We start from the raw sequence: 72,089 nt of genomic DNA on the forward strand, positions 1-72,089 counted from the left end.
TAGTGAATTGAAGGAATAGAGATTCGCCTTAACTGTTGACCTAGTAACGATTGATTTTCGGAATTTAAGGAATAGAAAATCTTCATTATCTAAATAAGATTTGGTTCTTCGGAATTTGCGGAAATTAGGATTTTCTTTGATTAAATGCGTAATCTGCCTCGATTGCTATGTCTGATATTTCGCTATAAATTGACCTCTTCCGTTTCATTTATTTTCACCACTCCTATAATGTTCTTCCTTATTTAATACTTCTTAATAGATTGTGAAAATGCTTCATCCAGTTCTGATTCTTGATATACTCCTAACTTTCATATCTATCATTCTTCTTTTTCATCTGCCACCAGAGGAGGTTATTTTCTTCTACTATTACCTTGGGGTTATATTGTTTTTCATTCTCCCGTGCCTTTATATTGCTATACGCATTGATATACACGGTTTGTAATTTCGGGGTTGTTTTCGAGCTTTATATTTTCCATTATATTTCGGAGCTTCATGCTTTCGTTTTCTCTTCCCGACTTTAAGTCAAGAGAATAATGGTCCAGAATTCGTAGGTATGAATTTTAGAATGAACATAATTAATGTTCTAAGAAAGAAACAGTAATGGCACAATCTGACTTGTCAAATTACCAGAATACCTCGAAAAAGACCGAATCATCAAGAAAAATATTTTCTTGATATGTTTAGAGGTTAAATAGAATAAAAGAGTTATGTAACATGGTTCATGATGAGGGTATGATCTGTGAACCTTTATCACGTTCCATTAGAAACTCAGCATGACTTACTGTAATATAATCACGTTGATCAAATGTCATTATATTATACTAACTCATGCTTCAATTCCCAACACTACTTCAAAAACATTCATTTTTCGAAATTTTTAGAAATTAGAAACTAAAATAGTTTCTTTTATGATGTAACACAGATAGTGTGAAGAGATAAATAATTTCGGATGATAATAGTTATGAAGATATCTTCTGAAATATCGAAGATATTTATAATGAAAGATATGATAATATCTTAGAATTTCTAATATCGAAGGATGATGAAGAAGATTTGTTCGTAACGGATTTTGAGTCAGGAGCAAGGTATTCGTTAATGACTTCAGCAGATACTGAATCATTTATATTTTTTGAAGGCAGGTTTAGTCTTTGTGATTTGTCCACAGCCTCCTTCATGGTCTGCTCAATCCGTTTTCAGTTCCAAACCTTCTCTTTTTCTCAGCTTTACCACCATACTATTATTTATCATCAAACTTTTGACTGTTAAGGTCGTTTACAGTTTTTGCTGCTTCATCAGCATTTTTCCAAAATTCGGAGAACTAGTTTCGCAGTTTGGGTGTTTTTCAGAAACTTCACCTTTGAAGTAAATAAGTCTAGGAGATAGACATTATATGTATATATATAACTGTTGGCGTAGAATTTCTGCGAAATTCGAAATACTGATCGCTAATTTTTGGTAGGTGGTATGACAATTACCGTTACAAGATGTGGATGAGTACATGATAGGGTTTCAATGAACAATTATAATGATTTTTCGGAGAGACTTTAAGTCACAGATTAATGAATTTGCTGGTACATTTACTGTTAATGTGGTGTAACATGAAAGGTTCCCCAGTAACAAAAACGTATATGCCAAAGTTACAAGTCTAAAAGGTCGTCGTTGACTGGTTGAACGGTTGATAATACTGGATACTTTTGAAAAGGAATTGCAAGGTTATTTTCGGTAAAAACAATGCTAATGGATCTTGCACAGATTTAAAGTCAAAGTATAGTTTTGAAAGATGTAGAGATCTAAGAATGATGTCACCAGTTCAGAGTTATGACTTGGATTCTGATCCGTCAATATCAGAATATGTAATTGAATTTGTATGAAAACGATTGTATATCGTTGTGAGCATTGTTAATAATTTTTTAATCAAAGTTGAAGAATGTACAGTGTAACATATTAATTGCGAACTTATATATTTCTCGGGTATTACCTACCCGTTAAAGATTTCACAATTAATACTTTGTACAAAAGAATTTTTATTACCGTCTTTATGAAAATATATGTATGTATATTTTCTTCAGATGTAACACGGATTTAATGAGTTAATATCATATTAAGCTTATTTAATTTTCGGCTTGACTTAGAAATGATTAATCTCTAAAACATTAAAGATTACATAGTCTTTGCGGAGTATTTCGCTAATGTAATCGATACTTCATTATTTATTCTTATTCCTCGTTGAAGGATGTTGATGCTCGTGGAATTTTTGTGAACCTTACAAGGCACAGATGATGTTTTCTAGAAAGTTTCGAGTACATCGAAAATGAAAATGTAAAATCAATTATGTAATTGAATAATACACTTGGTTTATTATGAAATGGAATTCATTAAGTTGAAACAGAGATTGTAGTTAACAATGGTTAAGTTGTTAAGGAAGGATGTACATCATTGCATATTAGTAATATGAACTAACCGAGTAGTACCTACCAGTTAAGATTCACACATAATAGCTTAGTACGAAAAGATTTATTTTGATTTCAAAATTCATATATATTAAATATACATAAAATTTCTTCAGGGGAAATGAGTTAATACTTCATCGGTTATTGTTGCTAGTATTTCTTGGTAACTACGATGCGTATGACGTTGATGTTCAAGGTACATATTGTAATGTTGAGGCTTGCGGTGCGGATGTTGTTGGTGGTGGTAATGGTACTGTTGGTGTTGTTGTCGGTGGTACTGTTGATGCCGGTGATTCTGCTGGTTCTTGTAACCTTTGCACCATATTCTCCAAAGCCACTACCCGAGCGCGAAGCTCGTTGACTTCTTCTACTACACCGGGATGATTGGCGGTTCGGACGAGCGGATGAATAAGATCCAGAATTTGAGAGAGTATATGATCATGACGAGATACTCTGGAAATGAGAGAGAAAATGGTGACTCAAACAGGTTCGCCGGTAAGTGCTTCAGGTTCTTCGCCAATAGGGCAATGTGGTGGATGGAAGGGATCGCCTTCTTCTTGTCTCCAATAATTAAGTAGGCTACGAACCCATCCCCAATTCATCCAGAATAGGTGATGGCTGATTGGTTGATCCATTCCTGTTACACTGTCATCGGAATTCAGGTGAATATCCATATCGGAATAGCTGTCGGAGTTTAAGGAATTTGAACTAGATACGGGATCCATCTTGTATAATTATGGAGATGATATTTGATATGAATTAGATTATAGAATTTAGTTTGGTATTCTTCAATACATAACTTACATATGTATATATAATACCAAATTCCATAAATCACGGAGAAATTTTCGGAAGATGTCAGGAAAAGTTTACAGTAACAGATACGCTAAGATATGAATTTTTGTCTATACACTATTTATACAATAAATGCAGGAAAACGTGTCTAGACTTACGAATGATAAGCATGTAATTTCCGACAAGAAATGATAAGCAAAACTTTTAACATGCAGACACGGTCGAAGTCCAGACTTACTTATACATCCTAACAACTATCAGTTAGACACACTCATGCAAGACCTGGTTCGCTAGGACCAACGCTCTGATACCAACTGTGACAATCGCTCCAAATCCATATGGACGAACACATCATTCATCGATTTCATTGCGAGGTATTTGACCTCTATATGATACGTTTTATAAACATTGCATTCTTTTGAAAAGGCAAACCATATATGAATATTTAAATCAAAGGTTTTCGACATCTGATGATTTCTATATATAGACAATCACCGTAAATAATAGTTTACAACAGTACTTCCGTTGACAATGCAGTCAAAATAAGATACATGGTGATGATTTGGTGATGCAACGTTTTCTTGAAAAATATGCCATGTAAGACTCTATGCACATAGCTTGTCTATCATATAAGCAAACAGCGAAAGACTTCTAGGGAACCTGAGAATAAACATGCTAACAAGTGTCAACACAAAGGTTGGTGAGTTCATAGTTTTAGTGTTTCGCATAATCTGTATATAAAGGTGGATCACAAGATTTTAGTTGTTTCATCCAGAAACGTTTATCAAAATATTCTACGAAATTGAGCACCCTGGTAACTAAACTTAACGTATATATAATTTGTACCCTTTGTATAATCATCTTAATAATACACGCAAACCAACGTGTACGCTTCTCAAATAGCATACATCCGTTAAAAGGTTAGTGCTCTAGCTCGGACGGGAATATCAAGCCCTATGGATCCATATACTACTACTCGCGCCCACAAGTTCTTATAACTGGCAATTACTAGTTACCAAAGCTAAGAGATTTTCGGTTCAAACTCAGTGTAGAATTTAGTATGTACTTGTATCCATTGCGTTTAAAATAAAGTGCATGTATTCTCAGCCCAAAAATATATATTGCAAAAGCAATTAAAAAGGGAGCAAATGAAACTCACGCATACAATTATTGTAAAATAGTTAATAAAGCATTTGCATGTATTCTCAGCCCAAAAATGTAAAGGGTAAAATGGATCATATGAAACTCACCTTAGCAGCACATAAAGTTGTTCAGCGAAATGTGACCAAAACTCAGAATACCAAATAATCGTAGATCTCAACCTAGAGAACATATGTTGGTCAATAAATGTCTATCAAGCTAGGTCTGGTCATAGTGTATCACAGTCCTAATGCTCGAGATTGACATACAGAAGTTATCCAAAGTCGTTTCAAAAAGTCAATTTTGACAGTTGTTTAACAAAACAAGACGTGTCTTATATAAGGATTCATTTACTCGGTTGATAATATTCAAAAATCCATTTTATCAATCTCGTATACAAGTTATTTAAATCTTAATTACAGATTCAAAAGCAATTTCAATTAACGTCAATCGTAATTCAGTTGATCATATCTTTTAATCCGTTCATCGAAACTATTCGATATCTAAATGAAAAGTTATTGATTTTTCGCCAGCTTTCCAAAAACATGTATATCATATACCTTTTACCAGTAATATATGTATTTAATTCGTGATTCATTATAAACTGTTTAGCAAAGAAATTTAGCATACAAGCATGTATAAATATATATACTCGAGCACTAGACATGGATACACAATTAATATATAAAAGATAAAATATGAGTGCTTACGTATCAATATTGAGATTCAATATTGTAGGACAGTACGTAGACGTAACGGAGATGATAAACACTAGGTTTGACTTGCGAACAATACCCATAAATATTTCCCATAACCTCCATAGCTATAACTCATAATTTTCTTAGCTCTATCCCGCTCGAAAAATCCATTTTGAAAACATTTGGACATAACCTCGTCGTAGTATTTTATGTATAATACTAATAATTATTATACTACTGATAATAATAATAAGATTAATAATAATATTAATCTTAATCTTAATAATAATAATAATAATAATAATAATAATAATAATAATAATAATAATAATAATAATAATAATAATAATAATAATAATAATAATAATAATAAATATAAATATAAATATAAGAGTGTGCGAGAGAGATGGATGGAATGCATTAAAAATCAGAAACGGTCGAGCTTTTATACATGTTTGCTGAATCTGATGCTCATGCAATCGCATGGGCTTTCAGTGCAAATGCCATGCGATCGCATGGCCTGTCTGGATAGCTCACTTTCGTTGGTTTTCTTGCTTGTCGACATATTATTTAATTATATATAATATATTTAATTTATATAATTAATTATATATTATATTAAATTCACATGCATAGTTGACTTGTAATATTTGTTTCGATAAGTCGTACATCATCACTCGACTTATGACCCGGTTCCGGTTTTTTTGAACGTCCTTTCGTACGCTGAGAAAACTTGTACATTACGTTTCGCGACTCGTACCTTTGTCAAAATATAGTCTTAAATTGTTCATAAACTATACCACTCAAAGTATATCTTAAACTTTCGAGTATTTTGGTCATTTACTTCTATAAATCATCGTCTCGCTATTTATTAATATATATATAATAACAATTCGTTTTTATGACCAAGTGAATATTATATTTTATCGTATTGTTAAATATATATTTTCAATATTAATAAACACGTTTTAAAATATATATCGCAAGTTATTCATATATCTAATTCCAACAGTTAATATTCCTTATTATTGTATGTCTCCAAATTACGTTATTTAAACAAACACTTTACCATTTATTTCGAATACCATTAAAAAGGAATAATTTCTCAAATAAGTGTGGACCTCACAACAGAGACCCGTAACAATATCATAATCATTAAGAGACCTAATAAATATCTTTTAATTCAATCGTTTGGCATAATCGTAGTTGAATATATCAATCAGATAATCAAACCAATAAGTTTAATGCACAGTATCATTTACTTAACACTTTGTTACGTTTTCAAGTTATAGTATATGTATCTATTTACATATAATTGTTCGCGAATCGTTGAGAACAATCGAAGGGTAACTGAATAGTTCAAGAATTTTAGGATTCAACTTCATAGACTTTGCTTATCGTATCGAAAACGTTAAAGATTAAGTTTAAATTTGGTCAGAAATTTCCGGGTCATCACAGTACCTCCCCGTTAAAGAAATTTCGTCCCGAAATTTGAGTGAGGTCGTCATGGCTAACAATAAAAATGTTTTCATGACGAATATGAGTTGATAAATGGAATTTTTATCACCATTGAATAATATGGATAAAACAATTCGATTACTCGAAGCGTATGAGGGAAGTTATCGTAAAATAGTGAATTGAAGGAATAGAGATTCGCCTTAACTGTTGACGTAGTAACGATTGATTTTCGGAATTTAAGGAATAGAAAATCTTCATTATCTAAATAAGATTTGGTTCTTCGGAATTTGCGGAAATTAGGATTTTCTTTGATTAAATGCGTAATCTGCCTCGATTGCTATGTCTGATATTTCGCTATAAATTGACCTCTTTCGTTTCATTTATTTTCCCCACTCCTATAATCTTCTTCCTTATTTAATACTTCTTAATAGATTGTGAAAATGCTTCATCCAGTTCTGATTCTTGATATACTCCTAACTTTCATATCTATCATTCTTCTTTTTCATCTGCCACCAGAGGAGGTTATTTTCTTCTACTATTACCTTGGGGTTATATTGTTTTTCATTCTCCCGTGCCTTTATATTGCTATACGCATTGATATACACGGTTTGTAATTTCGGGGTTGTTTTCGGGCTTTATATTTTCCATTATATTTTGGAGCTTCATGCTTTCGTTTTCTCTTCCCGACTTTAAGTCAAGCGAATAATGGTCCAGAATTCGTAGGTGTGATTTGGTTCTCCATAGCTACATAAGCGTAACCTCGATTCTTCAATATCTTTTCTTCTAAACATATACACGGTCCTTCTCTGCATATAGTAACAAATTCAGTATTTGAATATGTTTGATTGTTTGAACATTTACCTTCATGTGACCATTTTTCGCATTTATAACATCTTTCAAGGTGTCGTGCTTTTCTTTTTGTTGCGGATTTTGATTTTCCTTTACCAAAATGTGTCTTATGATGATCTTTCCTGAGTTCTTTCCTTACTTCATCACATCTGCCTCTTATTACTGACACCAGGTCACTCGGGAGTGTGTCATTATTACGTTTAGTAATCAAAGCGTGTAGCATTAGACCATGGTTCAAATTAAAGGAATTCTTCATCTCGTAAAACCTAAAAGAAATAAAAATTCAGAATGGAGGGAGAAGACTAGTTCTTTAGGGTCTGCTAGGGAAAGACCATTCGGATTCCATTCTCGGAAACTACACGAAAACAGAATATCTAACTCTAACAAAAATAAATATTATCCTTAAAAGACTTGATTCTCCCCACACTTAGTTAGCTTTGGTGTTAAAATTGTGATTAACTTCATTGTCAACTTCCATTGGACCATGTATATAATGTTTAACTCTGTGGCCATTAACTTTAAATTCAATCCCATTTGAATTTATTAACTCTATTGTTCCATATGGGAAAACTCTTTTGACTATGAATGGTCCAGACCATCTTGATTTTAATTTTTTAGGAAATAGCTTGAATCATGAATTGAAAAAAAGAACTCTGTCTCCTTCTTTAAATTCTTTTGAACTTCTGATTCTTTTATCATGCCATTTCTTCGTTCTTTCTTTATAGATTAACGAATTTTCATATGCTTCATGTCTTAATTCTTCTAATTCGTTTAATTGACTTAACCGTAGACGTCCAGCTTCATGTAAATCAAGATTACATGTCTTCAAAGTCCAAAATGCTTTGTGTTCAATTTCTACTGGAAGATGACATGCTTTTCCGTAAATGAGTCTAAAAGGTGTGGTTCCAATTGGAGTTTTGTAGGCTGTTCTAAAAGCCCAGAGTGCATCCTCTAATTTCATGGACCATTCCTTCGGATTTGATCCTACAGTTTTCTCTAGAATACGTTTTAATACTCGGTTGGTATTTTCAACTTGTCCACTTGTTTGTGGATGATAAGCGGTTGAGATTTTATGAGTTACTCCATATCTTCTGAGAATTTTCTCAAGTTGATTATTACAAAAATGAGTACCCCGATCACTTATTAAAGCTTTCGGTGTTCCGAACCTTGCAAAAAGATGTTTTAAAAAGTTGACTACAACTCGTGCATCGTTAGTTGGGAGAGCTTGTGCTTCCGCTCATTTAGATACATAATCAATAGCAACGAGAATGTAGAGATTATTATGAGATTTTGGAAATGGACCCATAAAGTCAATACCCCAAACGTCAAATACTTCACATACTTGAATGATATTTTGTGGCATTTCATCATGTTGACTTATTTTTCCAGCCCTTTGACAAGCATCACAGGATTTGCAAAGAAGGTGTGCGTCTTTGAAAATTGTAGGCCAATAGAATCCAGCATCGTAAACTTTTCTTGCTGTAAGTTGAGGCCCATAATGCCCTCCTGTTGGTCCTGTGTGACAATGGTTTAAGATTTGACTAGCTTCATCTCCGAATACACATCGGCGTATTATTTCATCGGGACAACTTTTAAACAAATGTGGATCTTCCCAAAAATAGTGTTTTATATCACTAAAGAATTTCTTTCGTTTTTGGTACGACAACCATTTTTCAAGGAATCCACATACTAAGTAGTTTGCATAGTCTGCAAACCATGGAATTTCATTATAATCTATCTTCAATAGATATTCATCAGAAAAGTTATCTTGTATAGCCGATTCATTTAGAACTTCTAATTCAGGATTTTCAAGACGAGAAAGATGATCAGCAGCGAGATTTTCTGCTCCCTTTTTGTCTCGGATTCCAATATCAAACTCTTGTAAGAGTAAGATCCAACGGATTAATCGTGGTTTGGCATCTTATTTTGAAAATAGGTATCTAAGAGCAGAATGGTCAGTATAGACCACCGTTTTAGCTAGAACGAGATATGAACGAAATTTGTCAAAAGCAAAGACAATAGCAAGGAGTTCTTTTTCAGTAGTTGTGTAATTCGTTTGTGCTCCTTGTAACGTCTTACTAGCGTAATAAATAGGTTGAAATCGTTTTTCAATCCTTTGTCCTAAAACGGCTCCCATTGCAAAATCACTTGCATCGCACATGAGTTCAAATGGTAGATTCCAATTTGGAGTTATCATGATCGGCGCATTAGTGAGTTTTTCTTTAAGAATATTAAAAGATTTGATGCATTCATCTGAAAAGATGAATGGAGCATCCTTTTCTAGGAGTTTATTCATAGGAGTGGCAATTTTAGAAAAATCTTTTATGAAACGTCGGTAAAAACCGGCATGCCCTAGAAAACTCCTAACTCCTCTAACATTGGTGGGATGTGGAAGTTTAGCAATTACATCTACTTTAGCTCTATCTACTTTAATTCCTTCTTTTGAAATTTTATGACCAAGAACGATGCCTTCTTTAACCATGAAATGGCATTTCTCCCAATTAAGAACTAGATTTGATTGTTCGCATCTAATAAGCATTCGTTCAAGATTAACTAGACATGATTCAAATGTATCACCGAAGACAGAAAATTCATCCATGAAAACTTCCATGCATTCTTCTATCATGTCGTGAAAAATCGCCATCATGCACCTTTGAAAGGTTGCAGGGGCATTGCAAAGTCCAAATGGCATGCGTTTGTAAGCAAAAGTACCATAAGGGCACGTGGACATGGTTTTCTCTTGATCCTCGGGTGCTATTGGAATTTGAAAGTATCCGGAAAAACCGTCAAGAAAACAATAGTAACTATTTTCGGCTAATCTTTCCAACATTCGATCAATGAAAGGTAAGGGAAAGTGATCTTTTCTGGTGGCGTCATTTAATTTTCGATAATCAATACAAACACGCCATCCTGTTACAGTCCTAGTAGGAATAAGCTCATTTTTTTTCATTTGTGATGACAGTCATGCCACCCTTCTTAGGTACACATTGAACTGGGCTTACCCATGGACTATCAGAGATTGGATAAATTAAACCTGCGTCTAGCAGTTTAATAATTTCTTTCTTAACAACATCTTGCATGTTTGGATTTAGTCTTCGTTGGCGTTGCACATACGTTTTATGACCTTCTTCCATAAGGATTTTATGTGTGCAATACGAAGGACTTATGCCTTTAATGTCATGAATCTTCCATGCAATAGCTGGTTTATGAGCTTTTAGCACAGAAATGAGTTGAGATTTTTCATTTTCAGTAAGAGAAGATGATATTATTACAGGTAATTCAGATTCACCATGTAAATAAGCGTATTTCAAATGGTTTGGAAGTGGCTTTAACTCTAATGTCGGTGGTTCTTCTATCGATGATTTATATCGATATCTGTCTTCCTCTTTTAGCATTTGAATTTCTTTCGTTGTTGGTTCATATCCATTAGCCATAAGTGTAGCTAACATTTTAGCTTCATTAATTGGTTCAGTTCCTTCTCCTAAAGAACATTCTCCTATTCCTTGTAATTCTGGAAATTCTTCTAACAATTCTGCATGTGAATCTATAGTTTGAATATAATAACATGTATCATCTGCAGATTGTAGTTGTTGCATGGCTCTATCCACAGAAAAGGTAACACTCTCGTCCTCTATACTTAGGGTCAATTTCTTACCGAACACGTCTATTATTACTTTAGCCGTGTTTAAGAATGGTCTTCCTAATATGAGAGGAACTCAAGAATCTTCTTTCATGTCCAGAATAACAAAATCTACTAGAAATACTAAAGTACCAACTTTAACTAGCATGTTTTTCATTATCTTTCTAGGATATTTTACTGATCGATTGGCTAGTTGTATGCTTATTCTTATTGGTTTCATTTCTCCAAGGTCTAGTTTAGCGTATAGTGAGTACGGCATTAAATTTATACTAGCACCTAAGTCTGCTAATGCTTCTATTGAACTAAGACTACCCAGAAAACATGAAATTGTGAAACTTCCTGGATCTGATAATTTTTCTGGTATCTTATTCAACAGTACTGCGGAACAATTTGCATTCATAGTAACAGCTGAGAGTTCTTCCATTTTCTTTCTATTTGTGATTAGATCTTTCAAAAATTTAGCATATCTAGGCATTCCTGATATCACATCAATGAAAGGAAGATTTACATTTATTTGTTTAAACATATCCAAGAATTTGGATTGCTCGGCTTCAAGTCTTTCTTTTCTCATTTTACTCGGGTAAGGAAGTGGTGGTTGATATGGTTTAACATAAGGTTTAGCCTTAACTGTGTTATCTTCATTAACCTTTTTAACTACCGGTTCTGTTTCCTTATCTTGCTCAGGTTGTGGTTCTTGTGGAGTAAGAATAGAGTCATCAGAAATTTTAGGTATTTCAGGTGGTTTTAGTGTAATACCACTTCTTGTGGTAATGGCTTTAGCTGTTTCATTCCGAGTGTTATCATTTGTATCGCTAGGTAGACTTTCCGGTTTTCTTTCACCTATCAACCTTGCTAGGTTGCTTACTTCTTGTTCCAGATTTTGGATTGAAGCTTGTTAATTTCTAAATGTTGAGCATTTTATTCATTGGTTTGTTTCTGAGATGTGAAAGATTGCGTTTGAGATTCAACTAGCTTCGACATAATATCTTCTAAATTTGGCTTTTTATCATCGGATTGTGGTGGTTTATTTTGAAAAATAGGTCTTTGCTGATTGTAAGTATTATTGGATAATTGTTGATTGCTAGGACCTTGTTGGTTGTTGTATGGAACATTTCGGTTATAATTCCGATTTTGATTGTAAATTGGTCTTGGCGGTTGATAATTATTCTGATAATTATTTCCAGGCCTTTGGTTCATGTATGAAACATTCTATCTTTGTTCCATTGTTTGTTCAATGCTGAGACAATCTTTTGTCAAATGTGGTCCTCCACACTGCTCACAACTAATTCGTATTGAGTGAATATATTTAGTCATCTTTTCCATTCGTCTTTCGACAGCATCTATCTTTGCGGAAATGGAATCAAAGTCATGGCTAGAATCGGCTCTAGCTGCTTTAGATGGTCTAACTATATCTTTTTCTTGATGCCACTCATGTGAGTGGGAAGCAGTGTTATAAATAATTTTGTAAGCTTCAGTTGCGGTTTTCTTCATAATGGAACCACCAGCTGCTATATCTATGTCTTTTCGTGTAGTGATGTCGCATCTTTGGTAAAATATTTGTACTATTTGATAAGTATCTAAACCATGTTACGAACATCCTCTTAACAACTTTCCAAATCTTGTCCACGCCTCATATAAAGTTTCATTTGGCTTCTGCGTGAACGTAACAATTTCTCCTTGAAGTCTCACGGCTTTAGATGTCGGAAAGAATTGTTTAAAATTTTTTCCAACTAAAACGTCCCATGTATCAATCGCCCCTTCAGGTAACGATTCTAACCAATCTTTGGCTTCTCCCTTTAAAGTCCAGGGAAATAACATGAGATGGATCTGTTCATCCTCTACTTCTCTAATTTTAAATAGAGTACAGATCCTATTAAAGGTTCGAAGATATTCATTTGGATCTTCCTTCGGTGCACCACTAAATTGACATTGATTAGTTACCATGTGTAGGATTTGTCCTTTGATTTCATAATCTGACGCATTAATGTCTGGTTGAGTAATTGCATGACCTTGGCCAGTGCGTTTAGCTCTCATTCGGTCTTCCATACTTAGAGGTTTCAGATTTTCCATGATTGAATTTGTTGAATCTGAATCACTAGAGGATTCTGATTTAATGGTTTGTTCCTCGACAATCTCTGTTTGAATGATTGGTGGTTCCGGAGGAAAGATTAATAGTTCAGGATCTCTAAATTGTCCCTGAATATCCTCCCGATTCTCAATTGTGAGGTCGGGTTCAAAAAATGGATTATCAGAAATTTGAATTGGAGTACTTGGTCGACTTGATGACGATTCTAAAGAAAAATCAACGGCGACAATATTGGCTAGATGTCTTGATCGAGTTACAGGTGGTGAACGTATGAAATGAAATGTCCCATTCTTATTGATTAAAAACGTTCCATATTAATTGATTTCGTTGCGAGGTTTTGACCTCTATATGAGACGTTTTTCAAAGACTGCATTCATTTTAAAACAAACCATAACCTTTATTTCATCAGTAAAGGTTTAAAAAGCTTTACGTAGATTATTAAATAATGATAATCTAAAATATCCTGTTTACACACGACCATTACATAATGGTTTACAATACAAATATGTTACAACAAAATAAGTTTCTTGAATGCAGTTTTTACACAATATCATACAAGCATGGACTCCAAATCTCGTCCTTATTTAAGTATGCGACAGCGGAAGCTCTTAATAATCACCTGAGAATAAACATGCTTAAAACGTCAACAAAAATGTTGGTGAGTTATAGGTTTAACCTATATATATCAAATCATAATAATAGACCACAAGATTTCATATTTCAATACACATCCCATACATAGAGATAAAAATCATTAAGTTAGTAGTCTTGTTTTTACATATGTAGTTCATTGTTAATATACTTAATGATATGTTTACTTATCATAGTATCATGTTAACTATATATATATCCATATATATGTCATCATATAGTTTTTACAAGTTTTAACGTTCGTGAATCACCGGTCAACTTGGGTGGTCAATTGTCTATATGAAACATATTTCAATTAATCAAGTCTTAACAAGTTTGATTGCTTAACATGTTGGAAACATTTAATCATGTAAATATCAATCTCAATTAATATATATAAACATGGAAAAGTTCGGGTCACTACAGTACCTACCCGTTAAATAAATTTCGTCCCGAAATTTTAAGCTGTTGAAGGTGTTGACGAATCTTCTGGAAATAGATGCGGGTATTTCTTCTTCATCTGATCTTCACACTCCCAGGTGAACTCGGGTCCTCTACGAGCATTCCATCGAACCTTAACAATTGGTATCTTGTTTTGCTTAAGTCTTTTAACCTCACGATCCATTATTTCGACGGGTTCTTCGATGAATTGAAGTTTTTCGTTGATTTGGATTTCATCTAACGGAATAGTGAGATCTTCTTTAGCAAAACATTTCTTCAAATTCGAGACGTGGAAAGTGTTATGTACAGCCAAGAGTTGTTGAGGTAACTCAAGTCGGTAAGCTACTGTTCCGACACGATCAATAATCTTGAATGGTCCAATATACCTTGGATTTAATTTCCCTCGTTTACCAAATCGTACAACTCCTTTCCAAGGTGCTACTTTAAGCATGACCATCTCTCCAATTTCAAATTCTATATCTTTTCTTTTAATGTCAGCGTAGCTCTTTTGTCGACTTTGGACGGTTTTCAACCGTTGTTAAATTTGGATGATCTTCTCGGTAGTTTCTTGTATAATCTCCGGACCCGTAATTTATCTATCCCCCACTTCACTCCAACAAATCGGAGACCTGCACTTTCTACCATAAAGTGCTTCAAACGGCGCCATCTCAATGCTTGAATGGTACCTGTTGTTGTAGGAAAATTCTGCTAACGGTAGATGTCGATCCCAACTGTTTCCGAAATCAATAACACATGCTCGTAGCATGTCTTCAAGCGTTTGTATCGTCCTTTCGCTCTGCCCATCAGTTTGTGGATGATAGGCAGTACTCATGTCTAGACGAGTTCCTAATGCTTGCTGTAATGTCTGCCAGAATCTTGAAATAAATCTGCCATCCCTATCAGAGATAATAGAGATTGGTATTCCATGTCTGGAGATGACTTCCTTCAAATACAGTCGTGCTAACTTCTCCATCTTGTCATCTTCTCTTATTGGCAGGAAATGTGCTGATTTAGTGAGACGATCAACTATTACCCAAATAGTATCAAAACCACTTGCAGTCCTTGGCAATTTAGTGATGAAATCCATGGTAATGTTTTCCCATTTCCATTCCGGGATTTCGGGTTGTTGAAGTAGACCTGATGGTTTCTGATGCTCAGCTTTGACCTTAGAACACGTCAAACATTCTCCTACGTATTTAGCAACATCGGCTTTCATACCCGGCCACCAAAAATGTTTCTTGAGATCCTTGTACATCTTCCCCGTTCCAGGATGTATTGAGTATCTGGTTTTATGAGCTTCTCTAAGTACCATTTCTCTCATATCTCCAAATTTTGGTACCCAAATCCTTTCAGCCCTATACCGGGTTCCGTCTTCCCGAATATTAAGATGCTTCTCCGATCCTTTGGGTATTTCATCCTTTAAATTTCCCTCTTTTAAAACTCCTTGTTGCGCCTCCTTTATTTGAGTAGTAAGGTTATTATGAATCATTATATTCATAGATTTTACTCGAATGGGTTCTCTGTCCTTCCTGCTCAAGGCATCGGCTACCACATTTGCCTTCCCCGGGTGGTAACGAATCTCAAAGTCGTAATCATTCAATAATTCAATCCACCTACGCTGCCTCATATTCAGTTGTTTCTGATTAAATATGTGTTGAAGACTTTTGTGGTCGGTATATATAATACTTTTGACCCCATATAAGTAGTGCCTCCAAGTCTTTAATGCAAAAACAACCGCGCCTAATTCCAAATCATGCATCGTATAATTTTGTTCGTGAATCTTCAATTGTCTAGACGCATAAGCAATCACCTTCGTTCGTTGCATTAATACACAACCGAGACCTTTCTTTGATGCGTCACAATAAATCACAAAATCATCATTCCCTTCAGGCAATGACAATATAGTTGCCGTAGTTAGCTTTTTCTTCAATAACTGAAACGCTTTCTCTTGTTCATCATTCCATTCAAATTTCTTCCCTTTATGCGTTAATGCAGTCAAGGGTTTTGCTATTCTGGAAAAGTCTTGGATGAACCTTCTGTAGTAACCAGCTAGTCCTAAAAACTGGCGTATGTGTTTCGGAGTTTTCGGGGTTTTCCACTTTTCAACAGTTTCTATCTTTGCCGGATCCACCTTAATACCTTCTTTGTTCACTATGTGACCGAGGAATTGAACTTCTTCCAACCAAAATGCACACTTTGAAAACTTAGCGTACAATTCTTCCTTCCTCAATACTTCTAACACCTTTCTTAAATGTTCACCGTGTTCTTGGTCATTCTTTGAGTAAATAAGTATGTCATCAATGAAAACAATGACAAACTTGTCAAGGTATGGTCCACACACTCGGTTCATAAGGTCCATGAACACAGCTGGTGCATTAGTTAAACCAAACGGCATGACCATAAACTCGTAATGACCGTAACGTGTTCTGAAAGCGGTCTTTGGAATATCATATTCTTTCACCCGCATTTGATGATACCCGGAATGTAAGTCAATCTTTGAATAAATAGACGAGCCTTGTAGTTGATCAAATAAGTCGTCGATTCTCGGTAGTGGGTAGCGGTTCTTGATGGTAAGTTTGTTCAACTCTCGGTAGTCGATACACAACCTGAATGTACCATCTTTCTTCTTGACAAACAAAACAGGAGCTCCCCACGGTGATGTGCTTGGTCGAATGAAACCACGCTCTAAAAGTTCTTGTAATTGGCTTTGCAGTTCTTTCATCTCGCTGGGTGCGAGTCTGTAAGGAGCACGAGCTATTGGTGCAGCTCCTGGTACAAGATCTATTTGAAATTCAACGGATCGATGTGGGGGTAATCCCGGTAATTCTTTCAGAAATACATCGGGAAATTCTTTTGCAATGGGAACATCATTGATGCTCTTTTCTTCAGTTTGTACTTTCTCGACGTGTGCTAGAACAGCATAGCAACCTTTTCTTATTAGTTTTTGTGCCTTCAAATTACTAATAAGATGTAGCTTCGTGTTGCCCTTTTCTCCGTACACCATTAAGGGTTTTCCTTTTTCTCGTATAATGCGAATTGCATTTTTGTAACAAACAATCTCTGCTTTCACTTCTTTCAACCAGTCCATACCGATTATCACATCAAAACTCCCTAACTCTACTGGTATCAAATCAATCATAAATGTTTCGCTAACCAGTTTAATTTCTCGATTCCGACATATATTATCTGCTGAAATTAATTTACCATTTGCTAATTCGAGTAAAAATTTACTATCCAAAGGCGTCAATGGACAACTTAATTTAGCACAAAAATCTCTACTCATATAGCTTCTATCCGCACCCGAATCAAATAAAACGTAAGCAGATTTATTGTCAATAAGAAACGTACCCGTAACAAGCTCCGGGTCTTCCTGTGCCTCTGCCGCATTAATATTGAAAACTCTTCCGTGGCCTTGTCCATTCGTGTTCTCCTGGTTCAGGCAATTTCTAATAATGTGGCCCGATTTTCCACATTTATAACAAACTACATTGGCATAACTTGCTCCGACACTACTTGCTCCGCCATTACTCGTTCCGACACCATTTGTTCCTTTCGTTCTATTAACCCCTGGTCCGTAGACCTCACACTTCGCCACGCTATGACCATTTCTTTTACACTTGTTGCAAAATTTGGTGCAGAACCCCGAGTGATACTTTTCACACCTTTGGCATAGCTGCTTCTGATTGTTGTTGTTGTTGTTGCGGTTATTATTGTTGTTGGGATGATTGTTGTAGTTGCTGTTGTTGTTGTTGTTGTTGTTGTTGTTGTTGTTGTTGGGCCATTTGTTGTAGTTGCGATTGATGTTGCGATTGTTGGGATAATTGTTGCGATTATTGTTGTAATTGCTGTTGTTGTTGTATTGGTGATTCTTATCACCGTTTTCCTCCCACTTTCTTTTGACTTGCTTCACATTGGCCTCTTCAGCAGTCTGTTCTTTAATTCTTTCTTCAATCTGGTTCACTAGTTTGTGAGCCATTCTACATGCCTGTTGTATGGAGGCGGGCTCGTGTGAACTTATATCTTCTTGGATTCTTTCCGGTAATCCTTTCACAAACGCGTCGATCTTCTCTTCCTCATCTTCGAAAGCTCCCGGACACAATAGGCACAATTCTGTGAATCGTCTTTCGTACGTGGTAATATCAAATCCTTGAGTTCGTAACCCTCTAAGTTCTGTCTTGAGCTTATTGACCTCGGTTCTGGGACGGTACTTCTCGTTCATCAAGTGCTTGAATGCTGACCACGGTAGTGCGTAAGCATCATCTTGTCCCACTTGCTCTAGATAGGTATTCCACCATGTTAACGCAGAACCTGTGAAGGTATGCGTAGCGTACTTCACTTTGTCCTCTTCAGTACACTTACTTATGTCAAACACCGATTCGACCTTCTCGGTCCACCGTTTCAATCCGATCGGTCCTTCGGTTCCATCAAATTCTAAAGGTTTGCAGGCAGTGAATTCTTTGTAGGTGCATCCTACACGATTTCCTGTACTGCTAGATCCAAGGTTATTGTTGGTATGTAGCGCAGCCTGTACTGCGGCTATGTTTGAAGCTAGAAAAGTACGGAATTCCTCTTCATTCATATTCACGGTGTGTCGAGTAGTCGGTGCCATTTCCTTCAAAATAGTCAAATAGAACAAGTTAATCATACAGAATATTAAGAGTAGTTAATAGTATTTCGTAGCATAATATGAACTCATTTATAAAAGCTTTTTCTTCATATTAGCGTTTTATAAGTTTAAATTCGGGTAGTACCTACCCGTTAAGTTCATACTTAGTAGCTAATATACAATTCAACTACTACAATTCTATATGAAAAACTGATTATAATAATATTTCACGTTCAAACTTTTACACAATATTTTACAAACTTACAATACCGCTTATTTTACTTATAGCATGAAATATAGTACACAATAAATTTGATACAAGATGGTTGTGAAGATAATTCTAGCTAGTACACAAGTCGTTCAGCAAAGGCAATAAAGACACGTAATTCATACGTCCAGAAACAAGTCATGCATTCTGGTTTTACTAGGATTACTTCTCATCCTTGGTCTTGTGGAACATAACCGTTATGGCCGTTGATATGACAGCGTGTTGTAACGTCGTCAAAGGGACGAGGGTTACGTAATGTCCAACAGTCCCGTAAAAATCTAAAAACCTCATTTCTTACCCCAATTACCGACTCCGTCACTTGTGGGAACGTTTTGTTTAATAGTTGTAGCCCGATGTTCTTGTTCTCACTTTGGTGAGAAGCGAACATTACTAATCCGTAAGCATAACATGCTTCTTTATGTTGCATGTTAGCCGCTTTTTCTAAATCACGAAGTCCAATATTCGGATATATTGAGTCAAAATAATTTCTTAACCCATTGCGTAAAATAGCATTTGGGTTTCCCGCAATATATGCGTCAAAGTAAACACATAGTAACTTATGGATTTCCCAATATGATATCCCCCATCTTTCGAACGAAAGCCTTTTATAAACCAAGGCATTCTTGGAACGTTCTTCGAATGTCTTACAAACTGATCTCGCCTTAAATAGTTGTGCCGAAGAATTCTGACCGACTCTAGACAAGATTTCATCAATCATGTCTCCGGGTAGGTCTCTTAAAATATTGGGTTGTCTATCCATTTTGTGTTTTTATACTGTAAAATAGACAAGAGTTAGATTCATAAAAAAAATACTTATTAATACAAGCAATTTTTACATATATCATAAAGCATAAGCACACTATATTACATATATTACACCACACGAATACAACTATCTTATTCTGACTCGCTTGTTTCTTCTTCTTCGGTTTTGGTTCGTTTTGCCAAGTTTCTAGGGATATACGATGTTCCCCTAATGCGAGCCGTCGTTTTCCACATTGGTTTAGAAAAACCTGGTGGTTTAGAGGTTCCCGGGTCATTGTTACAACTTAAGGACTTCGGGGGTTGACGATACATATAAAGTTCATCGGGGTTGGAATTAGATTTCTCTATTTTTATGCCCTTTCCCTTATTATTTTCTTTTGCCTTTTTAAATTCAGTTGGGGTAATTTCTATAACATCATCGGGATTCTCGTCGGAATCCGATTCAGCGGAGAATTGGTAATCCTCCCAATATTTTGCTTCCTTGGCGGAAACACCATTGACCATAATTAACCTTGGTCGGTTGGTTGAGGATTTTCTTTTACTTAACCGTTTTATTATTTCCCCCACCAGTTCTATTTCTTCATCCAGTTCTGATTCTTCTTCCGGTTCCGATTCTTCTTCCGGTTCCGACTCTTCTTCCGGTTCCTCTTCGGGAACTTGTGAATCAGTCCACGAATCATTCCAATTTACATTCGACTCTTCATTATTATTAGGTGAGTCAATGGGACTTGTTCTAGAGGTAGACATCTATCACATAATATCAAATGCGTTAAGAGATTAATATATCACATAATATTCACATGTTAAAAATATATAGTTTCCAACAAAATTTGTTAAGCAATCATTTTTCAAGTAAACACGGTCGAAGTCCAGACTCACTAATGCATCCTAACAAACTCGATAAGACACACTAATGCAAAATTCTGGTTCTCTAAGACCAACGCTCGGATACCAACTGAAATGTCCCGTTCTTATTGATTAAAAACGTTCCATATTAATTGATTTCGTTGCGAGGTTTTGACCTCTATATGAGATGTTTTTCAAAGACTGCATTCATTTTAAAACAAACCATAACCTTTATTTCATCAATAAAGGTTTAAAAAGCTTTACGTAGATTATCAAATAATGATAATCTAAAATATCCTGTTTACACACGACCATTACATAATGGTTTACAATACAAATATGTTACAACAAAATAAGTTTCTTGAATGCAGTTTTTACACAATATCATACAAGCATGGACTCCAAATCTCGTCCTTATTTAAGTATGCGACAGCGGAAGCTCTTAATAATCACCTGAGAATAAACATGCTTAAAACGTCAACAAAAATGTTGGTGAGTTATAGGTTTAACCTATATATATCAAATCATAATAATAGACCACAAGATTTCATATTTCAATACACATCCCATACATAGAGATAAAAATCATTAAGTTAGTAGTCTTGTTTTTACATATGTAGTTCATTGTTAATATACTTAATGATATGTTTACTTATCATAGTATCATGTTAACTATATATATATCCATATATATGTCATCATATAGTTTTTACAAGTTTTAACGTTCTTGAATCACCGGTCAACTTGGGTGGTCAATTGTCTATATGAAACATATTTCAATTAATCAAGTCTTAACAAGTTTGATTGCTTAACATGTTGGAAACATTTAATCATGTAAATATCAATCTCAATTAATATATATAAACATGGAAAAGTTCGGGTCACTACATGAAAGGTGGTGAACGTTTTGCTCGGTGCATTCACTGAATATCCTATTAGTTATAAAAGATAAAAATTATATAAATTATCAAATTAATAGACTTTTCTGATTTTGCCCACGTTTCGAATAGCCAATAGATGCAGCAGGTAGCCAGGACCCTTTAAATCGGAAGCCCACAACTCGCCACTAACAAATCCAACTATTACTACGAACCAGAAAATTTTGGATGTCTATCAATTTAACCGTTTAAAATAATTTTTCGTTGAAGTTTAAAGAAATTTTAGAGAAGGAATAGAAAATTCTATGTCCTAAAAACTAGAGCGTCGAGAAATAAGAAAGAAAAAGAGCGCGTCGAAAAAAAACGTCGAAAAATAAAAGGTTGAAAAATAAGCGTCGAAAAATAATAAAATGCAGTGTCGAAACTTAAATATCTAAAAACTAAAATTTAAAACTTACGTCTAAAGGTATTAAAGCCTAAAAGAATTCTAAATCCAAAACGACAATAACTTAAAAAGTACTAAAATCTTAAAACGGCGTCGCAAAATTCTAAAGCACTTAAATCTTAGTCTAAAGAAAAAGCACTTAAGGGATTTTACGGCAAAGCCTAAAAATCTAGAAATAAAAATAACTACGGCAAAATACTAAGTTACGAATGAAAAATTACGCTTTAACGATTAAAAATATACAAAATATAAAAATATGCTTAATGTTATAAAAATACAATTTTTTTATAAAAATATTATTTTTATATTATTTTTTTTATAAAAGTATTAATTTATATATTTAATAAACTAATTATAACATAAATTACAAATTAAAACTAAAAACTAAACTAATTAATATAAAATATAAACCCTAATTAGGGTTTAATAATAATAATAATTAATAATACCCGTAATTAATGCAGTACCAGGTTCAGATATGGCGTGTCAGGTTATCTCATGCAGTCGCATGAGTTTTAGCCTACGGGTCCATGCGGTCGCATGGCCCAGATATTCAGGTCACAAATTGGGCTGCTACAGTGTAGCCCGAATACAATTTTAATTATTTTTTTTTCTGTTTTTATATTTATATAAAATATTTATATAAATTAAATAAAACTTATATTTAAAACTAAAATAGAAATAAAAATAACTTATAATTTTATATATTTTGAACAACTCTTAAAAATATATATATTTTGTTTTTCTTTTTATATTTTTGTATTTTTAATATTTAAAACGTATTTTTACAAAAAGAAATTAAAACTTAATAAAAATCTTTTTTTTATAGCGTTTCGCTTTCGGCGTTGTTTTTCCCCGGCAGCGGCGCCAAAAATACTTGATGTGCGTAGAGGTGTATACGAAATAGTTATATTTTTATTGCGAAATACTATTAAATACGATACAATTTTACACAAGTTATTTATTTATAGAGTGGAAATACCTAAACCTTGCTACAACACTTATAGGCAGTGTACCTAATCGTACAGTAGTGTAGTTTTTAGTAAGTCCGGTTCGTCCACAGGGAACTAGCCAAGTTTAACGCTATATTTTTTAAAACTATATTTGTATATATATATATATATATATATATATATATATATATATATATATATATATATATATATATATATATATATAAAAGTAATACTATTATTATAAAAGGGGGTTTTTACCGTTTAATGACCGGTTTGTCGATTTTATGTCTTAAGTAACAGTTAAAACCTAATGTAAAATATTATAAATAAATATAACTTAATTTAAAGCATAAAGTAAATGACGATAATTAAAGTGCGATAAATAAAATTGCGATAATTAAAAAGTACGATAAATAAAATGACAGTAAATAAAAGTGCGATAAAATATGAAATAAAAGAATTATGCTTATTTAAACTTCCATAATCATGATGTTTGACTTGTTTATTTTAATTTATTACCATGGGTTAACTGTCCTTTGTCCTGGAATGTTTGATATGTGCATACGGTTTTGTCCATAATAGTCCATCAGTCATAAATATAAAGTGCGAGAGTCTTCGTCAAATTATCCTTATACCCGAAGTCAAATATTCCAACTAATTGGGGATTCGAACTGTAACAAGGTCTTAATACTTTGTTTAATGAATACACCAGGTTATCGACTGCGTGTAATCCAAGGTTTTATTACTTTGTTAACAATTACACCAATTACCCTTGTATGTAATTCACCCCTGTTTCAACAAGTCTATTGATTATTAATCCATCCCCGTGTCTGGTCAAATGAATAATTATTGGTATTTATAGATATCCCGCCCACCGTACCCAGTCAAGCGTATGTGGTTATATATAAATACGTCAAATTATAAGTCTATATATTAAATTAACGAGGCATCATTTAGTTAATATAAAGCCCATTAATAGCCCATAGTCTAATTTCCACAAGTGTCGTTCTTTTATCCAAATCCCAATTATGGTCCAAAGCCCAATTACCTCGTCTTTAATATTTTAGCCAACATCACGATTACTTCGGCTTAAATAAGCATAATAATAACTTAGCTAAGAGACATTAATTTAAAAAGGTTGAACATAACTTACAATGATTAATAATAGCGTAGCTTTACACGGACAGAATTTCGACTTACACACTTACAACATTCGCTAACATACCCTTATTATTATTAATCTTAAATTAAAATTAAAATTATAAATTATATATATATATATATATATATATATATATATATATATATATATATATATATATATATATATATATATATATATATATCGTAAGAGATAGAGAGGATAGAAAAAGATGTGTTATTTTCGGCCAAAACACGCGAACTTTATAGGACCTGAGCTGATACAGTGCACCATGCGATCGCATGGTTTTTGGTCTTCCTGGCCATGCGATCACATGACCTTCTTTTACAGCTCACATACTTTTGTTTTTTATTTGCCGACGGTTTTAATAAATAAATATAATATATATATAATTTTTAGAATTATTTATATATTATATTATATTTATGTGCATAGTTGACTTGTAATTTTTAGTCCGTTGCGTCGCGCGTTGAGAGTTGACTCTGGTTCCGGTTCCGGATTTTTGAACGTCCTTTCGTACTATTTAATATCTTGTACTTTGCGTTTTGTGGCTCGTACTCTTGTAACTTTTAGACGTTTCTCATCAATAATTTGAACCACTTTGATTGTACTTTGTACTTTTGAGCTTTTTGGTTGTTTGCATCTTCAATTCGTCGAATCTGTCTTTTGTCTTCACCTTTTATTATTTAAACGAATATCACTTGTAAATAGAACAATTGCAACTAAAAGCTTGTCTTTCTTGAGGGATAATGCTATAAAATATATGTTCGTTTTTAGCATTATCAGTTAACTATGCGCATGGGCATGCGGTTCATCTTTTGTTTTTGATTCTCGATATACAAAAAATAAATACATAACGCATGCATAACATAATAATATATACGAAAATTAAGTTATTACACATCACAATTGTTTCAAACGCCTACCCGACACGGGACTTAGGGCCAAACAAAATTGTATCTACAATTGCCTGCCTGAGCATAGGACTTACGGTGCAAACGGTTACAAGCCACAACTGAAAATCCTCCTTGAGGTACCCATCAATCGACATGTTCGGGTCCGCGGCAAAAACATTGATTAGGGGGATTGGGATGGCTGTGATGGCCTCTTTAGCTTCAAGGAGTACTGCCACTGTACCCTCCTTCAACTTCTTCTGAACAATGTCGGGGTACGGCGGTGTCAGATCGCAACCTTTGATCACCTCCAGTACTGCCTTGTTGATCTCATGGTCCTTCACTGCATCAACATAGGCTTTGAACTTGTTAGATACGGGACCCGAGTCCATCACCTTCTGCACAATGGTAGGAAGGGCGGTGCGAAGCTTTAATAAGTCCGCCTCTGCCAGTTCGCGGCCAGTCACTGCGTCATCCTTCTCCCTATTCACCCTTTCTAGCTCCAACCGCAGGCGCTCAGTCTCTCCCTTAGCTTGGTCAACCGCACCAACCAACTCGCGGTTTTTCTTCCTTTCCTCGATCAGGGCGATTTTTGTTTCTGCCGCAGTCAACTCCACCGCCTTGCGCGCCTCTTTCGCGGCATCCCTGTCTTTTTTAACCTGGTCAACCCTCGCTTGCAGTAGCCCTAACTCTGTTTCTTTACGCAGGGCCACTTGATATAAGTTAGTGGAACGACGGGCTTGATCTGCAAACATGCCAAAGAACACAAGGCCATTTTGGACAAAGGCATTGTGCGCTTGGTTGAAGGGCAAAGCGGCCAGTTGATCGCGGAATTCCGCAGGGAATATTTGTTGCATAAACGTCGACTGCTCGGCGGCATTTTCTGCAGAGGATTGGGTGAGTTGGCTCAAGTTAGCCAGGCGGAAGCTACCGCGGGGTGGAGTCGGCGTAGAATCAGAATCCAGATGTATCGCCTTATCTCTCGATGTGGCAGTGGCTTCAAGCTCCGGATTGACTCGCGGTGGAGTCTGATGCGTCTCCTCAACATGCTCTGCGTATTAGTAACTCGTTAGCATATGCATTAAGTATGCGGAGTTTACGCAGGAAAAGGATGCTTACCAGTAGTGGGGGGAGGTAGATCCGCAGATTCTGGATCGATGGTAACGAAGTTGTCGTTCCGCATGTCCTCCCTTTGTTTGGCAGTGAGCTTCTTTTTCTTTTGTTTGGTTTGGGGGGCTTCGGTAGCCTTGCGTTTGTTGGCTGAGGTGGCAGGTGCGGATAACTAGTTTTCACCAGTACGCTTCTGCTCCAGTTGTTGTTCAATGTTTTACTTGCGAAAAGATATTCCCGCAATCTCCTCCGCTGTAAGTACCTTCTTCATCTTCATCTCTGCAAACAAGCGCGCATAAGTTAGCACATATAAGTATGTAGCAAATTGTTATATGTTAGTGTGCGTTAATACTATTTCTATCCTTGCCATTCGGTCCGATTATGGCTGGACGCACGTTCTCCCATGCCCAGTATGCGGATATCTTTCCTAACCGCAGCATCAAGTTCCCGTATGACCGTGCACCAGCTGTGTGTTAGCGCACTCCGCTAATAGCTTTGTTTCTTCATCATCTAGGACCAGGGTTTTTTTCACATCCTTAGCCACATTTTCGCACCAGATAAGTGTTTGCGGAAAGTTGGTACCAACCACAGTTTGGTTAATAAAAAAGAATGTTTCTTTCCAGTGGCCCGCATTCGATTTTGGGGTTTTGGTGAAGTTTTGACGAGCAAAGAATGTGAACCACGATTTGTGGTGATTGGCTAAGCGGTATAGATGGCAGAATACCTTAACCAAGGGTACCTTGTTGAGTGCAACGCACCACATCTCAAACAATACAATCTTCCCTATGGCGTAAGGGTGTAGTTGCCCTAATCCTACGCAGAAATCATCTAAAACGCCTAGGAAGAAGTCGGAAGGTGGCACTCTAAAATTGCTACTTTGTTCTCCGGCGGTTTGTGGGCACGTTGATTAGATTGGGGAGGCACCGGATTGTACTGTGCTAACGGTGGGTATTGTTTCACTAAAGAATCTATATGCTTTTGCTCTATAATCGATACTACACTATCTACATACGTCTCATTAGCTTTAGTCATTTTCTATAAGTGATCGGAGAATAACTAACCTCTTGAAGATTGGCCGGAATGTTCGGGAATTGATCGGAATGTGAATTAGCAGCGTATTGGAGAAGGTTGTGGCAGAAAAATAGAAATGAATGTGAATTGGGTCTATTTATAGTGTAGATTGGGGTTCATGGGGTGAAATGGTCTCATCGTGGCTGTACACGTGTAACGCAATCAAAGGATAGCACTTTCTGTACGCGCGTGGATGTCAGTTTGGTATGGTTCACTAGGAGCGCGTGGCTGACACGCGCCTGCCAAGTGCCACTTTACGTCTTGTCAGCCGAATGGGCTTCTGCGACAGTGACAAGCATTTAATGACCTCGAAACGCACGCGGAAAATTAAATGCTAGCCGTTTTCTTGTTTTTTCCTTTTCGCTTAATAGTTTGATATCATATATCTTGAGCCATATAACATCAAACTGGGGGGACATAATGATACCGCAACCCGCATGCGCAATATATACGTATGCGGGCACTCGCTAGCATGCGTATGCGTTTACTTTGTATGCGGTATGCGGCATGCGGATTCGTATCGAAAGCCTTTGTTCCCGGTACGGCGGTTACTTGGTCCTCAAGTAAGTATCTTTTCCATAATTATATCCGTAATTCGGGGGAGTTGGTTATGGAAGGGATTACCATTATCTCGGATGGTTCTAGAATTAGGGTTTGCCTATATATACAAACCCTAATTATCATTCTAAGGTATAACCACGTTACGTAACAATCATCAACCACACATTTTACGTAACCAGCATCATCTCTCGTCTTCTCAAGGTTAACAGGTTAGTTCTTTGTTGACTAGCACCTACAGCCTTATATGGGGCCTTCCGATCAATGACCGTTGTCGAAGGTGGACTTAATCACTTGGCCACCCCGCCGACATCATCATGTCGGCCAACGTTATTCACGGTAGCCGGACCGGAGAGCCTTGTTCTAAGATCCTTAAACCCCCCCCCCCCCCCCCTTTACGTATTGAACAGACATATTAACCCTATGGTAAAAATATGCATGATCAGAGGCCTATAAATGCAAGCCAAAAGTGTCATTTGGAGGCTAATCACACATTTTGCTAACTCTAATCTTCTATTTAAGTTCACCTTGGAGCCTCGGCAAAAGTCAACCACCACAACACCCCCAAGTCCACTAATCTCAATCGTAGGAACCCTTTTCGAAGGTTAAATTCTTTCACTTCTTTACACTCAAGTCATTTTTGGCTTGATCACAAAGGGAAAGGGAATTCAAAGTTTTTTACTTTTCAAATACATTGTCTATTAGATACTAGATGAATAAAAAATATTACTTCTTCCGTTCTAATTCTATTGTCCTAGATAAAACGCACGTAGTTTAATTAAATATCATTATCACGTTATATTTGTATACTTACTTTACAGTTTTACCTTTTATTTTTAAATTTTACTTTTTGTCTTACATGTATATATCAAAAGTATTAGAGACATTTATCTCTTTATTCTTATTTATTTATAGAAATGAACAATTAATTTGTGACAATTCAATAATAAAAAGTGAATCACAAATTTCAGATGAGGGAGTAATAATGAGCATATATGTAAATCATATCATACTTAATAACATAACGTAATGATAGTATAACTAGTGTGGTTCATTTAAGCCAGATTATGATATGACACCGGCGAGAGATGGATACAGATTTTTTTTTAAAAGCAAGTGAGATTTTATTATATACGAGACAATATTACAATCAAGTAGCTCGTGGCTTCGATGCCATACATATTACGCGTGGATACTGATTTTTTAAACTTGCGACTTGCCCTCCATGATTTTTTTTTACCCATCGGAGCCCGTCTACTTGTCAACGGTTGTGACCCGCGGATGCCCGTGACCCATGAAAAAACCCGTGAGTTTAAAAACTATACATATGAAACAATAAGTGCTCGAATATACCAATAACTTGAGTATAAACTCGCGGGTAAACTCATGAATAATTAAGGATTTATATTAAAATATAAGTATATATATTAATGTGTTATTAAATATATGTATTCGGGTTAACGGATATACTCTCAGGTTTCTCAAATGGATATCACAGGTTCGCGGGTCGGATTTTACACGCAACGGGTATTTTATAACCGAGACCCTCTCTCAACTCGCCAACGGGTATTTATAACCGCGACACACTCTCAACCTGTCAACAAGTAAAGTTTACTCGACCCATGACCGCGGGGTGAACTTTTTTGTACCCGCCCATTGCACAAATAACTGCAGATCACAAGGTTTTTTTAGCCCATTGCCATTACCAGCCAAATTAACATACGTATTATTTCCCATTTTCTATACGAGTATAAGTTTGTTTTATGAAAGAATAAAAATAAAAAGGAAACCCTGTGTGGTTCATTTAAGCCTAATTAAGAATTAAGATTAAAAAAAAAAAAAAAAAATGATCCATTTGGGCAAATCCCGGGCCGAATTGAAGATCTTAAATCTTATAAAGTATATATTCAAATATTCAATATGATTCATTTATTTGTTTACAATTCGTTTATACATATACATATATAGACACATACAAGTATACTTAAAAGTTGTTTACGAATTTTAGTCAACAAAAAGAGTGTGAGCTATGGATATACGTGGCCATGGGAAACGGTAGAAGTCTCACTTTAGTTGGTGCCAACGTCGCAATGTCTTATTTAGGGATCGGTGGTTAGCTATATCGTAACTGCACCGGCAATCATTAAAAGTGGGAAGTGTTAGCGGCATTTGAGAATGGTAGTTGAGTTGTATATGGTGATTCTCTAGTTTCGGCTCGTGTGCTCCCGTCTCAATTTTATTATCTCGGGATAAAAAACTATGTAGTGTAATTAAGTAAAATAATTATTTTGTGATATGAAAGTTTTACACATAACCTTTTATTCACTTTTTTTTATGTTACATATTCAATACTTAAAAACAATAAAGAAAGTTTAATTAATATCTTGTTAAGTTTTGGGAGTTAATATTTCCACTTGTTTATAGATCCACTTACAATAAGCATTGATAACTTGTAATGTACAAACAATTAATGCGTAACAAAAGTGAATTTATCAAAAAATTAGGTGGATTTATCACTACCTTTTACTTTTGAAATAGAAGAATAAAATTCAGACATTCTAAATAAAAAAGATGGAGGATAAATTCACGACGAATTGAGCAATTAAATTAGTGTTTTAACCACTAGCAATGGGGACGGTGACATGGAGTGGTTATTTTTTAATTGAGATGATTGTAATGTGACAATATTGCAAGATGAATGAATGCAATGCATAATGTTATTGGAAGGAGTTGTAAGAAGCTTGTTAGGATGCGACAAACTAAGATTGGAAATACAGTGAAAATAATAATAATAATAATAATAATAATAATAATAATAATAATAATAATAATAATAATAATAATAATAATAATAATAATAATAATAATAATAATAAAGCGAGGAAGGAGGTTGACATTGGGTTGTCTGGAGAGAACGACAGAGCCCTCAGACCTGCAGATGTGTTACTTTATTCCTGGGATTGTGGTCGCGATGTTTCTGTTGACTTGACAGGGTTTTCTCCTTTGACACAGTCTGGGCTTTCTGACTTTGTCCCTGGACGTGCTATGGTTGATGCGGCTCGTCGGAAGCGGGTCAAGTACGGATCTAGCTGTCAGGCGATTGGTTATGGTTTCATTCCTTTCTCACTTTCTTCCCTTGGAGAATTAGAAATGGAGGCTGTTTCTTTGCTAAAGCGGGTTCAGAAGAGTTCGATGGCTCAAGATATTGGTGCCGGTGCTGCTGCTCATATTTTTACTAGGATAGGTTTTGCTATTGCTAGAGGTGTGGGGGCCCAGATTGTCTCTAGGCTTCCCACTAATTTTTTTGTAAGTTTTAAAACTTTTAAGTTTATTATAATAATAATAATAATAATAATAATAATAATAATAATAATAATAATAATAATAATAATAATAATAATAATAATAATAATAATAATAAATGCTTATAAAACGCTTGTCCTTTCTTTGTTCAAATACGAACGAAGCTGTTTTTTTTCTTTCGAAAACAGCCCATTGGATGCATTTTGAGCGTGGTTTTGTTGCGAGGTAAATATTTGACTGACTAAGTAGTAAATTCTCTATTTATTTATTTTGATAGAAATAACGTGAACTCTTATACAAAACGAAAATATTTTTTAACTCAACAACCGAATGATAGAATAATAGATCGACTGAAGGATACATCAAATTCTCCATTTAAAATCCATTGCATCAATTTTCTGTTTCTTTTTCTTCTTCATTTTATATTTGAGTCCTCCATTTAAAATTAAACAAAACTTAGCAAAATAGCAAATTCAATATTTTATTCCATTGAACTACACCTGGCAATTGGGTCGGGTTGGGTTGGGTTTGGGTTTGGGTTGGGTCGAAACAGATTTGGGTTTAAATGAATCCGGGTCTAAACAGGTCAGAAATTTTGAACAGGTCAAATGGGTCGGGTCAAAATCAGGTTGGGTCGGGTCGAGACCCTTTCTTTTCCGGGTTGGGTTGGGTCTAGACCTCTTTTTTTTTTTTTTTTTTTTTAATTCTTTAATAATAGATCTGTAATTTGTCGACTTATGTTTGTACACCCATGCTTCACGAGAAGAAGCTCCTTGGACCCCATACTGATAACAGTTCGTGAATTATTAGTTTATTACTACGTATTACACACTAAAATATTAGTATTAGGGGTGTTCACGGTCCGGTTTGGTCTGGTTTTGATTAAATCTCAAACCAAACCGGCATCTACGGTTTAAACATATATCAAACCAGACTAGACCAAGAAAGTCGTCAAACTGGACGGTTTGGTCCAGTTTTGGCCGGTCCGGTTTAACCGGTTTGACGGTTTCAAGTTCCATAAGTTATTATTATTAAGTTTGTGTACATTTTTCTCCTTTTGTACCAAAAAAGGCAAAACAAACAATGTGAATCCTTCGTAACTGATTCATAAGTTATTATTATTAAGTAACATTCTTTGTAGATACATCTTTATTAAGTCTTTACGTCTCCAAATTATATCAGTATACATCCTTTTTAAGTGAATGTGTCGTGCATATTATATAATTATATTCCTCCTTTATATATAATTACATATTACATATACATCCTGCATATCAAATACAAATGCATCTATTTACTTCACTCACGAACAAAGCTAAATGTGTTCGCATCTGCCATGTACGTATAAATATGTTTATCCAGTGAAGTATATAGTTACATAAAATTAATATCAGTGACGTATATACAATCCGGTCCGGTCCGGTTTAACCGGCCGGTGGCCTAATGAAACCGCAAACCGGACCGAGTTTCGCGGTTCGGAGATCTTAAAACCGGCGACCGGACCGCTAATATCTAAAACTGGACCGAACCAATAAATCGGTCCGGTCTGGCCGGTTTTCGCGGTTTGACGGTTTCGTGAAGAACCCTAATTAGTATATTGTTTTTTGCTATTAAAAAAGTAGCCAATAACTCCAAAGAAAATGTTAGCGTGTCTCTCTCTGCATAAGCCACACTTTAACCCATTGTGATGATAAATCGGCCGTTTATTTATAAACAATTAATTATCAAACTTCAAATTGTGATAATAATCCAAATTACGTTATCTTTTACTGTCATTCCCAACAATCAATTATAACCTATTTAGTATTATCATCACACGTTCACAAAATTCAGATTTATAACTTATAAATAAAAGACAAAATTTCAATTCAGTATTACCTGAAGAATTTAATTAGAAGAATTGAAGAAGAATTTAATTGGAAGAATTGAAGAAGACGACTAGCGAAAAGCAATAGAGATTTAGTTCCAAAAATCCAAATGATCCATGGTATCGTGATTTGGGGATTGAGTTCGGTGAAAAAAATCCTATAGCAGCGACCAGCGAAAAGCAATAGAGATTTGATTTTTAACTTCTTATTACGGAGCAAAAGATTTGTGTTATGGACTTATAGATCCTCGACCCAAACATAGGACCCATTGGACCCGTCCCTTTTCCCTTGTGATATAATTAGTTCAATTTTGGACCCACTAGATTCATTGTATTTTATAAATTCAGACCCCACTGGACCCTAAAATTCTGACCCAATGGACCTAATTTTTAAGTTTCGGGTTTGGTTTGCCAGGCATACATTGAACCAAACATAGTATTCGTTTGATTGTTTCCTCAATATAAAATATAGATACAGATCCACATGTCGTCATCACCAATTTGACTACCTCCATGGACAATAACCAGCCAGCCACAGAAACGAGTGGTGGTTTGCGGTGGAGGTATCATCGGAGTTTGTACGGCTTACTATAGGAGCTCATGTAACACTCATTGAACAATCATCCATAGCCTGTGCAGCATCAGGCAGAGCTGGCGGATTCCTCGCATTTCACATGTGTGACGATCAGTGGCGATTCTAGGATGAAATGCCAATGGGGTCCTAAATTTTTTTCTAAGGCTAATTATATTTGAAGGGTACTTTAGTGGTTATTTACCTCTAAAAAAACACAAATTTTAAAAATATATGAGGTCCTATACTTAAATTTAGTGGTGTCCTGTACAATTTAAAGTATACATCGTATAAAAAATTTTTCACTAGTGGGGTCACGGGACCCCACTCCCTTCAAGGTAGAGTCGCCTCTGGTGACGATGGGCCCCTCTCATCTTTAGCTCATGCCAGCTTCAATCTCCACCGTTCATTATCTTTAGAATTAAACGGATCACAATCTTACGGGGGTACCGTCCACTTACAGCACTCACTATCTCCGTCAACGAATCTGAATCACATCATGAAAGTCTTATACTGCCCTCGTGGATTAATTTAATAGAAGGATTTAACCTGGAGAAATTATTGGTACTGTGGATAATTCGGCCCAATTAAACCCGCGATTATTCACGCGTGCTTTGTTGGATAAGGCGGTGGGAGAGTTTGGGGTTGAGGTTGTGATTGCAAAAGTGGAGAATGTGGCAGTGGGCGATGACGGTGTGGTGGTGACGATGGTTGGCGGTGGGGTGATCGGTGGTTTTGGCTCTTGGGCCGCGGACTAGTAAGTTGCTGGAGATATCTTCTAAGTTTAGGCTGTATGGTAAGAAGGTGCACAGTGTTGTACTGGAACCGAGAGATGGTGGTGCGATTACTCCTCGTGCGTTGTTTGGTACTTATTATCCGGTCAATGGAGCGGGTCCAATTGATCCGGAGGTGTATCCAGTATCCACGTCCTAATGGTAAACTAACTACTCTAGAATTGCATTGCTTAAATTTGGATTTGATCGTCTAAAGAGACCGATCAAAGTAAATAGTTCATGATCAAAATGATTCAGATGTTGTGAATGCTGAATGATAATAATCTTAATCAATAATCATTCTGAATCTGAATAAACATTATAAATGATGTATAATTACTGTATTAATCTTTTAGATAAATCAAAATATATGGTGTGTATATATATATATATATATATATATATATATATATATATATATATATATATTGGTAGGATCAAGAGGGAAGTAACCAATCGGGGAGAAGCGGGGGAAGCAAAAACTTTTTTTTTCGTTTTTTGAAAAAACTTTGTTCACGAACATTATAGATGGGATGAAAATATGAACATTTAGTAGAGACACTTTGTGATAAATGTTTTTATTTTGGCGGAAAAATGCTCGAAGAAGTAATATATAACAATTATCGTGTTTTTCGAACGTATGTTGATGTTTTAGCTATTGGGGTTTAGATATTAGGGTTTAGATATTAGGGTTTATATGGTTTAGATATTAGGGTTAGAAATTTAGGGTTTAGGGTTTAGATTTAGAGTTTAGATTTAGGATTTAGATTGAGTTTTTAACACGAACGGTTTAGAGTTTAGGGTTTAGGGTTTAGGGTTTGGTGTTTTGGGTTTATGGAATAAACCCAAAACCCCAAACCCTAAACCCTAAACTCTAAACCTTAAATCGGGCTAAATTTTACTTCACAAAACATGAAGAAAAAAAACATTCATATTCTTCAAGAACAATATTATCTTGAATGTTATTTTTGTCGATCGTTTTCCCGCCTAAATAATAACATTCATCACGAAGTGTCTCTTCTAAATGTTCATATTTTCGTGTGATCTTGATGCCGGAAAAAAAATTCCAAAAAAAACGAAATTTTTTTTTTTTGCTTCCCCCGATTGGTTACTTCCGCATTGATCCTGCCCCTATATATATATATATATATATATATATATATATATATATATATATATATATATATATATATATATATATATATATATATATATAATTGTTTGATAATTGTTCTGAATATAATTCAATAAGAGTCTTACAAGAAAATGAAGTTGCTAAATGGTTAAGAGAACTTCTCTGATAGTTCAGTGTTTTGTTTCATTCGACATCTCGTCATTCAAAGGTTACAAAATTTTGGCCGTTCGAAAAAAAAAAAAAAAGAAATGGTTACAAAAAGCACGTTGAATGTTTTGTTTCATTCAACACCACTTATCATTCAAAAGTTACTTAAAAACACATTGAATGTTCAACGATTCAGCATTCGACGCTGAATCATTTCATCAAAAGGCAATAAAACACACCTCAATATAACTCGTTTGTTAATACAGGAGACGTGTATATATGTGGACAGTCAGTTGAATCCGAGGTACCTAACGGACCAAATCTGGTCATTCCAGACCCTGAATCCATTCAAGTGCTCAAGAAAGTTGCAGGAATAGTATCAAATAATCTCAAAGAAGATAACGTAATTGTGAAAACAGAGCAAGCTTGTTACATACCTTGCACCATTGACGAAAAAACCAATCATGGGTGAAGTTCCTGGGATGAAAAATTGCTATGTGTCTTGTGGACATGGTTGTTGGGGCATCTTGTTTGGTCCAGCCACAGGCTATGCCATGTCAGAACTTGTATTAAATGGTCAAGCTAGCATCATTGACCTTAATTGCTTCAGCCCTTCTAGATTTCTTACAAACCAAACATAACCTTAAAAATTTTACATTCCTATGTTTGTTATGAACTTTTAGTGTAATGTAATACTGTAATCTGTGCTGGTTTTGTACTTTTGTCAGAGTAGGAAAGTAGAAAGGTCTTTAAACATCACCCAACAGTAAGAAAGTATTACATGTGTGCCAAATTTGCTTTACCAACAAAAACAATAACATGCTAATCATCGGATCATTTAATACTAAGCAAAAAAAGGAGTGATTTGATTCTGGCCAATGTAGCTTTAAAGATCTGCCCGACCTGGGAACCTTGGAAAGGGGATAACATCCCTAATGTTATCAATCCCTGTTGCAAAAAGAATCATCCTTTCAAATCCTAGACCAAACCCACTGTGCTTAACGGTACCATAGCGACGTAGATCAAGGTACCACTCGTATGGCTCAAGTGGCAATCCCATTTCAAGAATCCTGATGCATACACAAGAATTACCAATTTAAAATTATGTTTTATAAGTGAAAGTGAATGTGGCAAGGTCAACAGGTCAAACTGAGGTTACATAACATTTCAAAAAGGGTTTGGGTTGAAATATGGCATACTTTTACTAGGGAACTAAAACGGGATGTGTGGGGCTGTGTTGACTAGCCAATAATAATAATATAAGTATTATTACAGAACATTTAAAAATATTTGATTAATACAAATCTAGGATTTGGTATGAATACCAACATAAACATCGAGCAACTTCAACACACTTGGCTCGTAACTCTTTAAGTTAATTACTTAGGGCCTGTTTACTTTAGCTTTAATGGGCTGAGGTGAATAAACATCTTATTCGGTCAATCCAAGGTGGTGTTTACTTTTGACTTAAATTAATGAGATGACATTATAGACACCTTATTCGGTCACCTGTAAAAGGGGACTTGTCCCCATATAGCTTCTCATTTTCCAAAAATTTCCAATACTATCCCCTTCCTCTTTCGTATATATTTCACATTTTTCTTCAAAATCCAGAGATACTTTTCAGAATTGTTTATGTTTCTTTTCTCAAAAATGGTTTCTTGTCCTTTTCATCCTTGTTCTTGTTCTTGTTTTTTTTTTTTTTTTTTTTTTTTCCAAAACGGTTTCTTGTCCTTTTCATCTTTTCCGTAACCATGGAAATACCTGGAGGAATAACGATTGTTTCTTGTCCTTTTGATCGTTTCTCCGGTAAGTGACTTCGCAACCATTTTTCAACTTATCGTTTTTAACTTTATTAAAAGTAAGGTTTGTTATTTTGGTAAAGAAATATGGAAAATTGACATTTTGAGAGGACGAAGGAATAAATTGTTGTGTATATTTGAAAATTGGAAATTTCTCACGAGTTTTATTGTTTTGATAAACACACAATTGATTGATCAAAGGGTTAAATCTTTGTGTTATTTAGTGGTTGGTATAGCATTTGACGGTGGTAGGTATAGAAGCAGTAAAAACTTTACATACCAATAGTATTTGTTAAGAATATTCAAATTTAAAGGTTAAAACAGGTGACATAAAATTTATAGATGTGCTTGAATTACGTTCTAACATTTATATATGAAATGCTTATATAAATGTAGAAGCATACAATTTTAATACTTAAGGTCAAAATAGTCATTTGCATCCATTCAGTTAATTCATTCCGTACAAAAAGTAAACAACAATTTTTGTTATCTTCTTACTCCATATAATCTTTCATTACTCATACAACCATCTATATCCATTCAGAAATTAATGAAAAAAAAGTAAACAGGCCCTTAATTATTTTACATGGCACATTTTAGGATAATCCCTCCGTCCATCCTAAAAGTAAGTGTCCCCCTTACAATTTATATTTGTTTCAAAATAATTGTCCACTTTCATAAAATAAAAAAAAAAAAAAAAAAAAAAAAAAAAAACTATTACTATACTAAATGCCATTAAACTCACCCAATTTACCCTAATTTATTACTCTCAATCTTAAATAAATCGAGACAAACTTGCCTTGAATATATATAAGAACAAAAAAACTGACACTTATCATATTTATCATGAATGCCTATCTTAAATACATCAAAATTTTATAGGGGATACTTTTTGTGGGGCGGAGTGAGTAAAACACAACCCAAATGAAGCTCTTTACAAGTAAAAATCTTTAGAATTTCAACCTCTACTTTAAAGAAATGTTTGGATTACATACCTTTCTTTGATAATCTCATAGTTCTCTTCTCTCTGACTTCCACCAATCAGTTCACCAACCTATCAAAAAGCACTAAAAATTAGTGTTTTATATATATATAACATTACAATTGTACAAAATCATGTTTACATTCCTCAAAAACACATATTGTAAAAAGCAACCAACGAGAATACATTAAGAATAAAAACATTACCTTAGGCACAAGAACATCCATAGCAGCAACTGTTTTCTTGTCCGGATTGAGTTTCATGTAAAATGCTTTGATCCCTTTAGGATAGTTATACACAATCACAGGTGACTCATACTTAATCTCTGTCAAGTATCTACAAAATACACGTACCAAATTAGTGAATTTCATGTTCATAATACAACAACTATATACGTACACTGCAAAAGTTAAACTAAAAATTGTACTTTTCATGCTCAGATGCCAAATCAATTCCCCATTCAACTTTATTCTCAAACTTATGGCCTTTAACAACAGCTTCCTCGAGTATTGTAACTGCTTCTGTGTATGACAATCGTACAAAGTTGGTTGATGCAACCATTTGAAGGCGTTTAATAGCATTTTTATCAAACTTTTCAACCATAAATTCCATATCATCATAACAGTTGTCGAGTAACCATTGGCACATAAACCTAACATACGCCTCAGCACACTTCATATCGTCCTGCAAAAGTGTATGAACATACATTTCACAAGATCCAATTAAACAGATGATGATAATATAAACAATAAGTGTACAAGTGTTTAATACTACCTCAATATCAGCAAATGCTATTTCAGGCTCAACCATCCAGAATTCAGCAAGATGGCGTGAAGTATGAGAATTTTCAGCACGAAAAGTTGGCCCAAAAGTGTAAACACTACTAAGAGCACAAGCAAAAGACTCAACTTGAAGTTGACCAGAAACAGTCAAAAACGCCTGGCGAGCAAAGAAATCTTGACTATAGTCAACCTTTCCATCCTTCTTCTTTGGGATACCAGGTTTCATGTTAAACCTCTCTTCAACTTTTGCAAGGCTTTCTTTAGCTTTAGTAAGTTCAACAACTGCAGCTGTAATACAAGGTTTGCCAGCTTTATCAGCCTTCAATTTTGCAACGATTTCACCCTTTTCTTTTACCAAAGACTTAGCCAAATCAACATCTTCCTGTGATGGAGGAGGATTTTTAAGCAATTCCTTTTCGTTTTTCTCAGCTTCGTTTATAAGTGTTGTGACTTGAAACATCTCCCCAGCACCTTCACAATCACTAGTTGTAATAATCGGAGTATGCACGTATAGAAATCCATGCTTTTGGAAAAACGTGTGAGTAGCATACGCCAATGCATTACGAATACGAGCAATTGCTGAAATCTGAAAATTACAAGAGAACACAAATCGTTCCAGTTTCCTCCACAACTAAATCACAATAATGTGTACTATAAACCTTCAATAACTTAAACGTAAACCGACTTCACATGATCTTCTTGAATCTAGAAGCTTATAGAATAGCATGAATGATTCATTGATAGGAGATATTGAAATACGTATATAATATAGATTAGATACAAACTACTGTAATATGGAGTAGTAATAAATAAATGAGATTAGCCAACGAACTTACAGTGTTAGTTCTAGGACGAAGATGAACATAATCCCTAAGAAATTCAAGCGTCAATCGTGTTTTGGGCAACGGATATTTACCCGGATCTGCTGGACCAATGTCTAGAACCTTGGAAACCTTAAGTTCAATAGACTGTTTCCCCTGTTTATCTTCAGGAGGCATTTGAAGCACACCTTCGACGTGCAAGCACGTGCCAGTTGGAGTAAACTGACTTAACGGCGCTACATCGGAGTAAATAATCAACTGCAAGTTCGCCGGACATGAGCCGTCGTTAAGTTCAAGGAAAGCGAAAGAGCCTTTGCCTTGTTCTCTCCCTTTTTTCACCCAGCCTCCCACCTTTAAGGTTTTACCGGCGAGGCCGGCGCCACCGTCCGGACGAGTCAGAATTGATCGGATTAAAACGCGTTGTGAGAATTCAGCTTGTTCAACAGTATCGGAGATTGCTAAATTGTTCATCGGGAGCACGTCTGCCATTGTGACTGACCGGAGATTGCTAAGTTGAAATTATCAAGTGAATGAGCGGTGTTACTTTGTATAAAAAAAAAAAAAAACCCTAATTTGCAAGTATCGTTGGCTAAAACTAGATGCAATAAATGAAAAAAAGATGTTACCTTTATGATATATATTTAGGGGTTTTTTTTTTTAATTTATTTATTTATTATTATTTTTAGCAAAGAAACGAAAACTATATATATAATTCTAATCCCCAAAAAGAAGACTAGAAAACAAAGATACAAAAGGATCGATCACAAAAGAGGCTCGAAGACAGAAATCAACTCTAACCAAGACAAAAACCGATACACTAACTAAAATCGAGCCTTTACGTGAACAAGACAACACAAAAGAATACAGCCACAAACAATGGAGCAAAAACTAACCAAACAACGCACAAACAACAAAGACCTAATCAAGTATCCCTTTTTGAAATGTTGATGGCATCTTCCGCATTCGCCTTAAACGAAAAAGTAGACTCGATCCCAATCCCATCCGAATTCAAACCTCCATTTCTAAATTCGTCAAAGAAGCCGACACCAACAAACTTCTTTCCCGCCCCCGCTCCAATACGCTTCCCAATAACACTTTGAAAAGTTTTATCACCTTTTGACCTCCATTGAACCGCCCCTTCGATCTCGTCCCCGTCACTCGAATCATGCAAACAAAGCTCCCCGCCCTTCACATTCTTTTTCTTTTCTTTACCTTTCCTCTTACCCGCGCCCTTCGTATCACCCTTCTTCCCCGTGTAAAAGCGGAATTTATTAGCATGCACATGCCAACCCCTACAATGCCCTTTACAATTCTTATCCGCACAAATGCAATACTTTCGGCCCGCACTATTACCGGTAGCTACATTGGCCAAATTATTAAGGAGTTCATAATTAACTTCATCACCCGCAACCGGTGACAAAACTTTCGCAAGCCTTCTTTTCTTTGATGAAGGATCCGAACTTAAACCATTAAGCTTTTGATCAACTAAGTCAATCGTATACGCATTTTTTGCAACTCCAACTTCTTCACAAATAGTTTTTCCTTTGTAAACACCCGATGTCATACCCTCCATTTCCTTCACTCCCCCGTTATCTTTGCCAACACCCTTAAACACATCAACGAGCTCCTGACCTCCATCGAAAAAAACCCGAAGCCATCATAACCGTATCTACCACTCTCGTTCCGTCGTCCACCATGGTTGACCCATTATGAACATCACGAATCGGATTAACCCCCAATTTCGATGTACAAACTTGATACACCAAAGGCTCTGGATCACTAGAAAGGTTACAAACAACACTCATATTATCCTTACCTTTAACCACATCTGCCAATTTGCAAGGTAAAACAGAGGGAACATTATTAACGCTCACTTGCACCGGACACGAACCCGAAACAATCGTGTCCCCAGCAGACTCTTTTCAACGTAAACCATATTCACAATTTTTCCCCACTTCGACTTCGAGTACCACAGAATTACCGGGATAAACGCCATTGTCCACGCCTGCCTTGTGAATTTCACAATTAGCAGAATAAACGTTGGACGGAGTACAAAAAGCAGGGATCGATTGATCTTCATGCATAGCTGCTACATTATCTTTTTGAAACCCAAGAATAATTCTATGCATATCCAAAACCCAATCTGACGACCACCTAACATCACAACCACGATTGATACAAGCAATATCGGTAACTTCATTGACCCAAACCTGTGTACTAAGGCTACCTTGTTCGGCCTCCAATACAACATCAACGAGCTCGTGAATATGCTTAACTTTAGAGGATTCAAGGAAGGCGAAAAGGGAACCAGTTACTCCAACCTCATCTGAAATTTTATCTATCGAAATAAGACTACCAAACAGGGAAGCGATACGTGCAGCATTAGTACCCGAAGCGTACTTCACCGGAACACCTCGGATCTCTAACCAAACAAACCTAAAAAAAGCATCCGCTTTATCCGAAAGCCGGGCAATCACAGCAAAATTGTTGTTGACAATTAACGGGTCCAGGACATGGTTTACAGCTTCTAAGTTCTCACAAACAACAATAGCACCAAAAGTTCCAAACTTAAAACTATGTGACAGCAACACCTTATGCTTAATGAAAAAAGATTTGATTTTCTCAACATCCAAAGGAACAACATCAGTAATAATCAAACAACGATCAAGAACATCAGCAACCGAATTATTGGGTACAAGATTAACATACCTAGCTTTCGGTACATATCTACGACCGAAAGGTACACCAGAAGGTTTACTCATTGGCCATCCAACATATAAAGGCCGACCGAAGATCATTGACCCGTTCAAGTTTGCAACAGCTGAACGCGCACAAGAGGGGGACGAGAACGTCACAAAAGCGTATCTTCTATCGAGCCAGAACTTGACCTCCTCGATCTCACTTTCTTTACTGAAGGTGGAAACTAACATATTCCGTGTGCACTTTACGAGACGACCCACAAACACCGTACGATGATGACCACGAGAATCTAAATCGGAGCGAGAAGTCGGAACCACAGTCGGAAGTGAACCTGAAAGGGAATTACCACCGCCATCGGCTAACCTAATGTTCGTCGGTTCTGCAGTTTCGGACCTAAAAAAACCAGGAGAGGTGTGAGTAGTAGCAGAAATGTCATGTAAAATGTTGGTTGAATGTTGGTTAATAAACTAAACGACAAACTTAAGTATGATGATTAACCAAAGAATATGTTTTGATGATAACACACACATATGCATAAGTGATGACTGACATCTTAACATAAAACACGCAAGGTCACTAATCCATACTTTATCTTGCAAACGACCAAGTCAAACATAGGTTAAAGAATGAAATTAAAAGTTAAGCTAAACACACAATCGAGGTACGGTCGACCGCATAGTCAACCGTGAAACCCCAAACTGAATTGCAACACAGTTTTATGAAAACAAGTTGCACGGTCGCCACCACGGTCAACCGCAGTGCGACCGCAGTTTTCTCTGTTACCGATTTTGACCAAATAAAGTTTGACTAGTTCCCGACATCTATAATTCATGAAACCTTTCTCAACATGCTTAGAATAGATGCCCTCTCCATACTCAATTGAGTTTTGGTCATAAAAACACTAATTGTGATTAATTACGCCTAATGACATCTTAATGACAAATTAACCAAAATTAGGCATAACACATAAGTGTTAATCAACAACTTGTGATCTTAATTCTTATCTAGATATCCTTAGTATGATCATCAAGTACCAACACACTTAAGCCAATGTCACTAGAACAATAATTGCTATTAGAAATGACTTAGTGATTAATTAAGGCTAAGTGAGGAACAATGCTCCCAAGGTTAACTAGTAATGACTTGTAATCCTAAAACACACTTAGATATATTTAGGATGGTCACCAAGTCCCAACTAGAGATTGCTCTTCCCTTGTGCATGTGTTAGACATTAATGTGTGCTTACACATTAATCAAGCAAAATGTTATATTGCAATTGAACTTGTTAAAAGCTTGAATTATAAGTTGTGCAAGTATCTATATGATTGGTCCTAGAATAACTATCTCTTGCTATGTGAGTATTACTTGTTACTTGACAATATGCTTAATACTCATAAACTTGTCAACTTGATTAATATGTTTGCTATGTGCTCACTAGTTAGGATTCAAGTAACTAACCTACTCCAATAGATTAAGTGTAAAATGGTTCACAATGAAATTATAGTCAATTGTCTATTTGGTCTAATCTAAGTAACTAAGTGTGATTGCTTATTCAAAAATGACTTAACTTTAATGTCTCTACATACTTCATGATTATCTTATAGAGACATCACTCAATTAATCTCTACCTAAACTCAAATGAAACATGATTTTTGATTAATTGAAACTAGGAAGTTATTGACATAGTGACTAGACTTTAGAATTGAACCAAAGGCATTAATGTGACTAACTAAGTCTTGACCAAATTGAAATTTCCCAAAATATCAATCAAGACACTTCTCCAGAATGTTGGGTTTGTCACTTTTGGAATGTTAAGTCACTTTCATGCAATAAGACCAAATCTCACACACTTAATGCATATAGTACTTGTATAGGATGTTTGGTTTCTTTTGCAGGTGCTAGAAGGAGTAAAGGTGCCAAAATGTGGTGTTCAAATTTGACTCAAACGGCTATGCAACGGATACCAAAATTTGGACTGGAGCATGCACGGTCGCACCATGGTCGACCGTGCAGGCAACCGTGTGTCAACGGCTATTTTTTGAATCCCACTATAAAAGTCAAACATTAAAGAGCATTTGAAGCTGACCCTCTTGCATATTTCAAAGACATATTTCCAGAGATCACAAGGGCTCTAATTAATACTCAAATGTGATCAAGCAAGAGAAGATTCTATAATCTTAGAGATATAGAGTTTGGTTGTTGTAAACTTACTAATCAAAATCATTAATCTTGTGAGTTTACTTAGTGTAATGTATGTCCTAGTATTGTCTTAGGATCATCATTGCAAAGTGTATAAGTCTTGTAACTTCAATTAGTAGAAGCATAGGCTAGCTTAGTGATCTACTTCCTTAAAGGGACTTAGGAATTTGATTAATCTTATTTGGAGATTAATACTTGTCCAAGGTGAAGACAAGTTGATCTAGGTTAGAGTTGATCTTTCAAAGGGATAGAAAGATTAGGTTTGTTGTCTACCAAAGAAGTTGAAGACTTGTAAATCGGATCTCCACCGGGTTTGGAGAAAGGTGCTTAGTAAAGCAACAAATCCCGATTAGTGTAATCGGGGAGTGGATTAAGGTGGATTAGTTAACATTCACTCGAACCACTATAAATCCTTGTGTCTATGTTCTTTACATTACTTCATTTATCATTTTGAACATATACACTACACACATCAACTTTGAGTTGAATTGGTTGATCAAAGTTAATCGAATTTGGTGATCAATCGAAAAAGTGTTAAAAACGTATTAAGTAACTATTCACAACCCCCCCCCCCCTCTAGTTACTTACATAAAAGATTAGGGTTAAGGAAATCGGCCAGGGTAGCGGAGGCTAGGGAGGAAGAAGGTGGCGGTGATGGTGTTGAAAAGGCTGATATGGGTGGCGTAAAGGGTTGAGATGTATTAGGAATTGGGAAATTTTGAAAAAAGGAAACGTTGGGAGGGTTACATTTGGGGTTTTTTGTGAGCATTTTTTGAAATTGTTCCCTAGGGTTTAATTGAACAGATCTTGAAGTTGTGATTCAAACCCACCTAGAAATTGATTCCTTTTTGATGATTAGTAATTACTAAGGATTAAATTAGGGTCAACGGATTCGAACATAGAGATCCCTAAAGATGAGATATAGAAGATGGGATCTATACTATCTATTAAATTGCTAACTTGATGACATCATTAATAAGTCATTTCCTTTGATAAAAAAAATGAAAAAGATAAAGAAAAAATTAGAGGACATCTTGATGACTGGAAGGTGGTGGATTTCTGGAAACTTTTCAAACCCTATGGGGCGGTTCGTGATGTCTATATGGCGAATAAGAGACTACGTAATGGTAATCTTTTCGCCTTCGTAAGGTTCGGAGAACTAAAAGATGGAGATCGTTTGTTGAAGGAGCTGGAGAAGATTAAGTTCAAGGGGAATAGCATTCGCATCTTTAAAGCAACTAGGAGTAATCCCAAGCCTGAAGATAGGGCAGAGGCTCAAAACAAGTATGATGTTCCACTAAATAATAAGGGGAAAAACAATGGATTTCAGGATGGGCGTCGTTATGCAGAGGTGGCTGGTGACTTGAGAAACATGTTGAACAACAAAAAATCAACAAGCATGAACAAGAACAATGAAGAAAGGGTTAAGATTAAGGAGAAAGTTGTGGTGGTAGATGAAGAGATTCACAACGATGATATCTTACAAAAGGCTGTTGTATGTGAAGCTAAAAGTGATGACATCCAGGCAAACTTTATCAATATTTGCAAGGCATAAGGTTTTGTTGATCTTGAAATTAAATTTCTGGGTGGGTTAGGAATGTTGATAATCTTTAATACCGAAGAAGCAGCTCTTAACATCTGCAATAGGGAGGATCACCCATTAAAACGATGGATCCACAAGGTAAAGAGGTGGGATTTCTCTTGCTGGCTTGAGGGACTGATGTGACTACAATGGACGGTTGAAACAGACGATTTTATTCGTACGGTGTCGTTAGGTCGCAGGACGTTAGGTTCGGTGGAACAAGGTAGCACACAGAGGTTTCTTTTTAATTTATATTGTGCGGGGCCTAAATTTTGCTTTTAACTTTCTAATGTAGAAGGTGTAAGTTAACCTAGGGTCGTGCTTTTGAATGGTTTAACGAATTGAAGATCAAGTGGATAATTATCTTTTATTTAAATTACCTGGATAGTAGTTGTTTTAAGCTAAAGGCCCTAATTGTGGAAAAGTAAATAAAGTGGGAGGATGTCCGGAGTATGCAGATCAGGGAAATGTTGACCAAGATATCAGTTTGGGCTAGGGAAAGGTAATTGTGTTGATATTAAAGCTTATGATTTAAATGGTGTAGATCTGGTTGGATGAGCCAATTACACAGACCTACTTATCTCTAGACTCTCAGAGTTCTCGTTGAGTAGTGAAAAGTATGTCACATGGTTGTATAATTGAAATGTAACTATACCTCGGAGGTTATCCTCAGTAAAGCACTAGGTTTATTAGTGAGTTGAGTTCTAATCCCAACTCTCGTTATCAGTTTGGTTAACTGAATAACAACGTGCCGTGTTGATTGAACACTGATCACAAACGGAAGGAGTACGTCGAGTTAAGTTGACAAAACCTTAAATGAAAACTAACAACTATTTTATCATACTAATGAGATCAAACAAAAGCAAACGTTAGGGCACTAGCTAAACAGTTGATATGACTTAATCCTAGAGCAACAATCAAACAAGAACATGCAATAGGTTTGGGTCATACAGTCAGGGCACTAGCTAGATCTTAACAGCTCCTAAGAGGTCTCTTTGGAATAGCTAATAGGCATATTAGGTCATTCATGTCTCAATTCCTAAGTTCCGTGTCCTAAAAGCGAATTAGATGCCTCTCGGGAACTCTGGCCATACCGAGTTCATAGAATCTTCAGATACAGTATAACCAGGGGTCTTAATCCTATGAAGTAGCTAAGTTCATATAGGTGGACAAGTTCTGATCACAACCTAGGTTGGTCAATCCTTAAGATGCTAGCATACAAATCTATCAGACTCACAAGTTCAGCATAATAACGATAACCGTACTAATTTAACATAATTACGCTAACCCAAACTTCTATCATGGCAAGATACATATTAATTAAGCTATCATGGTAATATCGGAACGCATTATTAAACATAAAAGGTAAGAATACATGTTTAATAGAAAAGACAAGCGTTTCGGATAAAAACCTGAAAAGGCTGAAGAAATCTGCCCGAGATCGCAGGGACTCGCCGGGATATCCTCCGAAAAATAAAAGCTAAGCTAGCTACTACTAAAAACTAACTAAAACTTGAAAATATAAAATGAATTGTAAATTGAGTGTGCGTTGAAATGGATGGAGAGAGCCCTTTAAATAGACTGGATTTTTGCCTAAAAAGCGGCTGGCTGGCCGTTTGGCTGGCCGTTTTTAGAGGCCGTTTGCTAAGGCAAGCCGTTTATCGAGCCCGTTTGCTCTGACCGTTTGGCAGGCCATTTGCCATACTGGCAGGCCGTTCGGAAAGCTGTATGGTAGGCCGTTTGCTGGCCTGGTCAGCCTGATTTCAATGGATCGTAACTTGATTTCTTTTCTTTCACCGTTTTCGTTCTAGAATCTTCGTTTTAGCTCCGTTTTACTTGATTCTTTTTGCATCGCATTCGTAATTACTTAATCTACAAAATCAACTGAAAAAGCGATAATTTTACCGACAAAGTTTAAATCTTTATTGTTCTAGGGCTTAATATTGGGTATAAAAATGTGACTTGTTGCCCGATATCACTATCATTGACAAGAAATCTATCGATTTTGCTAAACTTTGTCCCGTCATCGCTAATACGAGTGAACTTTTTCCAGCTAATTGGTATCTCAAATAATTTATTTCTCATGATAAACTCATTGAACATAGTGGCACGGTTTTGATGGAAATGACTATTAAATCTATCATCAGCACGTCTCACCTCATTGAAATCTCCACATAATAACCACGCCGTATCGACACCACTCATAACCGAATCAAGAGAGCTCCAAAAAAGCTTCTTATTATGGTCATTATGGGGTCCGTAAACGTTTACAATAATTGACTCAAGTCCCGAAGCCTTCCATTTACCTTTGATAGCTAAAAAGAAGTCATTTCCCACCGCATCATCTATCTCAAAACATGAAGTATCCCAGATTAGTAGCAACCCGCCCGAACTTCCCACCACCTCTTTTTGAATATATCCAAAGTCGATATTCCCCCAAAGAGAACAAACCCACTGATCACCAACTTGTTTACATTTTGTTTCTTGAAAATCCGCTATACAAGGTCTTTCTTTTACACAAAATTTTTTTACCCGCCCGAATTTGCCTTTTACAGCAAACCCCCGAACATTTAAGGAAAGAATCTTCATAAAATTAAAACTTTAATGAATAAGGAAAAAAGGGAAAAGAGAAGTTACAGAGGATTAGGGTGTTGCCACCTTAGCCCGATTTGCTCCCCGTACCGCCTTAATTTAACACTATCCACCAGCACCTGTTTCGAATTCCTCAAAACCTTCTTTTCACCCCTAATTTTCGACCTCATACCACAAGATTTGCATTCCTGATTTGATCTTTGTTACAGTTGAATCTGCATCTAGCAGCCTTTTTGATACGTCTGATGCGAAATGAAGCACGCCAGTTACCCAATGTGTTCCAACAACAATCATTACAGCACGATACCTCGATGACTTTGGAACCCCTAGATGAAGAAGCCTTCCGTCGATGTGTTTGATTTGTGTCTCCAACTACACTGTCATTTTCACAATTTACGGATGGGATTTTATGTCCATCCTCTGTTGGGCCAGCGTTTGAGTTGCCTGCCCTATTTGCTTTAGGCCCAAGCCCAACTTTTATACCCAATTCGGATGCCAGGTTATCACCAACTTCAGTTGGGCCATCTTTAAGTCCATCTGCTAAGTTTGAATTTGGCCCAAGCCCGCCTACAATCCTTTGACTGCCACCAGGCCCATTTATGCTCATCCTTTCAATCTTATTATTACTTCTCGTATACCTCTTGGGCCCACTTGTAACCTCCTTCCATTCATTAGATGAAGTGGAATCCGAATCATCAGAATCACAAGAGTCGTCAACAATATTTTCATTGTGACGACCCAGAAATTTCCAACCAAATTTAAACTTTATCTTTATATCATTCCGACACGATAAGCAAAGTCTGTAATGTTGAAATCTCAAAAACTTTAAATTATGTTCATATGACCAATTACCCTACGACTGTTCTCGACGATTCACGAACAATTATGTGCAAATAGATATGTATGAATATATACATATGCGTGATTATTAAATTAAGAAATATTAATGAAACATTAAATGTTTGGTTAGAATGAGAATAAGTTACGAAGTCTATTATATGGCTTGAGAATATTAACAAAGTATTAGACGTATAATACTTTACATAAACATATTTGTTTCAAAATATATTCAAATAATTATTGATGGAATTAGAAGATGATATCAAATGATTGATTTATCAGATATATTGAATTATAATTATGAGTCTCTGTTAAGAGGTCCACTTTGATTTAGAAAACCTTTCCTTTTTAATGATATTCGGAATAAATGGTAATGTGATCTTCGAGTAAGGACAAAGTGTCAAGTAGCGAGAGCAAGACAGATTGGTGGAAATTTTTGTTAAATTCCAATACATGCCTTACAATAATTGCCTCGTGACTTTTGATAAGATAAATTAATTAACCTTCATATTAGGTATTGTGAAAGTGAAATTAGGGAATATAGGTAAATTAGAAAATAGATATTGACAAGTTAAATAGATCGACATTTTACATTAAGATGATTCCTTACATTTGATTATTCCTTTAGACTTAATCCTACGAGTCATGATTAAACTAGAAGTTAAAACCTTGAAACCTGATATGATTCATATATGATTTTACGTTCATAAACGAAAACGTCATTTCAATATAATAGACTTTTTAAGAACGTCTTATGACATAACAACTTCTACTATTATAACCTTTGTAATAAAATGATTTTTGAATATAAAATAATTTGATTATTAAAATATTTTACGAACGTTTGTATATAAATAAAATATATCAATTTTAAACTTTAAAATACAAAAGTTATGAAATAGTAATTCTTAATATTTAAACGATTTCCAAATATATAAGTTTTGAATGACATTAGTTTTGAAAAACTACATTAAGTAAATAGTTCAAATTTATATTTCGAAATGAAAATATAAATATATATAATTTAGTCATAAAACGTCCTGATTTAAACTAATATATTTTGACAAACAATGAACCATTGATTTATAGAAGCAAATGACCACAACACTCAATTTTGTAAGTTACAATTATTATAAGGTAATTTATTGATGAGTAAGTCAAATTATTAATAAGGGTACACGTCGTGTAACGTAAAAGGCTAGTTTTCTAAGCGTACGAAATTGCGTTCAAAAAACCGGAACTGGTATTTAAGTCGAGGGTCAACGTACAACACATCGGTGTAAAAATTACAAATCAACTATGCACGAGAATATAATATAATATTTAATTAATTCTAAAGATTAAATATAATATATATTAAATAATATATACTTATACATAAATGAGTGTCGGTGGGGAACATGAATTAGAAATGAACTGGAAACGAGCTGTTAATTGGTATCATACGATTGCATGATTTTATCATGTGGACTCCATGCGATCGCATGGAGTCAAGTTTCTGAAACTCTATATAATTCACTCGATCGTTCACTGAAACACACACATATCAAACATTCATTTATATTACTCCGTATATATTATTTATATTATTATTATTATTAAGAGTAATATTATTATTAATCGCATTAATATTAGTAGTATTATTATTGTACATAAAATACTACGACGAGGTCATGAGCGAGCTATTTCAAAACGAGTTTTGCGAGTAGGATAGGGCTAAGGAAATTATGGGTTATAGATATGGAGGTGATGGGTATGGTTCATGGGTATGCTCGTGAGTTCAATCTAGTATTTATCATCTCCGTTGTGTCTACGTACTTTCCTGCAATATTGAATCTCAATATTGATACGTGAGCACTCATAACTTAACTTTTATATATTTTTTTAGTGTATCTCTGACTAGTGCTCGAGTATTTAGGATTATGCATGCTTGTATTTTTGATATTGCCATTAGATAGGATATGTTGAATCTTTAATTAGTTACATATGCGGTTGAGATAAGGTATAAGATATGCATGTTGTTGAAAAGCTAGCGAAAAATTAAGAACTTTTCATTTAGATATCGAATGGTTTCGATGAACGGATTTGAAGTTGTAGTCGATTGAATTTTTGTATTATTATTAAAAATGATTATTATTATCATCGTTATTATTGTCGTTATAGTTTTTATCTAATTATTATTATTATTATTATTATTATTATTATTATTATTATTATCATTATCAATAAAAAGTATTATCATTAAAAATTGTTATTTTTATTATTATTACTATCGTTATTATCGTTAAAGTTATAATTAGTATTATCATTAAAGATTATCATAATATTTATTAGCATTAGTATTATTATAATTAAAAACTAATATTAGTAACACCTAATTAGTATGATTACTATTATTATCATTAACATGAACGCAATATAAAAGACAATTAAAAGCTATTAAACGAATCGATTAGGAAATAATAAGTATGAGTATCATGATGAAATTAAAATATTGTAAGATATTGATTTAGATAAAATTATCGTTCTTATTATTTTTATCATTTCTATTATTAAAAGTATCGTTAGTACTAAAACTATCATTTTAACAAAAATTGTCATTTTAAATGAAATTTCATTGTTATTATAAAATATCATTTTAAATAAAATTATTATTTTAAAGTTAATATTAAAAAGTATCGTAAATATTAAAGTTATCATAATTAGAATTATCATTTTATCATAATATCATTTTTAATAAATATAAATATTGATATTTTTATTAATAGAAGAATAATAATAATTATTACAAAATAATACAAATTTTACTTATTATTATTATCAATGTTATTTTATCAGATAAATATGTAATACAAATAATATAATTACCTTAATAAAACCTATCATATTATTTTTATGATATTAAATAAACTTTATAAATTTTATTACTTAAGATATATAAAAGTATATTTTTATTATATAGATTTTGATAATAAATGAATTATATTATTTACTCTAATAAATCTTTTAAAAATATTTAAAAATATAAAATGACGATATTTAAAATATATACTAATCATGTATAAAATTTGGAAATCATTTTGAGTCAAATTGACTTTGGTTGACTTTTGCATATTAGTCTCGAGCATTAGGATTGTGGTACACTATGACTTGACTTAAATTGTTAGACAAATATTGACCAACATATAAATATATATAATTAATATAGGTTTGTGAATCCGAGGCCAACCTTGCATTGTTCAATGACGTTATATGTATTTTTACTACGAAATACAGTATGGTGAGTTTCATTTGCCTTTTTACCCTTTATATTTTTGGGCTGAGAATACATGCGTAATTTTTATAAACGTTTTACGAAATAGACACAAGTAATCGAAACTACATTATATAGTTGAATGATCGAAGCCGAATATGCCCATTTTGCTTGGTAGCCTAAGAATTAGTAAACCGAATTCGTTTTTATCATGTCCGAAGGATTTCCCGGAATGATAAGGGATATTCTTATATGCATCTTGTTAATGTCGGTTACCAGGTATTCAATCCATATGAATGATTTTTGTCTCTATGCATGGGACGTATATTTATGAGAAATGGAAATGAAATTCTTGTGGTCTATTAAAATGATGGAAATGAATGATTATGATAAACTAATGAACTCACCAACCTTTTGGTTGACACTTTAAAGCATGTTTATTCTCAGGTATTAAAGAAATCTTCCGCTGTGCATTTGCTCATTTTAAAGATATTACTTGGAGTCATTCATGGCATATTTCAAAAGACGTTGCATTCAAGTCGTTGAGTTCAGTAAAGATTATGATTAAGTAAATGACTGATTAGATCATTTATAGATGGTTATTATGAAATGGTATGCATGCTGTCAACTTTCGATGTAATGAAAGTTTGTCTTTTAAAACGAATGCAATGTTTGTAAAATGTATCATATAGAGGTCAAATACCTCGCGATGTAATCATATGTTATTGTATTCGTTCTTATGGATTAGGACGGGTATTTACATGTGGTATCAGAGCGGTGGTCTTAGCTAACCAGGTCTGCATTAGTGTGTCTAACTGATAAGTCGTTAGGATGCATTAGTGAGTATGGACTTCGACCGTGTCTGCATGTCAAAAGTTTTGCTTATCATTTCTAGTCGAAAATCATCTGCTTATCATCCTTAGGAAATTACCTGCTTATCATTATTAGTCTAGACATGTCTTACTACATTAATTGCATGAGTAGTGTGTAGTGACCCGAACTTTTCCATGTTTATATATATTAATTGAGATTGATATTTACATGATTAAATGTTTCCAACATGTTAAGCAATCAAACTTGTTAAGACTTGATTAATTGAAATAGGTTTCATATAGACAATTGACCACCCAAGTTGACCGGTGATTCACGAACGTTAAAACTTGTAAAAAAACTATATGATGACATATATATGGTTATATATATAGTTAACATGATATTATGATAAGTAAACATATCATTAATTATATTAACAATGAACTACATATGTAAAAACAAGACTACTAACTTAATGATTTTGAAACGAGACATATATGTAACGTTTATCGTTGTAACGACATTTAATGTATATATATCATATTAAGAGATATTCGTACATCATAATATCATGATAATATAATAATTTAAAATCTCTTTTGTTATTATAAACATTGGGTTAACAACATTTAACAAGATCGTTAACCTAAAGGTTTCAAAACAACACTTACATGTAACGACTAACGATGACTTAACGACTCAGTTAAAATGTATATACATGTAGTGTTTTAATATGTATTTATACATTTTTGAAAGACTTCAATACACTTATCAAAATACTTCTACTTAACAAAAATGCTTACAATTACATTCTCGTTCAGTTTCATCAACAATTCTACTCGTATGCACCCGTATTCGTACTCGTACAATACACAGCTTTTAGATGTATGTACTATTGGTATATACACTCCAATGATCAGCTCTTAGCAGCCCATGTGAGTCACCTAACACATGTGGGAACCATCATTTGGCAACTAGCATGAAATATCTCATAAGATTACAAAAATATGAGTAATCATTCATGACTTATTTACATGAAAACAAAATTACATATCCTTTATATCTAATCCATACACCAACGACCAAAAACACCTACAAACACTTTCATTCTTCAATTTTCTTCATCTAATTGAACTCTCTCAAGTTCTATCTTCAAGTTCTAAGTGTTCTTCATAAATTCCAAAAGTTCTAGTTTCATAAAATCAAGAATACTTTCAAGTTTGCTAGCTCACTTCCAATCTTGTAAGGTGATCATCCAACCTCAAGAAATCTTTGTTTCTTACAGTAGGTTATCATTCTAATACAAGGTAATAATCATATTCAAACTTTGGTTCAATTTCTATAACTATAACAATCTTATTTCAAGTGATGATCTTACTTGAACTTGTTTTCGTGTCATGATTTTGCTTCAAGAACTTTGAGCCATCCAAGGATCCATTGAAGCTAGATCCATTTCTCTCTTTTCCAGTAGGTTCATCCAAGGAACTTAAGGTAGTAATGATGTTCATAACATCATTCGATTCATACATATAAAGCTATCTTATTCGAAGATTTAAACTTGTAATCACTAGAACATAGTTTAGTTAATTCTAAACTTGTTCGCAAACAAAAGTTAATCCTTCTAACTTGACTTTTAAAATCAACTAAACACATGTTCTATATCTATATGATATGCTAACTTAATGATTTAAAACCTGGAAACACGAAAAACACCGTAAAACCGGATTTACGCCGTCGTAGTAACACCGCGGGCTGTTTTGGGTTAGTTAATTAAAAACTATGATAAACTTTGATTTAAAAGTTTTTATTCTGAGAAAATGATTTTTATTATGAACATGAAACTATATCCAAAAATTATGGTTAAACTCAAAGTGGAAGTATGTTTTCTAAAATGGTCATCTAGACGTCGTTCTTTCGACTGAAATGACTACCTTTACAAAAACGACTTGTAACTTATTTTTCCGACTAGAAACCTATACTTTTTTTGTTTAGATTCATAAAATAGAGTTCAATATGAAACCATAGCAATTTGATTCACTCAAAACGGATTTAAAATGAAGAAGTTATGGGTAAAACAAGATTGGATAATTTTTCTCATTTTAGCTACGTGAAAATTGGTAACAAATCTATTCCAACCATAACTTAATCAACTTGTATTATATATTATGTAATCTTGAGATACCATAGACACGTATACAATGTTTCGACCTATCATGTCGACACATCTATATATATTTCGGAACAACCATAGACACTCTATATGTGAATGTTGGAGTTAGCTATACAGGGTTGAGGTTGATTCCAAAATATATATAGTTTGAGTTGTGATCAATACTGAGATACGTATACACTGGGTCGTGGATTGATTCAAGATAATATTTATCGATTTATTTCTGTACATCTAACTGTGGACAACTAGTTGTAGGTTACTAACGAGGACAGCTGACTTAATAAACTTAAAACATCAAAATATATTAAAAGTGTTGTAAATATATTTTGAACATACTTTGATATATATGTATATATTGTTATAGGTTCGTGAATCAACCAGTGGTCAAGTCTTACTTCCCGACGAAGTAAAAATCTGTGAAAGTGAGTTATAGTCCCACTTTTAAAATCTAATATTTTTGGGATGAGAATACATGCAGGTTTTATAAATGATTTACAAAATAGACACAAGTACGTGAAACTACATTCTATGGTTGAATTATCGAAATCGAATATGCCCCTTTTTATTAAGTCTGGTAATCTAAGAATTAGGGAACAGACACCCTAATTGACGCGAATCCTAAAGATAGATCTATTGGGCCTAACAAACCCCATCCAAAGTACCGGATGCTTTAGTACTTCGAAATTTATATCATATCCGAAGGGTATCCCGGAATGATGGGGATATTCTTATATATGCATCTTGTTATTGTCGGTTACCAGGTGTTCACCATATGAATGATTTTTATCTCTATGTATGGGATGTGTATTGAAATATGAAATCTTGTGGTCTATTGTTACGATTTGATATATATAGGTTAAACCTATAACTCACCAACATTTTTGTTGACGTTTTAAGCATGTTTATTCTCAGGTGATTATTAAGAGCTTCCGCTGTCGCATACTTAAATAAGGACAAGATTTGGAGTCCATGCTTGTATGATATTGTGTAAAAACTGCATTCAAGAAACTTATTTTGTTGTAACATATTTGTATTGTAAACCATTATGTAATGGTCGTGTGTAAACAAGATATTTTAGATTATCATTATTTGATGATCTACGTAAAGCTTTTTAAACCTTTATTGATGAAATAAAGGTTATGGTTTGTTTAAAAATGAATGCAGTCTTTGAAAAACGTCTCATATAGAGGTCAAAACCTCGCAACGAAATCAATTAATATGGAACGTTTTTAATCAATAAGAACGGGACATTTCAGTTGGTATCCGAGCGTTGGTCTTAGAGAACCAGAAAATTTGCATTAGTGTGTCTTATCGAGTTTGTTAGGATGCATTAGTGAGTCTGGACTTCGACCGTGTTTTCTTTAAAAATGATTGCTTAACATTTTTGTTGGAAACTATATATTTTTTAACATATGAATATTATGTGATATATTAATCTCTTAACGTGTTTGATATTATGTGATAGATGTCTACCTCTAGAACAAGTCCCATTGACTCACCTAATAATAATGAAGAGTCAAATGTAAATTGGAATGATTTGTGGACTGATTCACAAGTTCCCGAAGAGGAACCGGAAGAAGAGTCGGAACCGGAAGAAGAATCGGAACCGGAAGAAGAATCGGAACCGGATGAAGAAATAGAACCGGTGGGGGAAATAATAAAACGGTTAAGTAAAAGAAAATCCTCAACCAACCGACCAAAGTTAATTATGGTCAATGGTGTTTCCGCCAAGGAAGCAAAATATTGGGAGGATTACCAATTCTCCGATGAATCAGATTCCGACGAGAATTCCGATGATGTTATAGAAATTACCCCAACTGAATTTAAAAAGGCAAAAGAAAATAATAAGGGAAAGGGCATAAAAATAGAGAAATCTAATTCCAACCCCGATGAACTTTATATGTATCGTCAACCCCCGAAGTCCTTAAGTTGTAACAATGACCCGGGAACCTCTAAACCACCAGGTTTTTCTAAACCAATGTGGACAACGACGGCTCGTATTAGGGGAACATCATATATCCCTAGAAACTTGGCAAAACGAACCAAAACCGAAGAAGAAGAAACGAGCGAGTCGGAATAAGATAGTTGTATTCGTGTGGTGTAATATATGGAATATAGTGTTCTTATGCTTTATGATATATGTAAAAATTGCTTGTATTAATAAGTATTTTTTTTATGAATCTAACTCTTGTCTATTTTACAGTTTAAAAACACAAAATGGATAGACAACCCAATATTTTAAGAGACCTACCCGGAGACATGATTGATGAAATCTTGTCTAGAGTCGGCCAGAATTCTTCGGCACAACTATTTAAGGCGAGATCAGTTTGTAAGACATTCGAAGAACGTTCCAAGAATGTCTTGGTTTATAAGAGACTTTCGTTTGAAAGATGGGGGATATCACATTGGGAAACCCATAAGTTACGATGTGTTTACTTTGACGCATATATTGCGGGGAACCCAAATGCTATTTTACGCAACGGGTTAAGAAATTATTTTGACTCAATATATCCGAATATTGGACTTCGTGATTTAGAAAAAGCGGCTAACATGCAACATAAAGAAGCATGTTATGCTTACGGATTAGTAATGTTCGCTTCTCACCAAAGTGAGAACAAGAACATCGGGCTACAACTATTAAACAAAACGTTTCCACAAGTGACGGAGTCGGTAATTGGGGTAAGAAATGAGGTTTTTAGATTATTACGGGACTGTTGGACATTACGTAACCCTCATCCCTTTGATGACGTTACAACACGCTGTCTTATCAACGGCCATAACGGTTATGTTGCACAAGACCAAGGATGGGAAGTAGTCCTAGTAAAACCAGAATGCATGACTTGTTTCTGGACGTATGAATTACGTGTCTTTATTGCCTTTGCTGAACGACTTGTGTACTAGCTAGAATTGTCTTCACAACTATCTTGTATCAAAGTTATTGTGTGCTATATTTTATGCTTTATGTAAAATAAGCGGTATTGTAAGTTTGTAAAATATTGTATAAAAGTTTGAACGCGAAATATTATTATAATCAGTTTTTCATATAGAATTGTAGTAGTTGAATTGTATATTAGCTACTAAGTATGAACTTAACGGGTAGGTACTACCCGAATTTAAACTTATAAAACGCTAATATGAAGAAAAAGCTTTTATAAATGAGTTCATATTATGCTACGAAATACTATTAACTACTCTTAATATTCTGTATGATTAACTTGTTCCATTTAACTATTTTGAAGGAAATGGCACCGACTACTCGACACACCGTGAATATGAATGAAGAGGAATTCCGTACTTTTCTAGCTTCAAACATAGCCGCAGTACAGGCTGCGCTACATACCAACAATAACCTTGGATCTAGCAGTACAGGAAATCGTGTAGGATGCACCTACAAAGAATTCACTGCCTGCAAACCTTTGGAATTTGATGGAACCGAAGGACCGATCGGATTGAAACGGTGGACCGAGAAGGTTGAATCGGTGTTTGCCATAAGTAAGTGTACTGAAGAGGACAAAGTGAAGTACGCTACGCATACCTTCACAGGTTCTGCGTTAACATGGTGGAATACCTATCTAGAGCAAGTGGGACAAGATGATGCGTACGCACTACCGTGGTCAGCATTCAAGCACTTGATGAACGAGAAGTACCGTCCCAGAACCGAGGTCAATAAGCTCAAGACAGAACTTAGAGGGTTACGAACCCAAGGATTTGATATTACCACGTACGAAAGACGATTCACAGAATTGTGCCTATTGTGTCCGGGAGCATTCGAAGATGAGGAAGAGAAGATCGACGCGTTTGTGAAAGGATTACCGGAAAGAATCCAAGAAGATATAAGTTCACACGAGCCCGCCTCCATACAACAGGCATGTAGAATGGCTCACAAACTAGTGAACCAGATTGAAGAAAGAATTAAAGAACAGACTGCTGAAGAGGCCAATGTGAAGCAAGTCAAAAGAAAGTGGGAGGAAAACGGTGATAAGAATCACCAATACAACAACAACAGCAATTACAACAATAATCGCAACAATTATCCCAACAATCGCAACATCAATCGCAACTACAACAAACGGCCCAACAACAACAACAACAACAACAACAACAGCAACTACAACAATCATCCCAACAACAATAATAACCGCAACAACAACAACAACAATCAGAAGCAACTATGCCAAAGGTGTGAAAAGAATCACTCGGGGTTCTGCACCAAATTTTGCAACAAGTGTAAAAGAAATGGTCATAGCGCGGCGAAGTGTGAGGTCTACGGACCAGGGGTTAATAGAACGAAAGGAACAAATGGTGTCGGAACGAGTAATGGCGGAGCAAGTAGTGTCGGAGCAAGTTATGCCAATGTAGTTTGTTATAAATGTGGAAAACCAGGCCACATTATTAGAAATTGCCCGAACCAGGAGAACACGAATGGACAAGGCCGTGGAAGAGTTTTCAATATTAATGCGGTAGAGGCACAGGAAGACCCGGAGCTTGTTACGGGTACGTTTCTTATTGACAATAAATCTGCTTACGTTTTATTTGATTCGGGTGCGGATAGAAGCTATATGAGTAGAGATTTTTGTGCTAAATTAAGTTGTCCATTGACGCCTTTGGATAGTAAATTTTTACTCGAATTAGCAAATGGTAAATTAATATCAGCAGATAATATATGTCGGAATCGAGAAATTAAACTGGTTAGCGAAACATTTAAGATTGATTTGATACCAGTAGAGTTAGGGAGTTTTGATGTGATAATCGGTATGGACTGGTTGAAAGAAGTGAAAGCGGAGATCGTTTGTTACAAAAATGCAATTCGCATTATACGAGAAAAAGGAAAACCCTTAATGGTGTACGGAGAAAAGGGCAACACGAAGCTACATCTTATTAGTAATTTGAAGGCACAAAAACTAATAAGAAAAGGTTGCTATGCTGTTCTAGCACACGTCGAGAAAGTACAAACTGAAGAAAAGAGCATCAATGATGTTCCCATTGCAAAAGAATTTCCCGATGTATTTCCGAAAGAATTACCGGGATTACCCCCACATCGATCCGTTGAATTTCAAATAGATCTTGTACCAGGAGCTGCACCAATAGCTCGTGCTCCTTACAGACTCGCACCCAGCGAGATGAAAGAACTGCAAAGCCAATTACAAGAACTTTTAGAGCGTGGTTTCATTCGACCAAGCACATCACCGTGGGGAGCTCCTGTTTTGTTTGTCAAGAAGAAAGATGGTACATTCAGGTTGTGTATCGACTACCGAGAGTTGAACAAACTTACCATCAAGAATCGCTACCCACTACCGAGAATCGACGACTTATTTGATCAACTACAAGGCTCGTCTGTTTATTCAAAGATTGACTTACGTTCCGGGTATCATCAAATGCGGGTGAAAGAAGATGATATTCCAAGGACTGCTTTCAGAACACGTTACGGTCATTACGAGTTTATGGTCATGCCGTTTGGTTTAACTAATGCACCAGCTGTGTTCATGGACCTTATGAACCGAGTGTGTGGACCATACCTTGACAAGTTTGTCATTGTTTTCATTGATGACATACTTATTTACTCAAAGAATGACCAAGAACACGGTGAACATTTGAGAAAGGTGTTAGAAGTATTGAGGAAGGAAGAATTGTACGCTAAGTTTTCAAAGTGTGCATTTTGGTTGGAAGAAGTTCAATTCCTCGGTCACATAGTGAACAAAGAAGGTATTAAGGTGGATCCGGCAAAGATAGAAACTGTTGAAAAGTGGGAAACCCCGAAAACTCCGAAACACATACGCCAGTTTTTAGGACTAGCTGGTTACTACAGAAGGTTCATCCAAGACTTTTCCAGAATAGCAAAACCCTTGACTGCATTAACGCATAAAGGGAAGAAATTTGAATGGAATGATGAACAAGAGAAAGCGTTTCAGTTATTGAAGAAAAAGCTAACTACGGCACCTATATTGTCATTGCCTGAAGGGAATGATGATTTTGTGATTTATTGTGACGCATCAAAGCAAGGTCTCGGTTGTGTATTAATGCAACGAACGAAGGTGATTGCTTATGCGTCTAGACAATTGAAGATTCACGAACAAAATTATACGACGCATGATTTGGAATTAGGCGCGGTTGTTTTTGCATTAAAGACTTGGAGGCACTACTTATATGGGGTCAAAAGTATTATATATACCGACCACAAAAGTCTTCAACACATATTTAATCAGAAACAACTGAATATGAGGCAGCGTAGGTGGATTGAATTATTGAATGATTACGATTTTGAGATTCGTTACCACCCGGGGAAGGCAAATGTGGTAGCCGATGCCTTGAGCAGGAAGGATAGAGAACCCATTCGAGTAAAATCTATGAATATAATGATTCATAATAACATTACTACTCAAATAAAGGAGGCGCAACAAGGAGTTTTAAAAGAGGGAAATTTAAAGGATGAAATACCCAAAGGATCGGAGAAGCATCTTAATATTCGGGAAGACGGAACCCGGTATAGGGCTGAAAGGATTTGGGTACCAAAATTTGGAGATATGAGAGAAATGGTACTTAGAGAAGCTCATAAAACCAGATACTCAATACATCCTGGAACGGGGAAGATGTACAAGGATCTCAAGAAACATTTTTGGTGGCCGGGTATGAAAGCCGATGTTGCTAAATACGTAGGAGAATGTTTGACGTGTTCTAAGGTCAAAGCTGAGCATCAGAAACCATCAGGTCTACTTCAACAACCCGAAATCCCGGAATGGAAATGGGAAAACATTACCATGGATTTCATCACTAAATTGCCAAGGACTGCAAGTGGTTTTGATACTATTTGGGTAATAGTTGATCGTCTCACCAAATCAGCACACTTCCTACCAATAAGAGAAGATGACAAGATGGAGAAGTTAGCACGACTGTATTTGAAGGAAGTCGTCTCCAGACATGGAATACCAATCTCTATTATCTCTGATAGGGATGGCAGATTTATTTCAAGATTCTGGCAGACATTACAGCAAGCATTAGGAACTCGTCTAGACATGAGTACTGCCTATCATCCACAAACTGATGGGCAGAGCGAAAGGACGATACAAACGCTTGAAGACATGCTACGAGCATGTGTTATTGATTTCGGAAACAGTTGGGATCGACATCTACCGTTAGCAGAATTTTCCTACAACAACAGCTACCATTCAAGCATTGAGATGGCGCCGTTTGAAGCACTTTATGGTAGAAAGTGCAGGTCTCCGATTTGTTGGAGTGAAGTGGGGGATAGACAGATTACGGGTCCGGAGATTATACAAGAAACTACCGAGAAGATCATCCAAATTCAACAACGGTTGAAAACCGCCCAAAGTCGACAAAAGAGCTACGCTGACATTAAAAGAAAAGATATAGAATTTGAAATTGGAGAGATGGTCATGCTTAAAGTTGCACCTTGGAAAGGCGTTGTTCGATTTGGTAAACGAGGGAAATTAAATCCAAGGTATATTGGACCATTCAAGATTATTGATCGTGTCGGACCAGTAGCTTACCGACTAGAGTTACCTCAACAACTCGCGGCTGTACATAACACTTTCCACGTCTCGAATTTAAAGAAATGTTTTGCTAAAGAAGATCTCACTATTCCGTTAGATGAAATCCAAATCAACGAAAAACTTCAATTCATCGAAGAACCCGTCGAAATAATGGATCGTGAGGTTAAAAGACTTAAGCAAAACAAGATACCAATTGTTAAGGTTCGATGGAATGCTCGTAGAGGACCCGAGTTCACCTGGGAGCGTGAAGATCAGATGAAGAAGAAATACCCGCATCTATTTCCAGAAGATTCGTCAACACCTTCAACAGCTTAAAATTTCGGGACGAAATTTATTTAACGGGTAGGTGCTGTAGTGACCCGAACTTTTCCATGTTTATATATATTAATTGAGATTGATATTTACATGATTAAATGTTTCCAACATGTTAAGCAATCAAACTTGTTAAGACTTGATTAATTGAAATAGGTTTCATATAGACAATTGACCACCCAAGTTGACCGGTGATTCACGAACGTTAAAACTTGTAAAAAAACTATATGATGACATATATATGGTTATATATATAGTTAACATGATATTATGATAAGTAAACATATCATTAATTATATTAACAATGAACTACATATGTAAAAACAAGACTACTAACTTAATGATTTTGAAACGAGACATATATGTAACGTTTATCGTTGTAACGACATTTAATGTATATATATCATATTAAGAGATATTCGTACATCATAATATCATGATAATATAATAATTTAAAATCTCTTTTGTTATTATAAACATTGGGTTAACAACATTTAACAAGATCGTTAACCTAAAGGTTTCAAAACAACACTTACATGTAACGACTAACGATGACTTAACGACTCAGTTAAAATGTATATACATGTAGTGTTTTAATATGTATTTATACATTTTTGAAAGACTTCAATACACTTATCAAAATACTTCTACTTAACAAAAATGCTTACAATTACATTCTCGTTCAGTTTCATCAACAATTCTACTCGTATGCACCCGTATTCGTACTCGTACAATACACAGCTTTTAGATGTATGTACTATTGGTATATACACTCCAATGATCAGCTCTTAGCAGCCCATGTGAGTCACCTAACACATGTGGGAACCATCATTTGGCAACTAGCATGAAATATCTCATAAGATTACAAAAATATGAGTAATCATTCATGACTTATTTACATGAAAACAAAATTACATATCCTTTATATCTAATCCATACACCAACGACCAAAAACACCTACAAACACTTTCATTCTTCAATTTTCTTCATCTAATTGAACTCTCTCAAGTTCTATCTTCAAGTTCTAAGTGTTCTTCATAAATTCCAAAAGTTCTAGTTTCATAAAATCAAGAATACTTTCAAGTTTGCTAGCTCACTTCCAATCTTGTAAGGTGATCATCCAACCTCAAGAAATCTTTGTTTCTTACAGTAGGTTATCATTCTAATACAAGGTAATAATCATATTCAAACTTTGGTTCAATTTCTATAACTATAACAATCTTATTTCAAGTGATGATCTTACTTGAACTTGTTTTCGTGTCATGATTTTGCTTCAAGAACTTTGAGCCATCCAAGGATCCATTGAAGCTAGATCCATTTCTCTCTTTTCCAGTAGGTTCATCCAAGGAACTTAAGGTAGTAATGATGTTCATAACATCATTCGATTCATACATATAAAGCTATCTTATTCGAAGATTTAAACTTGTAATCACTAGAACATAGTTTAGTTAATTCTAAACTTGTTCGCAAACAAAAGTTAATCCTTCTAACTTGACTTTTAAAATCAACTAAACACATGTTCTATATCTATATGATATGCTAACTTAATGATTTAAAACCTGGAAACACGAAAAACACCGTAAAACCGGATTTACGCCGTCGTAGTAACACCGCGGGCTGTTTTGGGTTAGTTAATTAAAAACTATGATAAACTTTGATTTAAAAGTTTTTATTCTGAGAAAATGATTTTTATTATGAACATGAAACTATATCCAAAAATTATGGTTAAACTCAAAGTGGAAGTATGTTTTCTAAAATGGTCATCTAGACGTCGTTCTTTCGACTGAAATGACTACCTTTACAAAAACGACTTGTAACTTATTTTTCCGACTAGAAACCTATACTTTTTTTGTTTAGATTCATAAAATAGAGTTCAATATGAAACCATAGCAATTTGATTCACTCAAAACGGATTTAAAATGAAGAAGTTATGGGTAAAACAAGATTGGATAATTTTTCTCATTTTAGCTACGTGAAAATTGGTAACAAATCTATTCCAACCATAACTTAATCAACTTGTATTATATATTATGTAATCTTGAGATACCATAGACACGTATACAATGTTTCGACCTATCATGTCGACACATCTATATATATTTCGGAACAACCATAGACACTCTATATGTGAATGTTGGAGTTAGCTATACAGGGTTGAGGTTGATTCCAAAATATATATAGTTTGAGTTGTGATCAATACTGAGATACGTATACACTGGGTCGTGGATTGATTCAAGATAATATTTATCGATTTATTTCTGTACATCTAACTGTGGACAACTAGTTGTAGGTTACTAACGAGGACAGCTGACTTAATAAACTTAAAACATCAAAATATATTAAAAGTGTTGTAAATATATTTTGAACATACTTTGATATATATGTATATATTGTTATAGGTTCGTGAATCAACCAGTGGTCAAGTCTTACTTCCCGACGAAGTAAAAATCTGTGAAAGTGAGTTATAGTCCCACTTTTAAAATCTAATATTTTTGGGATGAGAATACATGCAGGTTTTATAAATGATTTACAAAATAGACACAAGTACGTGAAACTACATTCTATGGTTGAATTATCGAAATCGAATATGCCCCTTTTTATTAAGTCTGGTAATCTAAGAATTAGGGAACAGACACCCTAATTGACGCGAATCCTAAAGATAGATCTATTGGGCCTAACAAACCCCATCCAAAGTACCGGATGCTTTAGTACTTCGAAATTTATATCATATCCGAAGGGTATCCCGGAATGATGGGGATATTCTTATATATGCATCTTGTTATTGTCGGTTACCAGGTGTTCACCATATGAATGATTTTTATCTCTATGTATGGGATGTGTATTGAAATATGAAATCTTGTGGTCTATTGTTACGATTTGATATATATAGGTTAAACCTATAACTCACCAACATTTTTGTTGACGTTTTAAGCATGTTTATTCTCAGGTGATTATTAAGAGCTTCCGCTGTCGCATACTTAAATAAGGACAAGATTTGGAGTCCATGCTTGTATGATATTGTGTAAAAACTGCATTCAAGAAACTTATTTTGTTGTAACATATTTGTATTGTAAACCATTATGTAATGGTCGTGTGTAAACAAGATATTTTAGATTATCATTATTTGATGATCTACGTAAAGCTTTTTAAACCTTTATTGATGAAATAAAGGTTATGGTTTGTTTAAAAATGAATGCAGTCTTTGAAAAACGTCTCATATAGAGGTCAAAACCTCGCAACGAAATCAATTAATATGGAACGTTTTTAATCAATAAGAACGGGACATTTCATAGTGTATAGACAAAATTCATATCTTATTGTATCTGCTAAATCATATATTATCGTATCTGTTACTTTAAACTTTGCCTAATATATTCCGTAAATTCCTCGGTAATCTACGAAATCTTTTGATCTATATATATAGATATCCTATGTAAATAAAATACCACCCGATAGCCAGAAAATCATTTTTATATCGAAAAATCCTTTATTCAATCGTACGAAATAGAATTCGTCATTAATTCAAGTTCCTCGAATTCCGAAATGGAATCCCACTTCAGCTCCGAAAGCAGTGTGACCGGAATGGATCAACCAATCAGCCTTCATCTATTCTAGATGAATTGGGGATGGGTTCGTAGCCTCCTCAATCATTGGAGACAAGAAGAAGGTGATCCCTTCCATCCACCACATTGCCCTCTTGGCGAAGAACCTGAAGCACTTACCGGCGAACCTGTCCGAAACACCATTTTCTCTCTCATTTCCAGAGTATCTCGTAATGATTATATATTACATCAAATTTTAGACTTTATTTTATCCGCTCGTCCAAACCAACAATCACCCTGGTGTAATAGAAGAAGTCAACGAGCTTCGCGCTCGGGTAGTGGCTTTGGAGAATATGGTGCAAAGGTTACAAACACCAGCAGCAGCACCAGCAGCATAACCAATATCACCATCTGCAACACCAACAGTACCATTATCACCACCAACAACAACATCCGCATCTCACACCTCAACATCATAATCTGTACCCCGAACATCAACGTCATATGCTCTGTAAATACCAAGGAATACCAACAACAACAAACGATGAAGTGTTGATTCATAACTTCATTGGAGAAACATTCTGCGACGATTATGTAGTCTCTAAAGACATAGAGATTATCTATTCTAACCCTAACCATAAATCAGATGAGTAAACCAAAATGATAGAAGGAAGAGTAGAAACCCTGACAAGAATGGTGTGTGATTTACAAGTTAGACTTGTTTTACCAACAGCATCAACAATACCGTTAGCATCCCCAGCACAGTCAGTGCCGACAACATTGTCAGAATCAGCAGCACCTCTAACATCACAAGCCCCGACAGTTCAAGGGTCACCGTGGATATCCTCACAAATCAACAACAAGTATGTCATATCAACGAGTTATGAAGTATTAACTCATTTTTCACTGAAGGAATTGTATGTATATCTTATATATATAAATTTTTAATAAATCTTTCCGTACTAAGCTATTATGTGTGAATCTTAACTACTCGGTTAATTCATATTACTAATATGCTATGATGTACATTCTTCGTCAGCAACTTATCCATCGTTAACTACAATCTCTGTCTCAATTCAATGAATTCCATTTCATAGTAAATCAAGTGTACTATTCAAATATATGTGTGATTGTACACTTTCATCATCGATGTACTCGAAATTTCTCAAACAACATCATTTATATCTTGCGAAGTTCATAAAAATTCCACAAATAACAACATCATGCATCAGTAAATAACGAAGTATTGATTCATAATTTCAATCACCTTGAAGAAATACTCCGTAAAAGTTATGAAATTTCTAAAGTTTTAGGGATTATTCAATTCTAGTTTCAACCAATAAATCAAATGAGTTTAATTTAATATTAACTCATTAAATCTATATTATATCTAAAGAAAATATACACACATATATATATTTTCATAAAGACTGTAATAAAATTCAGTTGTACCAAATATTAGTTGTGAATTTTTTTTAACGGGTAGGTAATACCCGAGAGATATATAAATTCACAATTAATATGTTACATTCTTCGATTCCGATTCAACAAATCATCAACTATACTAATTATACAACGATACACATTCTTTCATAAAAATCAGGACAACCATTACATATTCTGATTTTGGACAGATCAGAAATTCATGTCAAGATTTAACAGCAAACATCACTCTTAGATTCTTACATATTTCAAAGCCATATTTTGAATTCAAAACTGTGTTAGAACATCACTATCATTCACAAAAATCATAAAGATAATCGTATCATTCAAGATTCACAACGATTTCGTCATTCGAATATTGACAATGACAATCTGCATTCAAGCCCTTCATGATTCTTGAAAACACCTCAATTAAGAAACAATCGAGATGATGATTCAACTACATGTTATCCACAATCGTGCATCTGGAAAACTTCCGGAACATAAGTAAAAGTTTAACACGTACCTGCGACAGATCCTTTGGCATTTATTAGCAAAAATAACTTTGCGATTCCTTTTCAAAGTAGCAAATTCTGTCACAGCTTCAGCGAATCAACTTCGATTTTTCATCCGGAGTAGTTCTATTATAACCCTGATATATACGATTACCCTTTTGTTACCGGGGAACCTTTTATATTCCACCACATTATCTGCAGATGTACCAGCAACTTCATTACCCTTTGACGTTAGCATCTTCGAAAAGTCATTATATCTATTCATTAAAACCCTATCATATACTCATCCACATCTTGTATCAAGAATTGCCATGCCAATTACAGGGAATCAGCAATCAGTATTTTGAAATCTCACAGCGTTCTACTTCAACAGTTATATATATACATATAACGTCTATCTTCAAGACTTACAGACTGCGAATGTGAAGTTTCTGAAAAACACTTCAGCCTACGAATCAGTACCAAGAAGTTTTGAAAAAGGATGATGAAGTGGCAAGGACGGTAGACAGCAATTACGGTCAGAAGTTTGATAATAAAGAATAGTAGATTGGAAAAGCTCAAACAAAAAATTGATACTGGAAAAACGGATTGAGCAAAGTATGAAGGAAGCCGTGGACAAATCACAAGGACTAAACCTGCCTTCAAAGAATCCAAATGATTCAGTGTCTACTGAAGTCTTTAGCGAATATCTTACTCCTTACTTTAAAAATCTGGCGGACAATATTCTTCATCATCCTCTAATCTTAGATATTATAAGATATCATCATATCTTTCGTTATAAATATCCTCCATATTTCTGAAGACATTTCCATAGCTATTCTTATCTGAAATCATTTATCTCCTGGCTATCTGTATCACATTATAAAGGAAACTGTTTTAGATTCTAAATTTTGAAACTTTCGAGTTTAAAGTATGAATGTTTTTGAAGTAGTGTTGAGAACTGATGCATGAGTTAGTATAATATAATGACACTTGATCAACGTGATTATATTACAGTAATTCATGCTGAGTTTTTAAAATAGAATGTGATGATTCACAGATCATAACGTCATCATGTGCTATGTTACACGACTTTTGTGTTCTCTTTAACCTCTAAAATATCAAGAAAATAATTCTTGATGATTTGGTCTTTTCTGAGGTATTCTGGTAATTTAACAAATCAAAATCGTACCATTACAATTTTCGTCTTAGAACATTAAATATGTTCATTCTGAAATTCATACCTACGAATTCTGGACCATTACAAGCGGTGCTTAATCACAAGAAGAAGAAACGAAAGGACAAAACTCTGAAATAGAAATTGGAGTATAACTCGCAACAAATAAAAGAGAGCATTAACTGGGAATGACAATGATTATAGAAGACAGAAGTAGGGACATCGGAATATAAGGGAAGATATAAAACCCAACAACAACCCAGAAACTATAAACCGTATATATCGATGCATATAGTAATATAAAGACACTGGAGAACTAAAAACACTATAAAACTAAGAGTATAGTAAAAATAAACAGATTCTTCCGGAGGCAGATGAAAAAGAAGAACGACAGATATGAAAGTGAGGAGTATATCAAGAATCAGTACTGGATGAAGCATATTGACGGACAATTTAAAAGTGTGAATTGGGGGAGAAAGCATAAAAGGTGAGTTGTAAGGAAAAGAAGGGGGTGGATTTATAGTAAAATATTTGACACAACAAATCAAAACAGATGATCGCATTTAAAGCGGATCCTAATTTCCTTGATTACCGAAGAATCAAATCTTATTACAAAGATTTTCTCCAACTCCCTTGAACTCAGAAAATCAATCGTGACGACGTCAAAGGATATGACGAATCACTATTATCTTATTTCATTCATTTACGATAACTTCACTCATACGCTTCGAGTAATCGAATTATTTTATCCATACTTCTTAAATGTGATAAGACTCTATAATTGTCATAATAACATTCTTATTGTTAGCAATTACGACCTCTATCAAATTTTGGGGATGAAATTTCTTTAACGGGTAGGTACTGTGACGACCCGAAAATTTCCGACCAAATTTAAACTTTATCTTTATATCATTCCGACACGATAAGCAAAGTCTTTAATGTTGAAATCTCAAAAACTTTGAATTATGTTCATATGACCAATTACCCTATGACTGCTCTCGACGATTCACGAATAATTATGTGCAAATAGATATGTATGAATATATACATATGTGTGATTATTAAATTAAGAAATATTGATGAAACATTAAATGTTTGGTTAGAATGAGAATAAGTTACGAAGTCTATTATATGGCTTGAGAATGTTAGCAAAGTATTAGACGTATAATACTTTACATAAACATATTTGTTTCAAAATATATTCAAATAATTATCGATGGAATTAGAAGATGATATCAAATGATTGATTTATCAGATACATTGAATTATGATTACGAATCTCTGTTAAGAGGTCCACTTTGATTTAGAAAACCTTTCCTTTTTAACGATATTCGGAATAAATGGTAATGTGATCTTCGAGTAAGGACAAAGTGTCAAGTAGCGAGAGCAAGACAGATTGGTGAAAATTTCTGTTAAATTCCAGTACATGCCTTACAATAATTGTCTCATGACTTTTGATAAGATAAATTAATTAACCTTCATATTAGGTATTGTGAAAGTGAAATTAGGGAATATAGGTAAATTAGAAAATAGATATTGACAAGTTAAATAGATCGA

General features: G+C 34.8%; 1 protein-coding gene and 1 pseudogene across 1 annotated transcript; one reads left to right on the forward strand and one right to left on the reverse strand.

Annotated features, from left to right (window-relative positions):
• Positions 1-31,613: 31,613 nt before the first annotated feature.
• LOC139864745 (D-amino-acid oxidase-like) lies at positions 31,614-36,588 on the forward strand (annotated as a pseudogene).
• LOC139861149 (asparagine--tRNA ligase, cytoplasmic 1-like) lies at positions 36,272-40,485 on the reverse strand. Its single transcript, XM_071849447.1, has 6 exons — positions 39,944-40,485; positions 39,100-39,693; positions 38,753-39,009; positions 38,532-38,661; positions 38,339-38,397; positions 36,272-36,611 (listed from the first exon to the last, which is right to left on the reverse strand). Exons 1-6 carry the CDS (start codon positions 40,415-40,417, stop codon positions 36,428-36,430), a joined length of 1,698 nt encoding a protein of 565 aa, XP_071705548.1. The 5' UTR covers positions 40,418-40,485; the 3' UTR covers positions 36,272-36,427.
• Between the last annotated feature and the right edge of the window lie 31,604 nt (positions 40,486-72,089).

Source organism: Rutidosis leptorrhynchoides, chromosome 8 (genome assembly GCF_046630445.1).
Source record: "Rutidosis leptorrhynchoides isolate AG116_Rl617_1_P2 chromosome 8, CSIRO_AGI_Rlap_v1, whole genome shotgun sequence".
Taxonomy (NCBI): Eukaryota; Viridiplantae; Streptophyta; class Magnoliopsida; order Asterales; family Asteraceae; genus Rutidosis; species Rutidosis leptorrhynchoides.

Excerpts from the sequence above, each read along its gene's own strand:
- LOC139861149 (XM_071849447.1), bottom strand. The coding sequence starts at position 40,417 with ATGGCAGACGTGCTCCCGATGAACAATTTAGCAATCTCCGATACTGTT. Across the intron at positions 39,010-39,099 it reads TAGCATTTGCTGATATTGAG|GACGATATGAAGTGTGCTGA; the intron begins GTAGTATTAAAC and ends ACACTTTTGCAG. Across the intron at positions 38,398-38,531 it reads TGGATGTTCTTGTGCCTAAG|GTTGGTGAACTGATTGGTGG; the intron begins GTAATGTTTTTA and ends GCTTTTTGATAG.